The sequence below is a fragment of the Phragmites australis genome, chromosome 16, assembly GCF_958298935.1.
Source record: "Phragmites australis chromosome 16, lpPhrAust1.1, whole genome shotgun sequence".
Taxonomy (NCBI): domain Eukaryota; kingdom Viridiplantae; phylum Streptophyta; class Magnoliopsida; order Poales; family Poaceae; genus Phragmites; species Phragmites australis.
In genome coordinates, this window is record NC_084936.1 from 4,217,783 (window position 1) to 4,286,067 (window position 68,285).

Genomic DNA, 68,285 nt, shown 5'->3' on the forward strand with positions numbered 1-68,285 from the left:
AAGACCTTCGTTGGGCTGTGTTTCTCGGTCTCCAGAAAAGGCCTGAACGGGACTACGTCGTCCCTCCGTTCAACGATAGAGAAGCAGGCAAGCATCTCGTCATGTTAGCCCACGCCCACGTCCCTAGCCCCAACAGCAGGACCCGCGCAAGGCAGGCCCATTAGGAGTGAGACGTCCTCGATTGTGGGTGCCATCTCACCGCACAGTAGGTGGAACATGTATGTCTTGGGACACCACCTATCGATGAGGGCCACGAGGAGGGCCCTGTCATAGTTGAACCACGTCGCCGCCTCCGAGGCCCCCGCCAACATGTCCACCTCTACTAGCCGGCACAGCGGAAGTAGGCCAGCAGTACACAACCTACAAACATAATACAGTTAGAGATGAATAACGATAAAAATTGGTATGAAACATTAAATTCAAAATAGACAAACCTCGGGATCCAGCGCTCGTCAATCCTCATGCGCTCATCCGGCACACGAGGTCATTGTACCAGGAGCCTATCAGCCCTCGACGTGGCTATAGTCAGAGTGTGTACTCTGTAAGTGACTTATGCATATAATTCACGTTATATGATCTTGTACCTTAAAATTGCATAGCTAACTTCTCTCTTTTGTAGACCGGAGATCCAAGCATGCGGACAAGACTTAGATAAGAAAGTAGGATTCATCAATCCTGGGCTTGTGAACCAGAAACTTATAAACGAGAATCTAGACTTCACCGATAATTACTTATTGAAGTGTCTACTTCACCACAAATACAAGAAATTCATACTCTTACCCTAAAATTATGAGTATGTATTTGCGCGCCAGGGCGTCCTCATTTTATGGGCAACTCGATTCTAGTACTAATTTGCTATGGTGACATATTCTGCAGTTTTTATTGGATCCTCCTTTCATCCACCCAGACTTGAGCAAGATCATTATCTTGGACTCACAAAAGAGAGATCAGACGACTTACCAACACCTCATCGATATGCTAAACAGGTTAACTCGATCATTTAATCTTCTCAATGATTGCATCTAAGTTTAATTGGTATTCATAGTCACGTACATGACGTACACAAGATATCGAAAATAGAGTATCATCTACTTTCCATTCAGGAAGCAATATGATGTAAAAAACCAACTTTCGGGTACGCAGAGAATATTCATGTCTTGCATTTCCTTAATAAAAAGGTTCAATTCATTCCACTAACGAATCCTTCCCTCTTGAAGTGTATGAGGCAGCCAGCTGGCAACAATCTCTGCGTGTTTTATGTTGTTACTAACATGCACGCATTCAACCCGGACGGAGACACAGTTAGGTTCAATGATCTTGAGGTATGAAATTAATAACATATCGATACCTTCTTTTTAATTTCTATACGTGTTCAAGGACTAATTCTTTCGATTCTTCAAACGCAACGCTCGAAACTACGCACAAATGCGTTACAACCTGCAGAAATATATGCCCTTCAAGAATAGATCGTCGGGTTCTTCTTAGAGCATATTATCAACCCAAACGACGAGTTTCATAAACCGATCGTGCCGTCCACGTGTCACAGATCTTCAGATGACACCATTCCTTCTAGTAGAGAGTATGCGACAAGGAGGAAGGCTATCGAGGGGCTTGACAACGTATTATATTTCGCCAAATGACACAATTTTAATGTATGCCATTAATTACTATTTATTAATGAATGATATGAATTACTATGTATGGTGCGAAGTTGGTATCGACGGGATGGCCTTCCAATGATGATGCGAAGGAGGAGCAAGAAGCAGCGGCCAGGAAGCGTGCCCATGACGAGGATGAGAGGCTGGCCTGTCAGTTATGTGCTGCGGAGGAGTAAGAAGCAGTGTCCCGTAAGCGTGCCCAGGAGGAGGAGGACTAGAGGGTGGTCCATTAGTGTGCTACGGAGGAGGCCGAAGGCTCAAACCGTAGAGGCGTTCAGGCGTCAGACTTCGATGTCTTTGACACGCCGGCAAGCCTGGAGCTTAGGCGATGCTGCGGTCGATAAGACGTGCCTGGGTCCAACGCTCCACCACCATCGCCCCCCCTCCCCGCGTCCCCGGATGTACACACGCCAATAGTCGACAGTGCGGAGACGCGGTCCTCATCGCGGGAGAGGAAGTAGAGGTACATGTTAGAGGGATACTGGACTGGCTGAACTCGACCGACTTTTCAGGAGGTACCTGTGAGAACTATTATGTATATATGTGTGTTTGTCGATGCCTATGACTTGAAATATGTGTTCATTACTATGTATTAATGAGGTGTATTTATTATTGATTTACATTAAATATATGTATCATTGTATGCATGTATTGAGAGAGAGACGGAGAGATCGAGGAGTGAGAGGGAGTACAGAGAGGACAAAGAGAGGGAGGAGAGGCAAAACACTGCCGACTGAATCTTTCAGCCGGCAGTGATTTCAGGTTTATCACTGCCAGCTGAATCCTTAAACCGGTAGTGATGTCTTAGGTATCACTGCCGGCTAAATCCTTGAGTCGGCAGTGATAAGGCCCTTCACTGCCGGTCCACCGAACCGGCAGTGATAGTCCACGACTATCATTGATCGTTGCCCACTGTCAGCTTCGAAACCATAGGGGGTTTCTGCAGTAGTGTTCGTATGTTCTAGTGATTTCTGTACTTGTGCATGAATGTGGTGAAAGCTTAAAACATCACTAGCGTGGTGAAAAGCTAAAACTTTACAAATGTCGTGAAAAGCTTAAAACATTCTTGCATATCTGTTGGTTATCTGTGTAGAAATCAAAATTTGACTTTATTTGAATGGTAATTTATTTCTACCTCTTAGTTGCATGATTTCTTAGCTCATCACCATGGAATTAGCTTCTCTTTGTTTAATCTCGAACCATTTACGATAGTCTGCCTTCTATTTGTTCATGAAGTGACACTGAATTTTTGCAATTTTTCTCTTGCCACAGGTCATGGAATGGATCATGAGAGAGAGGCCCTACAAGCTGAGTGAGCTTGATTACTCATATCTCCTGGAGTTCACAGCTGAAGTTCATGGCATTTCTGAAGCTGAAAGCCTATTCCTTCGCGTGCCTCAGGAATACCAGAAAGAGCTGCTCTACAACAACCTTGTCATGGCTGCCTTGGATATTGGTCTGATTAAGCATTCGTACGCTTACATGAGGAAGATGAGGGAACTGTCCCTGCCTATTTCTCCATATGTTTACAACCGACTGATCATCCTCCATTCTTCTCCCGGGAGTAGGAAAACTATATCCAAGATCCTTTCCCAGATGAAAGCTGATCGTGTGACCCCTCACACGTCAACCTACAACATCCTCTTGAAAATACAAGCCAATGAGCACAATATCGATGGAGTAGCAAGGGTGTTCAATGGTATGAAAAGAGCTTAGATTGAGCCCAATGAGATCACTTATGGAATTCTAGCAATTGCACATGCTGTAGCAAGGCTGTATACTGTTTCCCAGACATATGTAGAAGTCCTTGAGAATTCCATGACAGGTACTAATTGGTCTACGCTGGAAATTCTTCTTATCTCGTATGGATATCTTGGGAAGGAAAAGGAGCTAAAGAGGACATGGGAGATCATGCAAGGGCTCCCTCATATTCGATCCAAAAGCTTCACACTAGCAATTGAAGCATTTGGAAAGGTTGACTCCATTGACCAGGCAGAGAAGATATGGGTCGAGATAAAATCAACAAAGAAGTTAAGTCTTACAGAACAGTTCAATTCCATATTATCAGTTTACTGCAGGCACGGCCTCGTGGATAAAGCATCAGCTGTGTTCAAAGAAATGAGAGCAAGCGGTTACCAGCTGAATGCTATTACTTATCGCCACTTAGCATTGGGTTGCTTGAAATTGGGTCTTGTTAAAGAAGCTTTGAACACAATGGATATGGGGAAGAAAGAAGTTGCCACTAAGAAGGTGAGAAGTTCAACACCGTGGTTGGAGACTAACTACACATATGTTGCTTGAGAACTTTGTAGAAATTGGTGATTTGGAAAATGGAAAGAGAGTTATGAAGAACTGAATGAATCAAAATATTGTATCAATTCCTTTGTGTATAATGCCCTCCTAAAAGCTTATGTGAAGGCTAAAGTTTATGAGCCAGATTTGTGAAGGACAATGATTTTGAGAGGAGCAATGCCTGATGCTGAGACGTATAGCCTTCTCAGGCTGATTGAGCGGTTCAAGATATGATGATTGATATCATCCGTTTGCTGTTGCTTTGAAGGAGTTCAAGGATAGAAGGGGAAAAACAGTGCAGTGCTGAATTGAGCCATGCAAAAAATCAGTATATAACTTGTGGAAAACGTGTTGCAGCACATGACGACTGAATTGCCATTTTGTAGTGGGTTTGTTGCACAATAATCCCAACATGTGCACAATCCGGATGGTGGGTTGCAGCTAGAGATGGTCAAATGGGTCAGTCGTGCCGGCTCGGCACGGCCTGATAGGCCCGGATACTGTAACGGGCCGTGTCGTGCCGGTCCGCGTGCCGCGCCCTCGGCCTACAGCACGGCCCGTGAAGCACAGTACCGTGTCAGGCCGGTTTGGGCACGGTTGCGGCACGACGGGCCGTGCCGGGCCGCTGGGGCCGGCGACCGAGCAGGGGCGGGGGCGGACAGTCGGGATGGGGTGGGCCATGCCCATGCCCGTGACGGCCCGTCTAAACCGGAACATGCCGTGCTAACCCACGGTGCCGAGGTGTCGGCCCAGGCACGACCCAGCTAGCCGTGCTGTGTCGGCCCGACCTGTCTAACATCGTGCCTATAGTGCCGTGCCTCGGACCGGTCCAATAGATACGGCCCAGTTGGCATCTTTAGTTGCAGCTATCTTTTGCTATCCTGAACAGTTTTCTCATGGTAAAACTTGCACATTCTAAATGCTGAAAATGTTGTTTTCTCCATGTATAAGGTATACGAAACAACCAACTAGTTCAACTGAATATTGCAACCATATTGTAATCCAAATTTTTTTCTGGCAAACATTGCAGGAGACCACATTTCATTTCGAAATAGAAAAGAAGAGTACAAGGAAAAATTGCATTAGATGGAAGACAGAGATACTCTCAAGCAAGACTGCGAGAAGGGAAATGGTCTACATTTTTATCATGATACAGGACATGTTAAACATACTGCAGACATCATTGTGCTACTTGTAACAGTCTTTGCAAACACTCGTCCCCTGCAGCACTATTGTTTAAGCTTTTTGCTGTACAAATGAGAAGACAACACTGTTCTTTAGTATGTGGATCCTTCTGGCAGAGCCAAGCTGAAAAAACAGGTGTTTTTCTGTCCCTCTGATTACATATTAAGCAAGCCTGAACACATCTGACTCCAGGAGCTTGTTGCATATCAGCAGTCTGGCATTTTTCTTGTACAAGAGCTCATGCAAATATTACAAGTCAACCGTGCCCAAGCTTTCCATATGGCAGGGTAATGGACTGATGAACACAAAGCAATTTCACCAAGTTGTGAATTGAGCACCCTTTCCAAATAATTTGCTCTTGAGTTCGTTTCTTCAGATTTTCTCCACTAGCAAAGTTTTAAGGAGCCTGACAGTTCCACTTCCGCCGCTGGGCTGCTTCCAGTCCAACAATCTTGAGATCCAGAAATGGAGCTGCTTTTTCCATCGCCAAAGGGTGAACCATTCACTCGCCAAGATTATCATGAGATGTGTGCTGTAATAATTTTATATGTTCAGATAGCCAAATGACAATGCTGAAATGTAAATGACAAATACTCATACGCGTTTGCGCTTATTTGATTGGCTCATGAAAGATTATGCTCAAACAAAGAGAGTGATTTCGCTTTTTTAGGAAAAACATAGACCAGTGCTGCCGTCCCACTGCAATATATGAAAACCTTAGTTGTGTGCTATCCATTTACAAAATGCCAATGCAAAAAGTAGCTAATTGCAGCGACAAATGCAACAAGGAGTACTCATATTTTGCAGCACCATATCTGCATAAATTTCCATGTTTTTCTGTGGCATAACAAGACTTCTTAATTCTTGAAATGGTTTGTTATATAGGGGTTGATAGACTTGAACACCTAGTCAAATCTGCTTGTGCTACTCTGATGAGGGTTACACTACGTGTATGCTGCAACTTTTTGCTGCCTCATTCACAATGACACTAGCAATTTGGATTAAAAAAATAGACATGCTTGGAATAAACAGTAATTGTAACTGTGCAAACGAATGCCACACTCTAGTAAAAAAGTTCAGTAGCAGGGAATTCATAATGGCATACAGGGTGGAATCAAAACACTAAACACTTCATATCTCACTGTACCAGAAACAGATGCAAAATCTGAACATTTCATTCCAGCATAAAGGGAACAACATCATGGATACTGAAACTGACAGTTCCATTCCTTCGCCATCAAGATGGTGCATACATGGTATGTAATAGAGGAGGAAACAAGCGATGGCATATACATTCCTACCTTATAATCTTTGGATGTTTTTGGACCTAATCAAGGTAACCACTGGGAACATGACATGGTCGATAGGTTTTATTGGAGAGAATGGCAGCACTTATGGTACCCCCTGCTGCCTCCTCCTTGTTCTTCTTGTGGTTGGGGATTCGGAAGGCCTTGACCTCCTACTTGACCCTGGCTCCCCCACTATAACACCTGCGGTGCTAGAAGTGGACGGTTGCTCCACAGATGATGACTGCTGAGGAGTTGCAGGAACCGCCGGCACAGTACTGTCAGCATTAGAAGGCGGCAATGGGATCTGATTGCTGCTCTCAGGGGCAACATTGCCCATATTCAGCATTATCGCAGAAATGGAATCTTGCCTTTGCTGTCTCCGAGCCCTAGCCCTTGACCTGCTTGCAGGAACCACAGGCACCTCCACCCCCACAACTGGGTTTGTTTGGCCTCTCACTATACCCTGGTTTTCTATCAACTGCCTCGCCACTGTTGCATTTCCTATAGTGTCTCCCATTTGCAGCTGCTGTCTGCCCATAAGCATTATCGCAGAAATGGAATCTTGCCTTTGCTGTCTCCGAGCCCTAGCCCTTGACCTGCTTGCAGGAACCACAGGCACCTCCACCCCCACAGCTGGGTTTGTTTGGCCTCTCACTATACCCTGGTTTTCTATCAACTGCCTCACCACTGTTGCAATTCCTCTAGTGTCTGCCATTTGCAGCTGCTGTCTCAAGCTCTCCATTCTGTTTGCACGTGGCCTGGGAGGCATATCAAGGATGGAGGAATCCCGTTCATCGCCACCTCTTCCGTAGATCGGAGTGACATTCACTTCGAGCACCTCGCCCTTGCAGACAGGGCACTCAGAGTGGGCTGAATGCCCATGAAGCCACTGGTACAAGCATGGCCAGCAGAAGAGGTGACCGCACGGTGTAACCACGGGCTCTTTAGCTGCGTCAAGGCAGATATTGCACTCAAAGCTGGAGTTGCATCCGCAGCATCCATCCTTCTTAACATCACTCTTTCCTCCCACCTTGTCATCGCCATCCAGCTTTTGCCGCCATGCCGAGTCTAGAGAGTTATGGGAGCGTTGGATGGCCCAAACCAGCCTATCCGCTTCAGGACTATTAGCCCGTTGGCTGCGGTTCGCCGACCCTGACCTCACAATGCCGTGTTGCTGGCTAATCTGGATCAACCTCTGAAAGCGGAGCTCGGGAGTCCTTGCTTCAATTTCAACAGCCCCTTGAATGGACCGACTCACTATGTTCATCGTGCTTACCATCTCCACTCCACCAGACACCCGGCCAGGGTGCACAAACCTTTCCACCCACAGTGGAAGATCATCCCCTTCCAACCCAGCGGCTGTAGCCGTAGCCGCAGCCGCCACCGGTGGCGAGACATTGGCACCGTCCACCGGTGCACCAAGCACCACAGCCGGCTCAACAGCATCAGTGCCATCTTCACCATCGGTGCTGTGGCCATCGAGCCACGCATAAACTATGGGATCCAGCATCGATTGCTCCTCCGGGGTGGAGAGCGCATTAGATGGCGAGTACAGCACCGCCGGGGTGAGCAACTCCTCAGGCTCATCCGTTCTTGGGGCATCCGGCGCAGGACCGGCCGAGTTCGGTATCAACGCTGGGCAATCCAGCGCAGCGTCGAGCCGGCCAGGAGGCCTCGGCAACGGAGGGAGGCCGAGGTACAGGTTTAGATCCACCCGCCTCCTGCTCCGGCTGCCCTCCTCAGCCTCATCGCCCGCCATGCTCGAGCAACCGCAGCAGTTGCTTTCTCTCCACCGATCAATCAGACGGAATACCCACTTCTACACCTGCAAAAAATTCCCATGGAAGGAGACACCAATCCACGAACAGCAAGAACGAGCTTGCTACCCCTCGAACGGCGGAATCAGCCGGAAGACCGTGCGGATCTGCATAGGATCGAAAGGGCCCGAACAAAATCGAATCTTTAGCACGAACCTACGGAGATTTCACGGGGTTCCGAAGCGCCAGACGCGATCGGCCGGGATCTTGGAGGACGTTGGGGTTTTCCTCACGCACCATGAGCAATTCTTACGGTGTGAAATCGCTGGAGAAGCATGAGAAACTGATTCGGAGATTGAGCCGTATGGAAGGAGGGATTGGGAAGAGATGAAATTTGGATTTGGGAAATTTTAGGAGAATTTGGAGCGTCCGGAATGGATTGGATTGCGAGGTCGCGGCCAGAGAGGGCAGAGAGGAACAGAGGAGAACCGCTGGGTTTTGTTTCTTCCCTTGTTTCTTTTTTTTTTTTTGTCTGAGGAAAACCGCTGGAGGCCGGTAATATAGCATGGAAACCATTTATTTTCTGCCCAAAAGATTTGGTGCATGGATGCTAAAGATTTTCGGCAGTGTTAATTTTATAGTAAAAATCTAAAAACTGCACGTGTATATATATCTATTTTGCTCTAAAAGTATATAAAATTACTTACGAGTTTGAATCAATTTGCTTTTTAAAATTTTGCTTGCAACAAAATGGATCACAAATTGCTCTCATTTTTTAATTGAAAATACGTAGCAACTTAGATCTGATATTGTCTTTCAATTATTCTAATTTATTCATAAAATTTGTTGAATATCTGATCTAAATTGACTTAACCTGTTTCTTAAATTACTCATGGATCTATTCTAATTTGCTTATGAATTTTCACAAAATTACTTACATAACTGCATTTAAGAGTAGATTGACAGATATATTTTTATCAAATACTACCTCTTTTTTTATCACGCATTGAAGTGGGCCAAATACTCACATATAAGTGTTGTAAGTCCAAATATAAAAAAGTCCAAAAATAAAATAAAATACTCATGTTCATATATTTATTTACTAAAAATATGTGTGCATGCTATAAATTGAAAGCATGCACATGTATTTTGTAAATGTTGATACATATGAAATCAGAAGACCTAAATAATCGAACTTAGGATGTTGAAAAAATACAACATTTCAAAATATAAGTAGCAACACTGGGAGATAGTGGTTGCAACAATTTAGCCAAAGATTCAACCAATCAAACACAGACTGCAACAAATTGAAAGAGAAATACAACAAATAAGAATAGATCTTGCAGCAGAGGACGAACGAGAATGATGCAACAAACAATTTTCATATTCGTGCAAAACATTATTTTAATATGGAAATAGCAATAACAAATTGGTACATCATCTGTAGCATTTGAAATCAATATGAGCAATATAGCATTTACTGCAAGATTGTTGCGAATAAATAATGCAACAAAAGAAAAGAAAAAAACACTTTGTCTGTCTAAATTGTTCTAGTCGGACGTTTGACAAGCATTTTCAATATATTAATCATCTCTTTCATTGCTCCACCTAGTTCAATAATGAACGACTCATATTTTTCACTTCTCTTACCATCAAGGAGGTAAGAGAGAGCACCTGAAAAAAAACATCCTTAAAAATATAATATTTGGATATATGGAAATAATATCACTATATTGAATTTTTACAGATTATAATGATGTAAGTCACACGTCATTAGAAAATACAATAAAATTGCATCAGATAAAAAAAAAAGATCGAACTGAACATATAGTATATTGAGTACTAAATTGTTGCTTCACGATTGATGCAGCTTAAGAAACAACTATAATCTTGATATTGTTTCTAGTTTATAATCTACAGCGAGTAATATATCTTAGATTTTTTTTTCGCGAGCAAGAATCAACTTAGGTTTTAGTCACAATAGAGGTTAGATTATGATATGGTGACAGTATGGGACTTGTTAATATAGCTACGGTGGTTAAGATTAGGGTGAGCATGATATGACAAGTCTACATAATTCAAAGAAAGGATGAAACATGTTGAGATAGCTGAGTGCTTCTCTTTTGGACACGACATCTTTCTTTTGGACAAATATACTTGCAAATGGATATTGGTACAAAAGTGTCAAGTATGCACACAGTCTACCCCAAAATAAGGACACATGTGTAGTGACACGTTATTCTTTCTTTTGATATATGTACTCTATGTGGCTTTTTAAGTAACGAGTGTCAAACATACACATCGATGCGTGTTTCTCTTTTAGACACGATATCCTTCCTTTTAGACAAGTGTACTTGCAAATATATATTAGTATAAAAGTATCAAACATGAACACTATTTGCTCCAGAAGAGGGCAAGTGCACATTGACACATCATTCTTTCTTTTGATATATGTATCTCTATGTGGCTTTCTAAAGCAACTAGTGTCATACATGCATATTACTGAGTGTTTTTCTTTTGGACACGACATCCTTCCTTTTAGACAAGTGCACTTGCAAATAGATATTAGTACAAAAGTGTCAAATATGCATACCATATGCTAAAAAATAGGAACACATGCACAGTGACACATCATTTTTTTCTTTTGACATATGTACCTCCATGTGGCTTTCTAAGGCAACAGGTGTCAAACATGCATATTGCTGAGTGTTTCTCTTCTGAACACATCATCCTTCATTTTGGATAAATGTACTTGCAAATGGATATCAGTATAAAAGTGTCAAATATGCACATTGTCTGCTCTAAAATAGGAACACATGCATATTGACAAATCATTCTTTCTTTTGACATATATACATTAATGTGGCTTTCTAAGACAATGGGTGTCAAACATACACATTGCTGAGTGTTTCTCTTTTGAACATAACATCCTTCCTTTTGGACAAGTGTACATGCAAATGGATATCAGTACAAAAGTGTCAAACATGCATACTGCTTGCCCCAAAATAGGAATACATGCATAGTGACACATCATTCTTTATTTTGACATATGTACGTACCTTATGTGGCTTTCTAAGGCAACATGTGTCAAACATAAACATTGTTGGGTGTTTCTCTTTTGAACATGATATTCTTCCTTTTGAACAAGTGTATTGCAAATTGATATATCGGTACAGAAGCGTCAAACATGCACATCGCCTGCTCCAAAATAGGGACACATGCACAGTAAAGCATCATTCTTTATTTTAATATATGTACCTCCATGTGGCTTTCTCAGGCAACATGTGTGAAACATGTGCATTATAAGTGTTCTTCTTATAGACACAACATCCTTCCTTTTGAACACGTAGACTTGCAAATGGATATAAGTACAAAAGTGTCAAACATGTGCACCATCTACTTCAAAATAAGGACATATGCACAGTGACACATCGCTCTTTGTTTTGACATATGTAGTACCTTGTGTGGCTTTCTAAGGTAACGAGTATCAAACATACACATTGCTAAGTATTTCTCTTTTGGACACGATATCATTCCTTTTGAACAAGTGTATTTACAAATAGATATCAGTACAAAAGTGTCAAATACGCACATCATCCGCTCCAAAATAAGGACATGCACAATGACACATCATTCATTATTTTGACTAGGGATGACAATCAGGTACGACGGGTATGAGTAGTGCTCATTAATACCCGCGCCCGTCAGTTTTTTACCCACCCGTGGGTATACTTGCGAACGCTCGTGAGCGAAGGGCCATCCCTAAACCTGTCGCTTGTGGGTAAACCCCACGGGGCACGAGGCGGGGCGACGCGGTGCAACAAAATGGCACGGTAGGTGGGGTGGTGCTACAGGGCGACGAGGCGACATGGCAAGGCTGCCCGAGGTAGGGCGATACGGTGGGGTGGCTGCGCGACGGGGCTATGGGGCGGGCGGGTGGTGGGGTTGGTCGAGGCGGGGCAAGGTAGGGCGAGGTGGCAACGCGATGGGGCAGTGGGGCGGGCTGAGGCGGGGTGACGAGGCTGGCTAGGGCAGGGCGGAGGGTTGGCCGGGGTGGTGCGACATGGCTAGTCGGTGTGAGGCAACGAGGCGGCAGGGCTGGCTGGGGTAGGGTGGCGTGAAGGGGCCGCGCAGCGGAGCGGGCTGAGGCGAGGTGGCGCGACGCGGGCAGAGGCACATGGGCGACGCGAAGAGAGGCATAGGGGCAAGTGCGGGGCGGCATGATGCGAGCAGAGGCGCAGGGGCAGATGCGGGGCGGCATGACGCAGGTAGAGGTGCAGGAATGACCCATTTGTCATAGATCTATATGGGTATATGGGTTTCGTTGGTATAGGTATGCCTTACCCATACCCGTACCCGTCTACCCGTCGGTTAGTATTTTCTACCCACAATACCAATGAATATCAAATTCTATCAATGCCCTACCCTATTCAGGTATTTACCTATAGGTAAACGGTTAATTGGGATAAATTGTCATCCCTAATTTTGACATATATACCTCCATGTGACTTTCTAAGGCAACACGTATGAAACATGTTCATTACCGAGTGCTTCTCTTAGAGACGTAACATCCTTGCTTTTGGATATATGTACTTGAAAATAGATATCTCTACTACTTAAAAAAATACATAGTGGTCGTCATTCCAAGATAAGCAGGATGTCCTGCCTTCCCCGTGTCCACTCCCTTTGCCCCATTCTGTTCCATGTTTCAATCCTTTGCTTCCGTTCTGCTCCGTCTTTGTGACTCATCCGCTCACGTGTTGCGACATGGACTCTCCTTTCTCTCCTATCTGAAACCGCTCCCCACATCGCTCCTCTCCAAAACTGTTCCCTCTACATCTCTCTCTCTCTCTCTCTCTCTCTCTCTCTCTCTCTCTCTCTCTCTCTCTCTCTCTCTCTCTCTCTCTATACGACCTCATGCGCCACTACCCATCGAAGCAGCGTAGCCTCCCTCTGTCTTCGTCGTTCGGCTTGTCTGTCCTGGCCCACCACCATCGCGTCATCACCACGCTCCGCCCGCAGGCCAACCTTTCCCCAATCGCAAGCTTGAGGTGATCTCTGTCCTCCACCACCACGTTGCCCCACCGATCCTCCACCACTTCCCCTCCGCTCATTCGCCTGGTGAGTGAGCTATACCTGGCCAGTCTTGTGTTGCAGTACGTTTCCTCCAATCGCGCCCTAGATTTGGTCACAGGCACAGAGCTACGCCTGGTCCGATCCGCAGAAGCTCGGTCTCGGGGTGGACGCAGGGCGATGTGGCGCTTGATGATCTGGTGGTCCTGGTTTGATTTGGTTCAGATTTGGGGGCGGTGGCGTTTTTTTGCTTTTTTGTTGCGATTCGTGGTGATCGGTTTCGGGGTGGAGAAATGGGTGTGTGGGAATTTAGCATAGCCTAAAGTCTCATAGATCTAGATCGATGGGCCACTTGGGTCGAGGCAACGCGTTGGTAAGTGATCTCGGATATGAGCACCCTAATTCATTGTATATGATACTTTTGCTTTTACGAGTAAAACATCATTTTAGTATCATGAAACTATTTATCTATTTCAATTTATCAGTCTGTCAAGGTTCGATGAGTTGGACAATATGCTATCGAACGTTAGAGATAGGTGGTACTTACATGCAAAGAATATGTTAGTGAAGCTAAATAGGCTTAAGGTGCCAATAAAGTGGGATCATGTAACCAAAATTGCTGGTGAGGGAGTGGCACCTGGTTGATTGCATGTAGCAAGTGCTATGGTTGGAGCGGGTTTTATGGAGAATGTAAGACAAGCATTCAACAAGTACATTAGTGATGATGGCCATGGGTATGGCGGGTATATGCCGTTAATAATTCTTCATCTCAAATAAGCATTTTCTATGCTGAGAATCTTTTGTTAATAACAAGGTTTGCATTTTCTGCAGAGGAAGTGAACCATTTGCTGAGACTATTGTGCAGTTGATTAGTTGTACTAGGGGCATATCTGCTCTTGCCCACCCATGGGCATTGCAGAACCCGGATGCAATTATCAGGGCCTTAAAAGGTGCTAGTCTTAATGGTATGGAGGTCTATAGAATTGATGGAAAGGTTGATGGTATGTCCCTTATACCTCAGTCTTGAATGAGCCTTGTACTCTGGTCACACTAAAATTATATTTGTTAGCATATATTGATCCTTTTGGTGATAGGGATATCTTGATAATGTCTAAATAACATTACTGAATTGATTCTAGAGGATTTTGTGAGTTAGCTAAGAAATATGGGCTTTTGAAACTCGGAGGTTCAAAATTCCATGGAAGAGGTGATAAAGATGAATATGACATTGGAACAGTTATTACATCTTTTGCATTATTTCTTCTCTTTGTTGATTAGCATGTTATCACGATACTTTGAACTTGTTTTTTCCTTTTTTAGTTTCATTGAGCTTCCTTCTTTCCTTATTGCCGAGAATTCCAAGGCAGTTACCTCCAAATATGGTGGGTGGGTGATGTGTTGCAGTGCTCTTACTTATTCAAATTCTACCATGTCAACTGAAAAAAAAATTAAGCATAGCTTTTGCTGAGACTCCTTCAACCACTACTTAAATTATCGCAAGTTCTTCACGGTCTTCTATACATGAGGCTCCTACTTATCTATACTTGGAATTTTTCAAGCTCCATTCTCATTTATTTTGTATTTTAGCAATGGTTTGTTCCTGCACCCTTCATATTGCTCTTGCCAATTAATTTCCCATTTGGTGCAGCAGCTGGCTTTGGTTGAAATAAGGCTCAATTTTGTTCAGTATGTTTATCAATTTGCTAAAAGGAAGCCAGATCAAATAACACATGTACGTTTTGAATGTTTCCAGATATGCATAGAAAATTTCAGAAGCAATTTTAATTATTTCTTAATCCGTGATTATATTGTGTTTTAAATTTTGAGTTGTTACAAAAAAAAAATTGCCTGGAAAATTACTATTTAGTTCATAGAAATATTAAGATCAACACTGATGTTCCATCAGCTAAATTTCCCTTAAAATGCTTAAAGTGGAGCATCTTAATAACTACGTCATACTGGAAATAGGCTCAAAGATTCCAAGCAGCATTGTCAGCCAAGGAGGACACCTTTTCAGCTTAGAAAACTAAGGGAAGACTAAACAAAAATAAGAGAAAAAATCGGAGGGATTACCACGCCTGTTAGGTACAAGTACAACAAAATTAAGGGGAGACTAAAAACAATTTAGATGAAACTAGTTAAATATCGGTGCGTTGCAATAGAGAAAAAAAGTTTAATAATATAACATAGTTGTAATGTTAATTTGTTATACAGATGGTAGAAAAAACTTTAAAATATAACGTAGTTGTAGTGTTAATTTGTTATACGGATGGCTTGGGTGTGTACTACCACCTGAGTTGTGTCAACATTCTTCAACGATCTAAGGTAAGTGTTGAAAAGAGGCATACCCGGTCAGCAGCAGTATCGGGACAACTCATATTAAAACAATATCACTCTTCAATCCAGAGACGACAAGCAATTGAGAAAAATTGATTCTAGGCGAATTTTCTTAATGCAATCGTGGACATAGACATGCAGAACCAAGTACCTGTAGGCACAAAACACGATTGCAACCTTTATTTTCTTCCTCTCTCTTCCATTCAAAAACCACGTGTCAGAGTACAAATTGTGAAGGGATCAAAATCAATCTACAGGCAAGAGTTTTTTTTTCTTGAACACGTAAGGAAGCACAACGTCATTACATTAAGAAAAAAATCCACTTTATAAGAAAAGTTAGATATGAAAATCTTAATAGAGATAACAATACAACCTATGGAGCCCAACTCACGTGCAAAACAAATAAAAAAAGAAACCTCAAACCCTCTAACAACTGGACGACGAAGGCTCGGCAGCATACAACCTACCGAACACACAGAGAAGGCACAAACGGTACACCTGATCAACCAAATGGCACTGACACCGAGCAATGCTACCTAGCAAGCAACCGTGCCCAACTAGCACCTCAACCAGAACAGCCCAATGACTCAAACGGTGGAGCCCTGACCACCAAACCAGAAGCTAAGATGGGGTCCTCGGACATCGGAGCACAACCACAGACACGAAGCGCCGAAAGATGATGGAAAGTCTAGCCGTATAGGAGAACGAAGGGGGCAGACCACAATGGATGGAGGTGCGTCCTGTGAGTAGTGCCGCTAGATGTAAAACAGAACACAGAGGGATTATCTGAAACGACGCTTTCAGGAAGGAAGCGATAATATAACCATCGTCGCTTGTCTAAGTCAAACAGGGTTTTCACCTGAAGAAATTCCAACAGAAGCGACACGACGCCTCTAGGAATATAATGATGCTCACAGAAGTCACCGCCATCGGCAATGATATAAAGCCAGACAGGGCTTTCGTCCATAATTCTCCCGCAAATTTGGAGACAATACGATAAATATGAAACATTAATGATGCAGATACAAGCACTGATACTCTACGGTTTGTTACACATAATGCAGGGAAGTCTCACAGCGCACTAATCCAGAAACCAAGCTAATCAAATTGTAACGCATCGCACTGATACACATATTAGTTATGGATGAATAATCGAGTACCCAGTATATTTTCATGAAGAATTATACCCCAATGATTTCATATATCTATATAGGACGAAAATCACACAGCCACACTATCATCCCGATTGAGTCACAATTGAACAGCAGTAGACAAGGCCTCACCTTGCTGTTGCTGTACAGCTGCTCCTCACAAACCTTGTTGCCCACCAGTAGATTAATCTGTAACCCAGCAAAACGAGACACACATAAGACTCCACATAATATGTTCTGACAAGAAAAAATAAAATTTCTATGTACACATGATTAAAAAAACCTTGAACGAAGTTGTATTTGAAGAACCGAATGATTAAAGGAAATTGATGCTGGATTACACAAGATTATGGTGTAGAATAGCCTGCCGTTTTAATTTATTATATGTTGTAAATTTTTAAGATCCCATTATAACACACGAGCACTGATACGTACAAAAAGTATCAAAGAAGCGTATGTCTGCTTCAAAATAAAGACAAATACACATCAACACATCATTCTTTTTTAATATATATGCATACCTATACGTGGCTTCCTACGGCAACGGGTGTCAAACATGCACGCCGCTGAGAGCAGCGTAGAGGGGCCCTTCAAATTGGCACCGAAGCATCAAGGCCTCGGGCCCATCTCGATCCGGCCCAACGAGCTCACTCGGGCCCATCTCGATCCGGCCCAACGAGCTCACTCGGGCCCATATGGATCCGGCCCAACGAGCCCACTCGCCCCCTTCCTCCCGAGGCGCCTTCGCGGTTCGAGAGCAAACCATTTCACCGCTCTTCGAATTCGAAAGGCGCATCCAAGAAAAACCGAAAGGCGGCGGCGTCGCCCACCACCTCGCCGGAATCTGCCACCGATGGACCCCGAGGCTGGGGGGAGGTACGAAAAACTCCAAAGGTCGTTCAAGGTCGCCGCCAAGTACCTCCTCACCGCCTGCTCCCGCGAGGTTGGTTGGTTCGTCCGTCCACTCCCTCTGCCCCTCCCCTTCCTCGGCTCCCGTTTCCTCCCTTGTCGGCGCCGGTCTCTCTAGGGGGTTGCCAGTGGAAGAGCACGGGTCCTGGCTGGGGATTCGATTTTTCAGTGGTTCGTGCTGCTGAAATGAATTGACTCGTGTTCTTGCGGAGTTTCAGGATGTCAACCGGGCTTTCCCGTCGTTCACAGATGCCGAGAGGGAGCGTTTGTACCGAATGATCACCCACGTGAGTCTCCTGATCTACTCCGATTTAGGATTCACAATAACATGTAAATCTGTCAATCCTTGTAATACCAACCAATTTCAATGCCGTGCAAATTTAAGTTTTGTATCTGGAGATGAATGCGTGCCAATCATATAACTTTATTTTCAACTAGTGTGATTCTTATACATTTATCCCCCTTTTCGTGTGTTTTTCAGGTGATCAAGTCTATGCATGCCAACATAACGGTACAGTTTTTGTTCCAACTTCCAAGCTGTTTTCTACTTTTATGTTGTATTATAAAGGGTTAAAGACTGAAGACTTGTTTCAAAAATAAACAAGGAGTTAAAGACTGAAGACTCGTTTCAAAAATACAAAAAGAAGTTAAAGACCGGAGAATGCATTGCACAATTAACTTTTTTAGATATGTGGCAATTGGGGTGGATGCAGCATTACCTTCAGAGAGATAAATATTCCTTTCAACTGTTCTCAGCTGCTTTTTCATTACTCGCTTTGTTCCTGACGGAGTCCGTTTCTGAATAACGTGTCATCTTAGCATCCGGATTTTGTTCCAAATACATGTCTTTCTACAATTTTGACCTTTCATAATGTATGAACATTGCATTCCTAACTATAACTAATAACAAGGACATTTCAGAGGCTAAAAATAAAATTATGAGCTAATGCTTCTCTTCTATTGTTAGTTTATTATTCAGTGCCTTGATATTTTGAGCTCACTCGCTAGTACCTTCCTTCCTCTATAACCTCTCCATCTGCCTATTGCGATGTTTTGTGCTGCTGACTTGCACAGTTAAGCACTTGTATCTTATTAGCATGCATTGTTGAATTACAAAACCGGTATAACTTCTGTTATGTTTTCCAAACTTGATACTGTTAGTATATATCTATCTTCCTTTGCATGAGTGAGCACTGTATTAAAACCAATATGCATGTCATATTTTTTTTCTTCATACTGCAGGAGGCGTTCGACGAAGTCTGCCAACAAAAACAGGTGATTTTGAAATCAATATTTTTCCCACCATGTGACAGGTTCTCAGCACGGGTTGGGGCTGTTGAATGAAGTTAATTTCTGCATTATTAACACCTGCGAAAGATATTACCATTTGCATCTGTATGTTTAAATGTCAAAGGAGCTCTTACCCACCAACTACTGTTTGGCGTGCTGTCCATTCATTTCAGTTCAGCGGGTCAAACTAGTTAGGATTTGGTTGTAATTGTACACTTGTACTTAACCACAAAGTACAACCTTATAAGGGAGTATCATTCGCATAGGGGTAAAACTGTACTATCTGTTGTTGAATCCATAATTCAAATGCATCTTATCCTCTGCCATTAGCTTCATAACGACTAAACTTACCATTCAGCCTTCATCGACTGGTCATGTCGATCCAACAGCCAGCAAACTAATGGTCCCGCATCACTTGTTAAATTAGCCTGTGCCCCTGCCATTCTTGGGTATTCTCTTCTTTCCATCTCTTAATTTCTTTGAGTTGTTCTTACTCTTTCTTTGAGGAAGACACTCTTCTTGCCTTAATGGCCTAGTTCGTGATCTTTCTTCCAATTAACAGAGAAACAAATATATTTATTTCTCACCAAGGTGAAACGGTAGGGCTGTGCAGTTGGTAGCTTCTCACAGATCCGACATGGAAACGAATGGGAAGTTTAGAAGTAAGTCTTCCGGGAGGCAATGGAGACGGAGAAAATGAGGCTGGCAATTTTTACGTGACTTTGGCCACGTGTGACTAGCCAATGGCCATCGATTCACAATGATATGTTTTCCAGGAAAGTGAGGCCATTAGGCTTTCCTAGGATTAAAACAGAATTCATGTATCATCTCCAGAAAAGAAGTAATCAAGTTTTAACAGTCTAACATACCCCTAGTAAATTAAGGGTCAGTTTTAAGTAATAGTCCTAGGCTTCTCGGGAGTACCCCTTGTAGAGGGTACTGTATTTTCTCATGCATAACAGCATCACTGCTATTCTTTTAGGTTGCTGCTGCTCTTGACAAGATAGATGAGTTTCTTGAAGAGCAAAATCTGGATGTATTATCTTCAGACAAGTAAGTGACACATCCTTCACCTTGGGAGTCCCTTTTGTGAAATTTCAGTGCTTCAAATACTGGACTGGTTAGGATGCATCCAAGCCGGTTGCTTGAATGTTTGCAAACTATATAAATACATGGAGATTTTCTTTTTTTGGAAATTTAGCATATCTTTTCTTGACTTGTTCACTGTTCAAAGTGACCTGATATAGTTAATTCAATTGCAGGACTAGCATTGAAGAAATCGAAGAAAAGATATCGAGGGCAAAGAAAGATGAAATTGAATATTTGACTGGTTTACTGGAGAAGGTATTGTCTCGTTTTGCAGACTATAGGTGTGGCAAACTTCGTTTATTATCAAAACTGGGACTTTTATGCCCTACCATTGATTACAAAGACGACTCTTAGCTCTTACTTGTTACCATGTGAATATGAATGTTAGATGATATTTTTTTTCTGCAAGAATATAAGATGAACGTGAAGGCATTGTACTTTTGAGTATGGTTGCAAGCAAGTTGATGGGCTACTTGATTATCTGGTTGAGGGTTTGAGCCTTTGTGGTCATACGTGGAAGCTAAGAAATATCTTCATTGTGCAAATTGGGATAGCAGCAAAGGTTCATTAGCAGTGTTTTTAAAAATTTTAAGAGCATATTTTGTTCGTTTCATCAACAATCAAACTGCACAATGACTGCTGTCAGACCATTATTTATTGCACAGGGAAGTCACCCCCATGTGTTAGCAAAAATTTTGTCGCTGAAAAATGTTACAGAATTGTCAGATTTAGAAACATTCACCAAGCAAATCTATCATTGTGTCAAATTCAGCTAGCATATTTTTCTTTTGTGTAAAAATGTTGAATCTTTTAGTAAGTTGTTTTCTGTTCACAACAACATAGGTTGAAGAAAGTAACAATACCATGAAAGCTCGAATTGAACTCCTGAAGAAAGGGGAGGATTCGACTGCAACAAGAGATGTCCTCAACAAGGTCCCCTCCCCCCTCCCCTTCACAGTTCTATCGTGCTTTTCATTCTACTACAGTATGGTTCTCAGTTTGATTCGATTTTTGGACGTCTTTTACAGCTGACGCAATGGAATTCCGCATGCCTGAACAACAATGATCATTGAGCCTATCTGATGATCACTCACTGGCGTCAATGGACATCTTTTTGTATAGGGGTGTGCCAGATGTTAGATTGGATGATATGATTCAGGAATCCCTTATGAATGTTATGTGCCATGGAACAAATATGGTCGTCTTTGTTTTCGCTACGGTCCTTAGATCCATGAACTTGAACAACTACGGTTGTCTTTGTTTTCGCTATGTCCTTAGATCCATGAACTAAATGTACCCTCTCGGTTGAAACCAAAAGCTGTTTTTTGTTTCCTTTAGCTTATCTCTACCATGCTCCATCCCTTGTGCATCCAGAGTTGTTGACCCTTTTGGTAGTGATCATCCAGATGATTTGTGCACCATGGCAGCCCAGCTGCAACGTCATCTCGTGCCAACAAAAAGAAGAGGGTGATGTCACATTGCAAGTGTGTGCGCCATGGGTCCTGACATGTCAGTGTCAGCCTTACTGTTTCCACACGACCCTCCCTTTGGTCTTGAGGCCAGGAGCACCACTCTTGCCTTAGCCACAGCATCTCCATCCATCCAAATGGCAGCCATCCCCTTCCTCCAGCTCCACACCGCCACCACCTGCCATCCTCCCAGCTCCTCACCATGGCTGCCACGCTCTCCGTGGCTGCCTCCTCCCTCTCCAAGCACAACTCCATTGTCAGAGCTCAGCAGCAGTCACCGCCTTCCATCCTCTCATCATCAACTGTGAGTTCACAACACCTTTAGCATGCATCCATTCTTGCAGTGATCATCGCCATTGTTGATGACTTGATGCTGTTGTGGAGCAGAAGACTGCCTTCCATGGGCTGTCGCTGGTGGACAGGAGGTGGGCGGCCACTGCCGGACACCGGAGAGGCAGCGGGCGGCGGAGGCTGCTGCAGGTGAACGCGAGGACCGCGGCGAAGAACATCGAGGTGGAGGTCGACAAGCCGCTCGGGCTGGTCTTGGGCCAGAAGCCCGGCGGTGGCGTCGTCATCACTGTCAGTACACAGTACCACCACACACTCCTCTTCGCTTGCGTTTTGCTTGCTTCCTGCCTCCTGTTCTTGTCTCCCAGCATGATCCTGGGATGGGAATTTCAGCACTGAATTGATGTTTTCAAGAATATGGATAAGAGTCACTATGCTTCATAAAGAAAATATGTGATCAAAATTATAGAAATGTTGCAGACTTGCAGTTACTAACTAGTGATTATTGGTTTGGCATTGGATTAGTCTGTGGAGTCTGGAGGGAATGCAGCTAGAGCAGGTCTGAAAGCTGGTGACCAGGTCCTGTACACCAGTAGCTTTTTTGGAGATGAGCTGTGGCCTGCAGATAAGCTGGGGTTCACCAAGACAGCCATCCAGGCAAAACCAGACTCTGTCTACTTTGTAGTGAGCAGGTAGACACTTGCTCCCCTCGGATTCATGACTTGTCAGTAGCATCACAATCTCATATGTGATTTGCACTTTATGATACTGAATTTGAGGGAGCTGATTGTCCTTCAATGTAGTATGAACTCATCATGGATGTATCTTTCCCTAAATCTCATTTTTCGTGATCACAGGGGAGGTGCTGACGTTGATGTGAAGCGCCTACCGAAAAGGCCAGCGCCACCTCGATTTGGACGGAAGTTGACAGATGCGCAAAAGGCAAGATCAGCATAGCCATGGTTTCTTCAGAGTGCTTCCATTGCTTCTACTCATCTGTTTTTCCACCTGCAGGCTTCAATCTGTATGTTATAACCTGTGAATTCCCTTTTTCCAGGAGAGAGCAACACACATCTGCCTTGATTGTGGATACATATACTTCCTGCCCAAGCCTTTCGAAGAACAGGTAAGACAAGCACAACCCTCCCTAAATCCTCTACAGAATTGGTGTTCAGATTGTACAATTGATGTAATTAAGTACTGTGTTTCAGTTTTATTCTGATGATCCTTTATCCATTTTCTGAATATTTTCAGCCTGATGACTACGGCTGTCCTCAATGCAATGCGCCAAAGAAGCGATTTGCAAGGTACGATGCGCAAACCGGGAAGGCTATCGGTGGCGCTCTGCCGCCCTTTGCGGTGATCATCAGTTTGGTAATCGGCATTGCCGGAGTTGGGGCTTTGCTTATCTATGGTCTGCAATAGGCTGTTCATCTCTTCTGAGACATTTTTGCTGTGCACCAAGAAGCTCAGCTAAATGCTGCTGTACTCTACCTCACAAAACATTATGAGTGATATATACCAATGGAAATATATTATGTTTGAGGCTAATGACTAGTCCTCTTTTCTTTAAACCATTACTCAGTTTTGTTAGTGAAAGGCAGTGCACTTTTCAGAGATGCTTCCATTGTCATATTGCTCTCAGCAGTACTGTATTTTCGCAAAAAGGTTTCTGCCATTCAAGTTCCAATCCAAACTGCAAAGATATATAAGCATACACACATTCTAGAATCATATGGAAGCATCTTTTTGATGACTTGTATCAAATAATGTGGTAAGATCCACTTAACTTTGTGGACTATCTGAATTGACAGTATTTTTCACGCGTGACCGATCACATTACCTTTGTCACTACCTTTTTTTATGTATTACAATTAGAGGACTGTACTGAAGCCCATATCTACTCCCACTATCGTTTGATTTGAATCAGATTTCTGTGGTTGAAGTAATCTCTGGTGCACTTCATGATATCAGATCATTTTCAGCGACTTAATGTAATACCAAATTTTTGGAGGAAAAAAAATAAAAATAAAAGGAATTTGACTGCATTTTTTGACTTTTTGATCCGAGGCTCGTATGGACGATCGGAGACCGCGGTTGCGTTCATCTCGTCGAGACGAACCCATTTTGCTATTCATATGTCCGTTCCGGGCACTTTGAGACCCGTAGCGAGCTCAATAAATTTAGACCGTTTGTTTTTTAAAAAAATAAAATAAAAAAAAGAAGAAGAGATAAGTACTGAACCATCCACACTCTTCTCGTGCTGCCTCGCGTTTCTTTCTTTCTTTCTCTCTCTCTCTCCGTCGTGGTGCGTGTCGCCCGCGTGCCGCGGCGTGCTGCTGCCGCGCGCCTACGAGCCGCCGCCGCCGTACGTGCTGCGCGCCGCTAGCACTCGCCGCCGTGCGCTGCTGCTGCGTGCGCGCCGCTGTCGTGCGCCGTCGTCGCTGCCGCGAGCCGCCGTGTGCCTGCAAGCCGGGCCGCCGCCGTTGCTCTCTCTGTGTCGCTGCTAGCTGCTGCACAGAAGAAGCAAGCAAGAACCGGCAAAGAAGAAAGCCAGGGAAGAAGAGAGAAAAGAAAAAAGGAGAAGAGAAAAGAAAAGAAAAGGAGAAGAAGAAAGAAGAAAGAAGAAGGAAGAAAGGAAAAAAAAAAGAGAAAAGGAAAGAGAAAAGAAAAAAGGGGAAGAAAAAAAAAGAAGAAAAAAAAGGAAAAGTTGGAAATTTCGGGATTTCGTCGGATTCGTCGTCAATCTTTCGAAGGCGATTTCTCGGTAATTTCTGGATATTTGTGATTTGATTAAATCAAATCAATCAATTCCTGTCGTATTATTTCATGTGATCAATAGTCTGTTTTGTTTCGATAATCATTATTGATTCGAATATACGATATCCGAGTCGAAGTATTTATTTCGATCATCAGAGCGAAGTCTAATTAGTGAGATTTTAGTTCGACTCTGAATTGAAAATAGTGTATCATTTCATGTGATACAATTGTCTGTTCAGTTTTTCGGAATGTAGGCGTATACGTGACGTTTTCAGACGTAGAATTGACGCTTCATATTTTATGTGTTATAAATGTGTTTTAGTTCTAATAGTATGTCTGTACAGGTGGTACTATTTCCGGACGTTTTTGATCGAATTTTCTTCATCGTCGGTAAAGGCAAGTGAATGTATTGTATGACTATGCTTTAACCTAATATTGGGTTGCTTACATTCTTTAATTACAGTGCATTCATCTAATCTGAATGACTGATTCTGAGCTGGGTACTATGTTGTTTACGTTTCCAGAAGTTTACTCGATGATTGATTTATGAAGTGCAGTAGGCACGATATGCCATTCTGCAGTTGTTCATTAGTGTTGTATGCAATGTTTTTTTTGAAGTCTCAAGCATATTCCGGAAGTTATGTTGGTTATGCTTGAAGCACGTCATACATATACATCTCATGCATTGGAAGTTTGTCGTCGTCTTCTGGCCGCGACCGTACCGGTACAGTACCGTATATCACCCGAGGAGGGGTACGGTGCACACCCTTACGTTACCCGAGGAGGGGTAAGGGTGACGAGAGCATATTATGTGCATGGTTATGTCTTCTTAGGGTACGGTGCACACCCTTACGTTACCCGAGGAGGGGTAAGGGTGAGGAGAGCATATCATGTGCATGGTTGTGTCTTTTTATGAAATTCAATGAATCATTCGCATCAAATCTTATTTCCTTTAGTTAGCTTGTATATAAATATATATGCGGCTCTGAAGGCTTATACCAACCGAATGTTAAAATTTTTAATGTTATCGTTGGACTCGCTTAGTCATAATTGTTTCTCCTAATGTTGGCGGTCTGTTTCATTACTAGTTTCTATTTAGAATTGTTAGCACATTCAACTGTGGCTAAATAGCTTTTTGTTAAAGTACCTTTCACTTGCTGAGATTTTTGAATCTCACCCGTGCTTTCTTTACAGGTATGTTTAGATGTTGACGTGCATTTTAGGGATGGATCTTGGTAGCTGCACACACTACCTCATCACCATGTTGATAGCTCAACCGGTGTTATAAATGGTGGTTTTGGTGGTCTGTCGTTTGCTTGGTTTATGTCGTGGTATGACGCTGGTAGCGTCGTGAAGGTTTCTATATATATATATGTTGGTTATGTCATATACTGTCTGCCTGTGATCTCTTTTGGTCAGTTATACCGTCCTATAGAGGAAATGCTGTCAAAATTTTCTGTTTTCATATAATTAGGCTTAGTGGTAATGTAGGGTGTTACAGCTTGGTATCAGAGCCTAGGCTTTAGATCCTAGGTAATTGAATGATGAACCTGACACACTTGCACAAATAGAATGGGTATGGGATGCATTGCATTGCATACGTCTTGCTTATCTTTGTTTGCTTATGTTCACTATCTCAAATAAGTATTATTGAAGTTACTTGTTTGATAATCCACATATTCTTTAGTGTTTTATCATTGATCTATATTGTTAAGTTGTTGGAGTCAGTTTCGTTGGAACGGTGGAATTGTCAGGGCGTTAAAATGGTTACCTTGGTCATTAGAACCTGAGAAGCTTCAGAGGATCAATAGCATAACTATTGTATGGCACTGCAGATGGGTTAAGTGGAGGGCCCCCATGATGCCTTTTCTGCATTGTCAGGTGAGGTTGACCAAGAGTTAGGTTTGCGGTCCAACTATCCACATACAGAGCGAATATTTTGGGTACGAGATGGACTAGCCCCCATGTCGTTGACCCTAACTATTCGTTCTCGAAATGTCGGAGAAATGGATCGATGTGTGCCTTACCATATAAGATAAGGTGATAATGTTTTCAACCTAACCATTAGAATGGTGTAGGATTTCTTTTCCCCATGGAGTCGGGGCAATCTTTTTGCCGATTGTGTGAAAATGTGTTGACAGTGAGATCCTAATAGGGTTCTGGGAGTTTTTCTAATCTTTTGCTAGACTTGTACCCTAGTTGTTGATGTTTTGAGGATTAGTTAACACCTCGTGTTTAAGTTGAAATGTTTACATACCTTATGTGTCAGTTTCTTTAATATCTGAGAATAATCTTTTATGGTTGGAATATCTATGCATGTTTTGAAATGATTATTTGAGGTAGTTATTTTGTTAAGTTAGCCTTTGTGGAAGAGTCCACTGGCTATGAGAGTTGGAGTCATCGATTGCGTTGCAGCGACTGATTCGCGTCATAGTGACGCTAGTGGAGTTGGTGTTGTTTAGAGGTTGTCGGAAAAATTGTGGCCTATAACATCATTATGAGGTGCTATGTTGGCGTGTCGTTATGGGAGTTGGTAGTTGAGTTTGATAAATTCTACTCGCCGAGTAGATTCCGAAGATAAGGGTTATTTGAATCTTTCCTGGCTAAGTAACCGGAGGTATCACTAGAGCCTGTTGTAGCAATTCTTCGAGTGGTTCTTGGTATGTGGTTTGCTTTGAGACTTTCTTTCTTAGATTTCATGAATTGAGTGGATCTTAAGAAGTGGCTAGATCCTGGCTTAAGATTTTCCCGCAATGGAGCAGGTTTGTGTTTGTTGCTCCAGTTTATTCTCTAAGCTGAAGTTTTAGCCAGGAAGTGTCTGGGTAGGTTTGCATACTGGAAGTTTGTTCCTATTGGGAGTAAATATCTGCTGTTACATAAAGCGATACTCTACGTACTTGGTCGCTAAGATGTCAATACGTGTTTTGAGAATAGCTTAAAATCGGTTTTATCTAAACTCTGGTTTGAGGGAAGAGCATTGTAAATAGTGGAGTTTATTCCAGAATTTAAGTGCTGAGATTAAAGTTATGTTTGGGAGCTAAGGGTTGCTCTCCTGTTTAAAGGAGTGTTGTGAAAGAGGATGAACCATTGGGGTGTATCTTTGTAGTTTTGTTGCTGTTTAGGAGAGGGTATGCCTTCTAAGGACCCGGAGAGAAGCATTGTATACTAACGCTCAACCCGTTGACGGTAAACTGGTGTTGCAAATGGTGTTTTCTAAACTAAATTGGAGTTGGATTAACAAGGTTGAGTTTGTAGAAGTCATATTTTCAACCCTCTTCATGAGCATTCCGCAGTGATTATCTTGTCGGCTAGATTAACTGATGTCTTTTCAACTTTCGAGGAGGATGTGTCTTTGCATGCAATTCTACTTTGAAGAAGTTGTGGTGTGGTTACCGATAGTATGACTGGCCTGGGAATGTGAGCAAGATGTGAAGTTCTTTAGTATGCCAATTTGGCATGTTTCTGAACGTACCGGTCAACACAATTTATCTATTGGTCCAACTGCCTTTGAATGGAAGTGTTCTGGTATTCAAGTTGGAAAGTGCAAGTCTAAACTTGTACCATGAAGGATGAGTTGTCCGATGTTTGGAAGGATTGAGTTAGGCAAGTGATTGTAATCTCCTGTTCACCCCTTCTAGACTTGGTGATATATCGGGATGAGAATAACCAACTGGAGGTTTATATCTTAACGTTGTGACTGTCTCTTGTGTAGATTTACCCGCACTCGTATTTTTGGAGTTAGTGATGTTGGTAGAAAAGGTGAAGTGTTGATGTTTCTTTAATCCTGAACCATAAAGGTTTTAAATTGATCCTCCCTGTGAAAGAGTTGAAGTTGAAGCGAAGAAGGTTTATATTCTTATTGGGGGTTTTGGCCTGAGTTTGTGGAGTTAGCCAAACAATATTTTTGGTGTGATTGCATCCACTAAAAAGGATGTTTCTAGACAACTAATGCCTTGGTTTTAGAACTAGTCGAAGAGAGTGTCTCATAATTGGCTGGTATAGTATTAACAGAAATGTTGTGTGTTCTTGGATTCGTTTTCCCTTGTAAAAGTGAGAAGGCAACGGAATGATAAAGACCATCCAATGTAACAGAGATTCAGGGTTTTCTTGGATTCGCTGGCCAGTATCGACATTTTATACAAGGTTTTCTTTTATTGCAAAGCCTATGATTAGACTTACCGAGAAGTGTGTTCCATTTGTATGGACTGATGAATGTGAGGTCAGTTTCCAAAGATTAAAGAATAAGTTGGTGAACGCTCCTATTTTGGCTTTGCCCGAGAGTGGTAAGCGTTTCATAGTTTACACTGATGTTTCTCGAATTGGACTTGGCTGTGTCCTTATGCAAGAAGGTCGGGTAATTGCATATGCTTCTAGACAATTGAAAACTCATGAACAGAATTATCCCACTCATGATTTAGAATTGGCTGTAGTGGTTTTTGCCTTGAAGAGTTGGAGGCATTACCTGTATGGTGAGTCATGTGATATTTTCACTGATCATAAGAGTCTCAAGTACATTTTCACTCAAAGAGATCTGAATTTGAGACAACGAAGATGGTTAGAATTAATCGAAGACTATGATCTGACAATTCAGTATCATCCCAGAAAGGCAAATGTGGTAGCTGACGCCCTTAGTAGAACAGGTGTACCTAAAGCAATAATGTCTTTATATTCAGACTTGGATCGGATGGGGATATCTTTTTGTTTTGCTAGCACTGTGCAGATAGAAACTCAAATGATCATCTAATCTGCTATACCTGAACGTGTACGTGAAGCTCAACAGCATGATCATCTTCTTTTAGAAGTTCGAAAGAGAATTTCAGCAGGAGGATCAAAAGAGTTTAGTGTGGATGAGCATGGTGCAATACGTTTTAGAGGACGTCTCTGTGTACCACAGAAGACAGATGTGAAAATGGATATATTGAGAAAAGCTCACCGGACTCCTTATACAATTCATCCGGGGGGGAACCAAAATGTATCGAGATCTAAAGCAAAATTTTCGGTGGAAAAGGATGAAAGTGGATATTGCTAAGTATGTTGCAGCTTGTGGTTTCTGCCAACAGGTAAAGGCTGAGCATAAAAGACCTGCGGAATTAATGCAATCCTTAGAAATTCTAGAATGAAAATAGGAACATATCACTATGGACTTTGTTGTTGGGTTGCCTCGTTCACCTCGAGGCAGAGATGCTATTTGGGTTGTCGTGGATAGGCTTACAAAAATTTACACATTTCACTCCAATGAAGACAACCAGTTCGGCACATGATTTGGCTCCCTTGTATATCAGGGAAATAGTGAGGTTGCATGGTGTGCCAAAATCGATCATTTCAGATCGGGATTCCAAATTTGTATCCCAGTTTTAGCAGAGTTTGCTTATAATAATAGCTATTAAGCTAGTATTCGGATGGCTCCTTTTGAGGCCCTGTATGGTCCAGCAAACCTCAGAGAAGTATACCAAATACGTCAGAATCTGTTGGCTGCTCAAAGTCAACAGAAGAGCTATGCAGATATCCGGAGACGAGACCTAGAATTTACAGTTGGTGACTATGTTCTTCACAGAGTGTCGCCAACCAAAGGTGTTGTACGTTTTGGTATCTCTGGGAAGCTTAACCCGAAATACATTGGTCCTTTTCTAATCACAGACCGAGTAGGCAGTTTGGAATACCGTTTTGAGTTACCAGACTCAATGAGTGGAGTACATAATGTCTTCTATGTTTCTATGTTAAGAAAATATCTGAGAGACCCTGAGCATAAAATTGATGTGGAATCAATCATGATACAGAAAGATCTGACCGTAAAGTACCACCCGATACGTATTCTAGGCTCCTCGGAGCGAGTTATGAGGAGAAGGACTATCCAGTTTGTGAGAGTCCTTTGGACAAATCAAACAGAACGAGAAGCAACTTGGGAACTTGAAGAATAAATGCGCAATAAGTATCCAGAGCTCTTTGAGACTGGTGAGTCATAAGTTTTGAAATATTTTTACCTCTGTTCCATAGTTGCTATGGAAGCGGCAGAATTCGGGGACGAATTCCTTTAAGGAGGGGAGAATGTAATACCAAATTTTTGGAGGAAAAAAAATAAAAATAAAAGAAATTTGACTGCATTTTTTGACTTTTTGATCCGAGGCTCGTATGGACGATCGGAGACCGCGGTTGCGTTCATCTCGTCGAGACGAACCCATTTTGCTATTCATATGTCCGTTCCGGGCACTTTGAGACCCGTAGCGAGCTCAATAAATTTAGACCGTTTGTTTTTTTAAAAAAAAAAATAAAAAAAGAAGAAGAGATAAGTACTGAACCATCCACACTCTTCTCGTGCTGCCTCGCGTTTCTTTCTTTCTTTCTCTCTCTCTCTCTCCGTCGTGGTGCGTGTCGCCCGCGTGCCGCGGCGTGCTGCTGCCGCGCGCCTACGAGCCGCCGCCGCCGTACGTGCTGCGCGCCGCTGGCACTCGCCGCCGTGCGCTGCTGCTGCGTGCGCGCCGCTGTCGTGCGCCGTCGTCGCTGCCGCGAGCCGCCGTGTGCCTGCAAGCCGGGCCGCCGCCGTTGCTCTCTCTGTGTCGCTGCTAGCTGCTGCACAGAAGAAGCAAGCAAGAACCGGCAAAGAAGAAAGCCAGGGAAGAAGAGAGAAAAGAAAAAAGGAGAAGAGAAAAGAAAAGAAAAGGAGAAGAAGAAAGAAGAAAGAAGAAGGAAGAAAGGAAAAAAAAAAAAAGAGAAAAGGAAAGAGAAAAGAAAAAAGGGGAAGAAAAAAAAAGAAGAAAAAAAAGGAAAAGTTGAAAATTTCGGGATTTCGTCGGATTCGTCGTCAATCTTTCGAAGGCGATTTCTCGGTAATTTCTGGATATTTGTGATTTGATTAAATCAAATCAATCAATTCCTGTCGTATTATTTCATGTGATCAATAGTCTGTTTTGTTTCGATAATCATTATTGATTCGAAGATACGATATTCGAGTCGAAGTATTTATTTCGATCATCAGAGCGAAGTCTAATTAGTGAGATTTTAGTTCGACTCTGAATTGAAAATAGTGTATCATTTCATGTGATACAATTGTCTGTTCAGTTTTTCGGAATGTAGGCGTATACGTGACGTTTTCAGACGTAGAATTGACGCTTTATATTTTATGTGTTATAAATGTGTTTTAGTTCTAATAGTATGCCTGTACAGGTGGTACTATTTCCGGACGTTCTTGATCGAATTTTCTTCATCGTCGGTAAAGGCAAGTGAATGTATTGTATGACTATGCTTTAACCTAATATTGGGTTGCTTACATTCTTTAATTACAGTGCATTCATCTAATCTGAATGACTGATTCTGAGCTGGGTACTATGTTATTTACGTTTCCAGAAGTTTACTCGATGATTGATTTATGAAGTGCAGTAGGTACGATATGCCATTCTGCAGTTGTTCATTAGTGTTGTATGCAATTTTTTTTTTGAAGTCTCAAGCATATTCCGGAAGTTATGTTGGTTATGCTTGAAGCACGTCATACATATACATCTCATGCATTGGAAGTTTGTCGTCGTCTTCTGGCCGCGACCGTACCGGTACAGTACCGTATGTCACCCAAGGAGGGGTACGGTGCACACCCTTACGTTACCCGAGGAGGGGTAAGGGTGACGAGAGCATATTATGTGCATGGTTATGTCTTCTTAGGGTACGGTGCACACCCTTACGTTACCCGAGGAGGGGTAAGGGTGAGGAGAGCATATCATGTGCATGGTTATGTCTTTTTATGAAATTCAATGAATCATTCGCATCAAATCTTATTTCCTTTAGTTAGCTTGTATATAAATATATATGCGGCTCTGAAGGCTTATACCAACCGAATGTTAAAATTTTTAATGTTATCGTTGGACTCGCTTAGTCATAATTGTTTCTCCTAGTGTTGGCGGTCTGTTTCATTACTCGTTTCTATTTAGAATTGTTAGCACATTCAACTGTGGCTAAATAGCTTTTTGTTAAAGTACCTTTCACTTGCTGAGATTTTTGAATCTCACCCGTGCTTTCTTTACAGGTATGTTTAGATGTTGACGTGCATTTTAGGGATGGATCTTGGTAGCTGCACACACTACCTCATCACCATGTTGATAGCTCAACCGGTGTTATAAATGATGGTTTTGGTGGTCTGTCGTTTGCTTGGTTTATGTCGTGGTATGACGCTGGTAGCGTCGTGAAGGTTTCTATATATATATATGCCGGTTATGTCATATACTGTCTGTCTGTGATCTCTTTTGGTCAGTTATACCGTCCTATAGAGGAAATGCTGTCAAAATTTTCTGTTTTCATATAATTAGGCTTAGTGGTAAAGTAGGGTGTTACACTTAACCCGCTTTTAAGTCTAATAAAATGGAGGGAATAAAAGAATCTTTTCGCCATTAAACGCCAGTACAAACAAAGATTGTGATCTAAGCATGAGGACGACCTGTCCTTGAAGTCCTTGTTTTCTATGCCATATTTCTCTAAGATCAATTCATATACCAGATCAAAAGTTGCCCCCCGTCTCAACTACATTCCAAGATAGTAGACATCAGCACACAAGCAGGTAATATATATCAGAAACTTATCAAACTATCTATCAAACCTGCATTGCCATTTGCAACACCTAATCTGCTCTTACTCACTGAGATTACTTGGTAGTGCTTCACAAATCACAACAGCAAATCTTCATATATATCAATAGTAGCGTAGGAAGCTTACTGTAAGAAGAGTAAGAAGAGGAGGTGATCATGAGCTACCGAGGAAGCCCAGGCGCGTCGCCCGCATGGGTGGCAAGCCACCGGCCGTCCCGGTGGTGCCGCTAGGGTGGCATAGGAATTGAACCTAAGATATTCCCTCACGCATATAGTCACCTTACTACCTCACCTATCACGTAGTTATGATATAAACTAAAAATTTTATCATTTTAACTTTTTTTTCCAAGGTCATGAATGATGGATCAGAATCGTGACCCATCACTCATGACTAAATAGTGACGTGTCAGAATCTTGACTCATATTCATTGGATTCCTCCCGAATGACTTCGTTAGGATTGAAGAATTTTTGCAATTCATTCTTTTAAATGAGTTTAACCATTGCAGTATCAGATCCACAGTGGTTGCTTTCAATAAAACGGGTATAACTTTTACATATGGATTCCGATTTTGATGTTTTTTGACTCTACAAATATTTATAGAAAAAGTTACGTCCGTTTCTCCTTGATTTTGTCGAATTGGGGAAATTTTCACACCAAAAAACGGCTTGAAAGATTGAGTTCTCACCCCTTAAAATTTCTGCATCATTTTCAGAACGCACATTTATATCCATAGCCCACCTCTTACATTAAACTTGAGCAGAAATATATAATAGTTTCTATTATAGTGCTGCTGAGGTGAGAAAAAATAAGAGAAAAATAAAAAATATATAGTATCATGTTATGCACATATGCATATATAAAAAATATAGCAGTAGGTGTTTGTTAGACTTAATCAGAGGTTTTTTCCTTTGTGCTTTTTGATATAACATAAATGGTTGTCCTGTTAAAAGACTAATATGTTGTTCCCCTCTTTAGCGTGTTGAAGTGGAGGTACTTTGACTGACTCACATCGTTTTAAATTTGAGGACATACTACGAGCATTGACGTTATAGATCATGAGTCAAATAAAGAGGGGCCTGGGATTTGCCTAATAAGCTATATTTATTTCTATTCTTCTTTGTGTTTCTTGGATAATGTTGCAACTACAACCATATTGAGACCAAATTAATAGCTTGATGGTTATGTGTCAACAACAATGAGGTTGTGGATATGTGATCACGGTTGACTGTCTATTCGAAGGATAATCTTTGTGATGAGTGATAAAATCTGTGTTTTTTTTAAGAACAGAAATGGGTAAAAATATAAGTCAAGTATTTATAAATACTATCATTACTCAAAGGTCACAATAATTGGTTTACGATAACCCGTCACTGATGATTTGATCGTTAGTGACGGTCACAATTTAACCCGTTACTAATGACTAACATACAATGATCCGTCACCAATGAGTCGTCATTAGTAACCTGTTGTTATTATCATCAGTGATAAATCATGTTACGATCCAATCACTAATTTTTTATCCTATTTATCTATTTTTTACGTAGTCAACGAGACCCTAATGGGCGGTACGAGCATATGACCAAGGTGCAGGAGACCGTGGTGGATAACGCCGTCCTCCTCGTCCTCGGAGCCGGGCTGCTGCTGCTCGCCACAGCGGTCGTCGGCAACCGGAGCGAGGTGGTGCTCGTGCCCGTGGCGCTGGTGGTGGTCATGTTCCCGATCCAGAACATCATGATGGCCGCGCTCCTGCTGCTGCTGGCGGCCTACTTCTCCGAGGAGGGCGGCAGCTGGTGGATACCAGGTGTGCTGCTGGTTGCATGCTTGCTCTGCCTCAACCTCTTCTCCGGCGGGAAAGTCCGGGGATATGAATACTTCTGGACAATATTTTTCAGGGCGGAGCTTGGGCCTTGTTTCTTGGCATGCAAATGAAAAGAAAAACATATGTAGAAGAGCATAGCTACAAGGGTATATGATCACTGCAGTGCTATTAACATAATGTATGATCAGATTAAGCTTCTTGATTTTGCCTTCTAATGAATAGTTTTGCTGTTGTAAATTTTCCTTTGCAGACTTACCTGCTGTTGTTTTGCCTGCTTAGATTTTATCTGAGAAACAAACTGGTCACCAGACCACTGTTCTATGCAACTCAACATTACACAGACAGATCACAGTTTATAAGACTAATGTCTTCGATAGATAGACGGATAACTTAGGTAAAAAGTACATAAACAGGTACATGGTTCACAATTTCACATCCCCAGTGGATAGAATGATATAGTTCTCATGATCAGATAGCATAATAAAGTTCAGCGGACAATAGCTGTTTGGTTCAACTATTAAGAGGCGCCTGCGGCGGCAGCCTCCTCTTGGAGCTGTTTCACCTTGGTGATGTAGTCACTCATTGCTTCCTCCTTTGATTTGCCTGCAAACATTGCCAAAGTAGAAATAATAGTCAACTATAGCAGATGTGTTGCCGTGAAAATTAGTATCTGTGGTAGAAAGCAAAATTAAGTTGCCCGAATGTATATGGATCGGATAAGTATATGAACCTTCAACAGCCTTCCATGCATCCCATTTGGCCCTGTCCCTCTGGTTGAATATTCCAGGACGAGCTTCAGAAGATTATTAAGAAATTGTCAAGCATGGTAGTGGTGAAAAGGTACCCTTGTAAATATGAAAGGCGTACAAAGAACACAATGACAACAACAGACTATGTGCCACAAGAGACAATAACACGATCAGATGAGGAGTTAAAGGCAAGTGATTAAGTTCAGATGGGCAAATGACTAGAAGTTATTTTAGTACCACAAGTGCGGAGCATCATTATGACTTAGTTATAACTGAGAAATAGCCATATATCAGTATGAAGAGAATCAAAAGGTCGAAATGAACAGTAAGACTTTAAGTGTTTGACAATGAATCTGAAGATCACTACATAAACTATGGGTTGATTAGCACGAGTATAATTTGTGGTTGCTACTTTTCCATATAGAACCAAGAAATGCATATAAATGCTATGAACATTGCATTTCTTTAAGTGCATACTCGGTTACTTAGACTAGCACTATGAACTTGAATTGAACGTTCATCAGCAGATAGGAGCAATAAATTTCCTCAATAAACAGATGTCACAGCATAGGGCAGAGAAAAGTGTATTTCAGTCTTGGTTGAACCCTAAAATCTCGGATGAGTATCTAACATTTGGTACTCCCGTTTAACACAAAAGATTCTGACGAACATAAATAAGGAGGTGCAGGCTTGGGTGATCTATTATCTTGCAGAGATTTTTGCTGCTAGGTCCTACTTAAATACATCCCATAACCCTAGGTCCTACTTAAATACATCCCATAACCATGTAAAAATCTGAAGTCCAAACTTAGGAACAAAAAAAGTTGAAAAGATATTCCAGTAAATAGTAGGTTTATCTTCTTATTTGTTAGTTTCAGTTTGTTGGTAGAGGCATTTTATAATATTCTCATGTACACAGCTCCAACAATACATCCCCCCCCCCCCCCCAAAAAAAAGAATTTGATCTGTCAAGTATCTAAATCGGCAAACTTTTTAAGAATTTTCATGTCAGGCATAGTATTTAATCATGGCATTAAAATTGCACAATCTGAATGTGCAAAACCGCAGGCTAGAATTATACCCACGCTGCAAAAAGAACTCAAGAAAACAAAAGCACTTACAGGTATTCACATCTCCAACAGTGGCTTGCTTATAGAGTCCATAAAGGATTAGCTTGTTCTCAATGCTGGTGTTGTCGGGCAAGGTCTTTGCCTTCTCGGCATGCTCCTCAAAATCCTCCTGCAACAAAGACATCGATGGCAAATCATTCATTATTCCACCGAGCCACACTCACACTACTGAACTATTCTTTATTTTTACAAGTTCAATCTTTCAAAGAAAAAGTTTTACAAATTCAATCCTTCCCAACCACATCTACTTCAGTTCGTGAAGGAATCAAACTACAAATTACTTCAAAACAATAGCAACTTTTATGCCAATTAATGTGTTTCCTCACTCGTTTTTCGGCTGAATGACAAAACGAAGCAACACCGAGGGATACCAAAATACTTAAACTAAGGGAAATAAAGAATTCCCCATCTCACAACCAAAGGCATCATGAAAACCAAATAATGGCTGCTCAGGAATCAAGGCAGTCGAAATGCATCGGATCCCCTCTTAGCATGAACAGAAAAAAATAAAAGCATCCACAATTTGAAGTGTTGCAGAGACTCAACAGTCTCAATCAACCAAATCTTGGCTACGCATACAAATCTACAAAATCGGAAACTAAGACCATGCAGCAACGGATTGCGAGCCTAGATCCGTTCACCAAAAATTCTAACGCCGCTCCTACGGACGCTGCAAAAAATTACCGTGCATGCAAGAACCTAAAGCGAACTGAAGAAACATAACCAAATGCCATCTCTAAGCGTTGGTCGTTGGAGGAATAATAATGCTGATTTAGGGAGTGATCCGCGTACCTGCAGACCCATGGCGTCGAGGTTTTAGGAAAAAAAATTCCGCCTTTTCACTCCTTGGTTTCAACGACGACTCCGATCAGGGGTGCCCAGATCGGATCCGCTTATATAGCGCAGCATTGGAATCATTATAGTGACAAACCCCCTATTTTCCATGCTAATTACGATTAAGCCCCTACATTGGGGAAAATTTTGCAAGCTGACCCTCAAAATAATTTATATGGTTGTGATGTTTATATTGGAAGTTAGAATTTTTTTTTTCACGGGAAACACATAGGTGAGTACTGAATAGATTAAAACAAAATAAAGCTCTAATCAAACTCTGTACCTGTCGAAATAGTCCTCACCTTTTTTCCAAAAAGCTTGAGAAGATATTAATGCACTAAGAACAGCCTTGGCCTAAGTTTTTTTTTTTTTAGTTTTCCTCTCTGTTCTGAGATCTGACTCGGCGAAGCTAAGGTCGTTATAGGGTGGTGCACATGCACCAGGTTGATGAAAAACTTTATTAGTAACTGGCACATGCAGACGAAATAAAATTGTACTTGCAAGCAGATGCTCCATCTGTCACCGTTGTCGCTGCCGGCGAGTGCGTTTCATGTGGGCGTGTTCCTCATCGAGACCTGCAAGCAGATGCACCATCGGACAGTCGCCATCCACGCTGTCGGCGAGCGCGCGTTTCGCATGGGCATGTTCGTGTTCCATGCATGCAGTGCCACGTCGGACTCGGATGAAATGGACTCGAATGGACTCACGAAACTGTCGCCGTTCCAGAATACAGGGCGCCATCCACAAACTTATGTACACGAAGCGTTCATAGCTAGTAGCCACGTCCATTGCATGCAACAACGCCTAAATGTATGCAGTAACTATTGAGGTGTCGCAGAGAAAGCAGAAATCATGGCATTTCAGAGAGAATACATTAGCTTGTTGCTTTGGCGGCATGTATACTAGAACGTACGAGAAAAAATTAGACGTCCTATAATATGGAATGGAGGGAGTATGTGTTAGATGCTCAGTGAAGTAGTGTGCGTCACCTTCGTTTCGGCCCTGGCTTCGCCCCAGGATCCGGTGATTCAGTATGGGCGTGTTTGGTTTGGCGCATCGACGGATGCAGGCACGGATGGATGCAGACACCGGCGTAGACGCTCTGCGAGCTGCGTGTTTGGATGGCGTGACGAGCTGTGCGAGGCTGCACCCGCTCGTGCAGCCATATGGCCGGCTGCTGCATCCGCGCATGCGCTGGAAATGGCCGTAGGTTGCATGCAGGCCAGCCGGATGCAGCGTTCGATGGCTTGGACCTACTCGTCAGCGACAGCGAGCTTCCTCATACAGCCTCAGATTCAGTCTACCAAACACAAATTCAAAATCAATCTGCATCCGCTCATCCAACCAACCAAGCACACTTCTTTTCCAGAATACGGATCCCCTCAGACTGCTTCCCCTCATCTAAAATATACGATACAGCTCTACAAAACCTCATGCGAGCAACCAAACGCACCCTAAGATTCAGTCACTAGCCAACCGAACCGCTTGGTGGTGAAGCATTGAAGGTCAGCAACTAACCTCCAACTAATGCACTTGACTTGTACTAATAGTGGTGGTATAAGATGCAAACAGGAAATATAATGCACATGGCAGGCAACGAAACCCACACGCTTTCCCAGCATTCATCACCAGCCGGATACACTGAACTTGCAGCTTCTACCCAACAGCCCGTCAACCATTGATCTTTCTTTCATTTGCAGAAAGGGATTTGTGCATCTATCATCGCTCTTTTCAAGGAACTTGGATTTGACAGCTCAAACAAAACCAACATTAACTATAATAAGACTAGCCACTGCTATGTGTACCTTCGAATATAGAGACTGGAATAATATTTATTCGTTGTTTAAAAAATAAGAAATAATTATATTTTATTTCCTCGAGCTATCACGTTTGTCCGAATAATCACTTTAATTTTTAAACCGTCTATTTTACTTCCCAGAACTATCGATACCGTCTATTTTACCCTGGAGTGGTTTTTTCTCGGTGGTTTTGATGATGTGGTGGCGGTTTCACCACGTGACAGTTCCAGTCAGGGTGTCCAATTAGCGTGCTGACATCAGCGTTGCGTAGTAATTCAATTTTTCTTTAGAAAAATAATTCATTAAAATAGATTATTTTGAAAATTAGGTTTTATATTTAGAAAAAAAATCCAAAAAATATATAAAATAATTTAGATAAATATTTTAATATGTTTTTAGCTCTATTGTTATTTCTGTAAATATTATTTAATGTTTTATAGTGTAAAAATTATTCCAAAAATGTTAGAATAAATATTTTAATTTAGAAAATAGTTTTAGAAAATGTAGATTAATTCTGATAACGTTTAGAAATATTTTCTTTGATAAAATAAATACTTTTAATATGTTTTGTTGTATATAAAATTAGTTTTAATTCTAAAAAAATTAGGTTTAATTTTAGAAAAATAGTTTTCGTCATTTTTAGCCATAGTTTTCACGTTGTTTCTAGCTATTTAAAATTAGTTTAGCCGTACTTTTTGACACATTTTGGGCACATTTTGAGCACATTTTGGCACATTTGGACATATTTGGCCATATTTTAGCAACATTTGGGCACATTTGGCCACATTTTGACATATTTTAGCCATATTTTGGTCACATTTTTGTACATTTTAGCACATTTGGGCCCATTTAAACACATTTTGAGCACATTTTTGATACATTTTTTGCTAAATTTGGGCACATTTTAGGCATATTTGGCCACATTTAGACACATTTTAGTCATATTTTGACACATTTTGGGTATATTTTGGGCATATTTGGGCACATTTTAAGCATATTTTGGGCATATTTGGACAAAATATGGCTAAATGTGCCCAAATATGCCAAAATGTAATCAATTATGCTCAAATATGTCCAAATATGCCCAAAATGTGCCCAAATATGCCCAAATATGACCAAAATATGTCCAAATATGCTAAAATATGCCCAAATATTACCAAATGTGATCAAAATGTGCACAAATAGGATCAAAATGTGGTAAATGTGTCCAAAATATGCTCAAATGTACCAAAAATATGCTCAAATGTGCTCAAATATGCCCAAAATGTGCACAAAAGTACAGCTAAACGAATTTTAAATGGCTAGAAATGACACGAAAATACGACTAAAAGTGACAAAAACTATTTTTCTGGATTTAAACCTAATTTTTCTAGAATTAAAACTAATTTTATATGCAAAAAACATATTAAAAGTATTTATTCAAAAAACATATTAAAACTAATTTTATCAAACAAAATATTTTCAAACTTTATCAGAATTAATATATATATTCTAAAACTATTTTCCAAATGAAAACATTTATTCTAACATTTTTGGAATAATTTTTACACTAGAAAAACATTAAATATTATTTATAGAAATAAAAATAGAGCTAAAAACGTAACATTTATCTAAATCATTTTATATTTTTTGGATTTTTTTCTAAACATAAAACATAATTTTCGGAATAACCTATTTTCATGAATTATTTTTCTAAAGAAAAATTGAATTACTGCGTAACGTTGATGTCAGTAAGCTGATTGGACACGCTGACTAGGATTGCCACGTGGCGAAACCGCCATCACGTCATCAAAACCACCGAGAAAATCACTTCGGGAATAAAATGGATGGTATTGATAGTTCAGGAGTAAAATGGAAAGTTTAAAAGTTCAGGTGTTATCTGGACAAACGTGATAATTCAAAGAGTAAAATGGACTTATTTCAAAAAAAAAAAAAAAAGACTAACCATTCTTTACCGGGCGATGGCTCGTGTTTCTGTTATCATGGTCTATATATCTTATCAGAATATTCGTGGTCGTCTGATAAGCTGATATACACAAGCCGTTCAGTTGCTCGAGCTTCAGACCCCTATATATATAATCCAGTTGAGTAATTGAAGCCCAAAAAGATGAGATGATGAGCATGCATGTCGCAGCATGCAAGCAAGCAGAAGCAGACGAACAAACCTGGAGCACAATGCTTACATTGGTGTGCTAGAATATGCTCAAATGGCACTCGAAAAGAACGGCAGCAAATCCATCGCTCCTTTTCTTTTCCAAGTGGACATAGAATCTCATCACACATCTCTGCAAATATGGGACCAGATGCCAGCGGCCCCAACCTACAGTTTCTCAGTGCATGGAATTCAATCGTATATCTAGCAATAACGATAGATTCCATTGCCCATACTTGATCGGCATGGGTCAGCCTCCATGCATCCTTTTCCTTGACAAAAGTAATTATGCCACCATTAAAACAATAATCAATCAAGCATAACATTAAGATTAGTTGCTACATAAAGGACATGGATACAGATACAGATACGATACGTATATGCATGCAACTTGTAAACCGGCATGTACTATGCGTGATCACTATCTGCGCAAGACAGTGCTAATATTTCACCATAAGATTCAGCTAGGCGTCCTACAATTCTGCTACGGAGAGCTCCTAATTCCAAGCAACCTCGTGCAAGTTCAAGAAGTTCAGAAACACGGAGCAGGATACGGTCCAATGGCTCAAACAGAAGTGGCATGGTGAGGACACCAAAACGATCACCAGGTCTCTAGTTCCAGCATCAAAATAAAATTTGGAACACTTGTAAGCATTTGATAAACTTCAGTAATAAAATATTTTCATGGTTAAACAAACCAAACATTGAAACCTGTAAATGGTGGGAGAAAAACAAGATCATCTTTGTATTATGCATGCAGTCTTTGGTATTGCTATTGTACCAATGGAGGCTAAGATCACAGAAGAACCACATAACAATAACTAACCTGTTACTAGATTCCAACTCCATCGAGAAGAAATAGGTTCGGAGCTATGGAAACTACGAGCTCAATTCGCCTTTCCGTTTTGGATATTTTCTTTCTTGTCTTACAAGCACACTGTTCTCTCCTTTTAACAACTCTGCAGCAACCGCACGAAAAAGGAAACATGCTAGCCTATTACATGGGCCTTCTGCCCTAATTCTGCCATTCTGGCCCATAAACTTTCATACTCTTGAATCTTAGGCACGCCGGCCCTTCCCGACTTGCCTGAGTTTTGGTGCTCTCTTCTCCTTCCAGCTCTATCCCTTCCTGTGTGGTCTGATGGCCGGTGACAATCCCCACTCCTTGACAAGAGGCTTGTCCCCAAGCCGGTGCCTTCGAAAAACATTGTCGCAGAGCTTCTTTGTCTTCCCAAGTTGCTAGATCAGCCGGCCATGAAGACCATTTGATCAAAACTTGTGGCACTACTCCATTCTGAAACCGGTGTAAGAGCCTCTCCAGAATATCCTGTGGCACCTACAAAATAGATGGTAGCTCGGGCAATTCTATACTTACCTGACCAGGAGATAGATTGCCTTCTTCAGTTGTGTGACATGAAACACTGGATGTACTGTAGAGGAACTTGGCAACTGCAACTTGTAAGCTGCTACCCCAATTTTCTATAAGATCATGTAAGGACCAAGGTACTTGAAAGAGAGTTTGTGATTTGCTCGAGCTGCCACAGATGTTTGAACATAATGTTGCAATTTCATATATACATAGTCCCCTACTTCAAAGTGTCTTTCTGTCCTATTAGCTTGATTTTTCATATGTTGTTGGGCTCTTAACAAATGTTGATACAACAACTTTGTCATTGGTTCTCTCTCCTTTAACCATTCTTGTAGATCAGGGATTTGGCATGCTTCTACTCTGGCTATGCCCAACTATCTAGGTTCATGTCCATAGAGTACATCAAAAGGGGATTTTCCTAGTGTAGAATGGTAGCCAGTGTTATACCAAAATTTAGCTAGAGACAACCATTGTGCCCATTTGCTTGGGCAAGCATGGAAAAAATATCTAAGATAAGCTTCTAAGTATTGATTAACTCAATTTAGGGTGATAAGAGGTATTCGTTCTGAGATTTGTATCAGTCATCCTATACAACTCTTGCCAAATTGCGCTAGTGAAAATTCTATCTCTGTCTGACACTAATGCCTTAGGTAAACTATATAACTTGAAAATATTGTTCACGAATGCCACTGCTACTTGAAAAGCAGTATATGGATGAGCAAGAAGTATAAAGTGGGAGTACCTTGAGAATTTGTCCACTACTACCAAGATACAATTGAATTTGGATGATTTGGATAGTCCTTCAATAAAATCAAGATTTACCACTTGCCAGACACCTTCTGGTATGGGTAAAGGAGCAAGCAGTCCTAGATAAGCAACCTTTCAGATTTGGCTTGTTGGTATATAGTGCATTGAGCTACAAAATCCTTGACTGACTTCTCCAACTTGGGCCAAGCAAATAGATTTTTTTAACTTTCTTGTAAGTTACTTCAAAACCTAAGTGACCCCTAATTTCACTAGAACGGAGAGCCTATATAATTTTTCTTTGCATGCCCATATTATGATATACCCAAATTCTGCTCCTATATCTAGTGAGGCCATCCCTTAAAGTGAGATGTCCAATTGTTCCTTTTATAGTCAGCTCAATTAACACTTTGCAAGCTTCCTCATTGTTTTAGTAACCAGTTGCTATATCTTCTAACCAAACAGGTTGAGCAATGGATACACTAGACAGTTTAGTCTCATTGTCATGTGAAACTCTGGATAATGCATCAACCACTTTGTTTTCAGACCCCCCCCTTCTTGTATGATATCTTGTATTGCAGTCCTAGTAATTTGGTGAGAGCCTCATGCTGCCATGGAGTAGAGAGTCTTTGTTCCTCTAGATGAACCAGACTTCTTTGATCTATTTTGATCAGGAATTCAGCTTGTTGCAGGTATGGCCTCCAATGGTCTATTGCCATGGTGATAGCCAAATACTCTTTTTCATATGTAGACAATCCTAGGGTCCTGGGCCCTAATTCCTTGATACAAAAGCAATTGGATGTACAACTTGTTGTAACATTACTCCTATACCTTTTTGAGAGGCATCAATTTCAAGAATGAATTGCTTCTGAAAATTAGGCATTGGTAAAATTGGTGCACTCACTAATGCTTGTTTTAGGGTCTCAAATGCTTCTTGTGGTTTGAGTCTAAACAAATAATTCTCCCTTCTTGAGAAGATTGGTCAGAGGTTTGCTTATCTATCCAAAGTTTCTCACAAACTTTCTATAATAACCAGCCATACCTAAGAAACTCCTGACATCCTTAACACAAGTAGGGGTTGGCCATTGCCTAACAATAGATATCTTGGCAGGATCAGTTGCTACTCCTTTTGCACTGATTATATGTCCCAAATAAGATAACTTAGTCTGAGCAAATGAGCACTTTGATAACTTGACCTTTAATTGTTGTTCTGGTAAGATTGCAAACACTTGCTTGAGGTGACTAATATGATCATTCCAACTTTTGTTGTATGCCAGAATGTCAATAATAAAAACAACTGCACATTTCCTAAGCAAGGGTGCAACTACAGTGTTCATGACTCCTTGAAAGGTAGCTAGTGCTCCTGTAAGTCCATAGGGCATCACTTTATATCCATAGTGTCCATTGTAAGTCTGAAATGCAGTCTTGAACTCTTCTCCTCTAGCCATTCTGATCTGGTGGTATCCAGCCCTGAGATCAGGAGAGGTAAACCAACAAGCTCTTTGAAGTTCATCCATTAGTTCATCTATCACAGGCAGTGGATATTTATTCTTAATTCCATGGCATTTAGTTTCCTGAAATCAACACATAATCTCCAATCTCTAGTTTTCTTTTTGACCAACATCACATGTGATGAAAAAGGACTAGAGCTCAGTTGGATCATACCACTCTTTAACAGTTTAGCTACTTGTTTCTCTATTTCATCTATCTAAGCAGGATTATATATATAAGGATGAATTTTGAATGGTTGAGTTCTTGGCAACAATGGAATAGAATGATCACTAGGCCTTTTTGGTGGTAGATGAGTAGGCTCAACAAATAGGGAATCATATTCTTGAATTAATTCCTCCACTTATGATGGCAACTTTTGGTTAACATCCTTGGTAGTATCTACTACCTTCATCTACAATATGTATATCAGTCCATCTACCTTCTAAATTGCTCTCAATTGCAAGTCAGTGAGAGGTGTGCCCATTTGTACTTGAGGGTGTGAAGGATCGAGATGGTAGCGTAGAGGGGGGGGGGGTGAATAGTCTTTTTTCTCAAAATACCCTAAACAAGCTGAAATTTTGTCTTAATGAAATTAAATACAAAAATTTAAATCTACTCTAAAGCAAGTAACAAGATGCAATCCTATATGAGAGATAAACACTAGGATTAACATAAAGCAATTTATGAACTTGCAATAAAGTAAAGAAATTATGCAAAATAACTAAAGAACAGATAGCCGATGATGTTGTTCCTGAAGTTTGGATCCTTCAGGAGATCCTACATCTCCGTTGAGGGGCTCAGTCACACTTGAACTGGATTTTTATAACCTTTTTTCTTTCGAGGTTGCACAAAGCACTCCTCAGCTTTCTTGTGATATTTCTTCCCTTGTGGAGGCGAAATCCAGTCTTCACAAACTTTCTCACGACACACTACAAGTGTGTTGGTGGCTCGCGAGCAACTCCTAGCCGTCTAGGAGTCCTCAAACTCTAAGAGAAAAGAATGCAAACTCAAAAGCTTGGAGATGCCACTTAGTACTCAAAAATCAACTTTTGCTTTCTAGTACTCAAACTCTCTTTTTGAAATCCCTCTCAAAGGTGTAACACTTTCTTGCGAGAAGAGAGAGCCTTTTTGCTTTAGAGAGCTATCTGATTTGAAATGGACATGGGGTATGGAGTGGAAGAGGGAAGGGGTATATATAGAGTCCCTTTCAAAAACTAACTGTTGGACACATTTTCAGCCCACATCGGATGTTCTGAACTCCATATCAGAACATTCGATCAGTTCAAAATGACAGATTTGAACTTCAAAAGGCAACTCAGATCTGGAAGAACCAACACATTGGAACATCCGATGTAAACATCGGATCATCTGATGTGGAAAATTTAATCGAGACTGAAAGGTCTATGTTCGTTAAAATCGGATGTTCCAACCTGATTAGAACATTCGATCCAAATATCAGATTATCCGATGTTAGAATTTTAACTCCAAACCAAGACATCTAAACTTGAGAAAATCGAACATTCTAATTCATATCAGAACATTCGATTGAAACACCGGGTTCAAAAAACCGACAGTAACCGAGCAAAAATCGTGATAACCGACCTTCTCGGTCCGGTTCGGTTTCAGAAACCGAACGGTAACCGAATTTGAATTCAAAAAATTTGAAAAAAAAAATCAAACAAAATCTAAAAAAAAACTAGACACAATTCTAAGACCCTATGTGAAAAAAATTTAAAAATAATGTCGTTTGCATCATATTCTATAGGGAGGAAGTTTGAAAAAAATGAAAAAAATTGAAGCGTGCGGCTCAGTTATTAAATCATGTTAAGGAAAAGTTTAACATGCAAAAACATATTTTTCTTGTGTAAAACATATCTTAATAGGATCTTTAAAATTGATTTCACCTTATTTAGAGTTTTATTAATTTCTCTATGATTTTTACAAAGTTCACAAGCATAAAGTGAATATGTTAAGAAACAGCACTGCAATTAACTTTTTCATGTCTACTATTATTTTTCCTACGTAAATCATAGTATAAATAAACTAATAAAAGTGGTTTCACTAATTTTTGAGGTGTGATGGGTCAGTTATGAATTAATCTAGTCACAACACATTTACATAATCCTGCATGTTACAATAACTAATTCATGAGTTCATGTATTTTTAAAAGGCATAGGATCATGTAATAAGACTAACAAAATTAGTTTCATGATTTTTGGATTAGAAAAGAGTAAACTATGCATTTAACTTGGTTTAAAAAATACAATTTCTCACATAAAATTTTGAACTTTTTATGAGTATAAATACTTTTATCATGTAGATCATGTTACAATAAAACCAACAAAATTTGTTTCACTTGATTTAAAGCTCAGATGAATTAGTTATTGATTTTACAAGATTGAGATAATTTTTGTGTTTTTTGTTGAACTTCACTGAAAATCGAGAAAACCGCTCGATAAATCGGGAAAACCAAGCGGTTACCGAGAAAACCGAGCGGTTACCGACAATACAGAAAATTCAAGAAAACCGCTCGATAAATCGCAAAAACCGCTCAGTAACCGGTCCAAACCGACCGGTTACCGAATGGCTAAAATCGCGATTTTTCCTCCAAATTTCAAATTTTGCCAAATGAATTTTGTCCAAATTTTTTTGAATTTTCGACCGGTTACCGCGGTAACCGCGAATTTTCTGTTACCGTCGGAGCTCGGTAACCGAGCTCCGGTCGGTAAGCCAAACCATGTTGAAACATCGGAACATCTGATATTAAAAGAAAGCTCAAACTGAGAACCCTATGTTCTGAAATTTTGGAATATACGATGTCACTAAGAAGGATTCAACTTGGTATTCAAGTTGTGAGCTTGTATCGCTTTCTAGACTTAGTGTAGATCCTTTTTTAGCACTAACATTAAAATCAAACCATAGCGTTGCACCCCTCTTAATAGTACAATGGTTGTATACTCTAGAGGTGGCCAAATAGGCGGTCCGGCCCAGCAGGACATGGACCCATTTAGGCACGGCATGTTTAGGCATGGCCCGGCTAGGCCTGTTAGATAACGGGCCGTATCGTGCTGGCCCTCGTGTCGCGGCTCTAGCCCAGGCACAACCCACTTAAGATCGGGCCGTGTCGTGTCTGCTCGTAGCATGGTAGACCCAATGGCCTTTTTTGGCTCGTTGGCCCATCAGCTTGTAAAAAAATGGAAAAAAATCATAAAAACTCGCACTCACCAGGAATCGAACAACCTTCCGCTTGGAAGTCAAGCACACTACCATTGCACCATATATCATATATGATATTAGATCCAAACAAATTATATAAGATATTACAAAAATAAAAACTTAAACGGGTCATATCATACCGACCTAGCATGCCGTGGCTCCGGCCTAAGCATGGCCCAAGCCATCATGCTGTGCTAGCCCAGCCAGTTAGCTGTCGTGTCATGCCGTGCCGTGCCTGGGCCGAGCTGAAATGGCCGTGCCTCGTGCGGGTCCATTTGTCCCGGTCCACTTGGCCACCTTTAGTATACTCAATTTTAAAAACAAAAGAGTATTTTAAAGAGTAAACCATTTGATGTCTTCTTTCTTCATTTTTTGGGGTCACCAACATCATGTTGATTCACACAATGAGACTTTTACCTATTCAAATACTCATTGAATACATTAATCCTTTAATCATTTATCGTCGATTAACAAAACCTACATAGAGCACCTAAATGCACTTTCAGGGTGTAAGCCTTGTAATCTTATCTCTGCCTGCTTATGCTTAAAGTACAACCATTTATCCACCCAATGCACTTGCATGTGGCTATGCTCTTCCAACCAAACCATATCAAGAATGATGTCATAACCATTTAGAGGAAGGATTTTGAAGTTGTTGTAGAAGGTATGCCCTTGTATTCCCCACTCTTAATTTTCCAGTTCATGAGTACATACTAGAATGCTTGGATTAGCCACCTTTACCCTCTTTGGTTTATGCAATTCTTGCCATCCTGACATTGTTGCTGCCAATTGATCACTAATAAAGCAGTGAGAACTCCCAAAATCTATCAACATGGTTACCTCACACTGGGCTATATAGCCCTGAATTCTAACAGTCTTGATTCCCTTAGTACCATTCCAAGCTTGCTGTCAAATAGCCATTAAGTCATCCTCTGAATTGCATGCCACCATTGTGTTTTGGGGCTCTGAACCTTCCGCAACGTCAGGTGACAATTTCCATAATTCCTCCACTACATTTAGGGGTACAGTGTTAGCACGTTTATGGTTCATGCCCCATTTATCTCCATATTTGAAATATAGCCATTTTGATCTTCTATAAGCTCTGAGTGAGGCTAGCTTATCTTCATTGCTATTGTTTCTCAGACCCTCGCCCCCTAGATAAACTCTTCTTTTCTTCATCGAACGTATTACTAGAATTAGTCTTCAAGTTGTTAAGGGGAGCAAAAGCATCACGTTTCAATGTGTTTCTCAAAAAATTTGTTACTTTCATCCATTTCATCTCTCTTCTTGGTGATTCATGAAACACCTCTTCCTGCAAGAGAGCCAAAGAGCTAGCAGTATCTAGATCTATTGTCCTGTGAATTAACACAACAACCTTGATATCACTTCTTAGACCATCTATAAGTCGATTAGCGATGACATGCCTATTTATAGTGGAGTCATGGGCTAATAATTGATGCACCAATTCATCAAACTTCCCTATGTAATCTACCACTATGCTAGTTTGGTGAATATGGAAATTTGCATAATCAATTGATTTACCTGATCCCTTTCAAATCTATGACACAAGGCTAAGCAGAATTCTCAATTATACTGAATTACTCTAGCTTCTCGGGATTGCAACCAAAAGGTTATTGAACCACAAAATGCATAGTAGACACCTTCACCCACCAATTATGAGGTATCTCATAAAGATCAAAGAAGGTTTCACAGGGTTTTATCCCCATCTTAGGATTTGAGTCATCAAATTGAGGGAAATCAAGATGAAGTAAGGTAGAAGCTATACTAGAATTTAAACCTAATGTGCTTGGCATATAAGAATCTCCGATCTAAAACGGATATAATCGTAAGCATTATGATGAGTCACACATGTGACCAGAGGTGGTGTCAGGGTGGCAATCACCCCAAAACCCAACCCCCGATGCTATTGTGTTGCACGGTGGTTGAATTGCCCGAGCGCCACCTTGGATGAGGTTGCCCCCATAGGAGCGTTCGCCGGCATTGCTGGAGTACTCATCACCTCCTTTTGTGGTGGAGGTGTCGTGAGGATATCGCCCATGGATCTGGTGCTCAATGACTCCACTTGCACCCATAGATCTGCCAAACTGGACTGCAGATCAGGATGATGTTCTCCATGTGCGGCTTCCACTGGTTGAACTCTTCCTTAGTGACCTTCAACTCCTCCACCGAAGCTCTCACATCTTCTATCACTTGATGGTTCATGGTGATTACCGCATTTGTTTCCTTCAACATCGCCACCAACTCCGTGTGTTGCTCGTCGGTATTCATCCCGACTTGCAGCTGAGTTTCATGGTGGTCGCCAGGATCGCCTGCTCTGATTACCAATTGTTACCAGATTCCAACTCCATTGATAAGAAGAAGATAGGTTCGAAGCTACAGTAACTACCGAGTTCAATTCGCCTTTCCATTTTGGGTATTTTCTTTCTTGTCTTACAAGCACAATGTTCTCTTCTTTTAACAACTCTCTAGCAACTGCACGAAAAAGGAAACATGCAAGCCTATTACATGGGCCTTCCATCCTAATTTTGCCATTGTGTCCCATAAACTTTCATATTATTGCGTCATTTGTGTGCCAACCCTTCCCGCCTTGCTTGAGTCTTGACGCTCTCTTCTCCTTCCAGCTCTGCCCCTTCCTATGTGGTCTGATGGCTGATGACATAACGTACAAGCCAACTTGAGAGAAAGAACTAGATGAGAACATTTGAAATAGACTTGATCAATTTTCTTTTGAAATGTGCTCACTCCTAATGATGTTAACCTCCAAGGTCCTTCCTAATGTTGCGTCGCTGCTCCGCTGACAACCTCTTGGGAAAATTGATGTTGAACTTGATTCGATCTTCTTGTAGACTAGGAGATCGTTGCCTTACCTTATGCACACATCATGAGCAAGGTTTTTAGGATCGGGATCCTAGGTAGGATAATTTTTTGCCAAGTAGGATCGGATCATTGGATTACTATCCTATAGGATTTTTATTTTTAAAGTTTAATTTATTTCTTTATATTAAAAATACATTTAACAAGCATGAAACATCATTAAACATAGGTTTTGAAGATACAAACTAATAAAAACATGTCAGATTAAACTAATAAAACTTAATTATGTATAACTCTTAGCGAATCTGTGGGATCGTATAGTGATCTTAGCAATTCTATGCGATCATACAGAACTCTCATTTAGGATCATGATACTATAAATTTAATATACATGGTGGGATCAATATCGTTTCGACTTCGTAGTATTGTAGGATCGTAAGATTCTAGGATTTGTATTGGGATCCTAACAATCTTGATCATGAGGCTTCTTGTCGATGACAAAGATGAGGTCGGCAGGGAGCTGGTTTAGGTGCTCATTGCCCTTGTCTCGAAATGTGATCTTGGTCCCTTGTTCCAGCTAGGCTTTATATTGATTGTTAAAACCTCTGTTTTGGTCCTTATTTGCCTATTCAAAATCCAGCATGTCAAAAGGAAATGAAATTGTTGAATGCATGATGCTCCTAAAATCTCCATTTAGATGTTTATGAAGTCCTTGTACATACATGTGGCTACGAGGTAAACTCAAAGTTGAATCATGCTTTATGTGTTGTACGAGTGGAACACATATTACATACCACGTCCTCGAAAAAAACACATATTACATACCCTCACATAGGAACTAGGGTCAGTATTCATAGGTTCTGGGGGCGCTAGGAATTTACATCTGTACCTTTGCAAAGAAGGTCTACTTTAGTGGTCGAATGGCAAGTTATATCATAGTTCTTATAAAGCGGATCTATTATGAGCCAAAAACGTACTTCTAACCCATAAAAACCGATAAAAACTGTTTTTTCTTAGTAATCCACAGGAGCTAATTGATCTAGTGGTCAAAGTTGGAACGGTCTTTCTTTCCATAAAATCTTTCTTTTGATGTCTTGCTAATTCAATGTTTTGTCAGGAGTGTCCGGTGTAATTCCATTGATTTTTGGATTTTGATTGTATCTAAGATCCTATTTTATCTGGGTAGCTAACTCAATTGTAGAGTACTCGGCGCTAACTCAATGGTAGAGTACTCGGCTTTGAAGTGCGACTATGATCTTTTACACATTTGAGTGAAGCAACAAATTCGTCCAAGAGTCTAGAAGGCAACAACTGATCCTCAAAGGTAATGAACGAAAAAAATGGTTGTTTTGCTTCACATCTTCTTATTGTTTCTCTCACTCGACCAATGGCCACCTCGATTATATGCACTCCTCGGTTCATGGCCGAGCATTGACAACACCACCCCATGCACCAAAGGCAGAGCTCGCATCGTAGCCCAGCTTGTCAAGGGAAGAGGCGGATGTAACGTCGGTGCCCCGCACACTGGAGGAGGAGGCCGCTGGTGGAGTGCCGCCCTGCGCATCGAAGCATTGCCCTACGTTGCCTTTCGGAGCCCTTAACTCTATTGAAAAAAAATTCTTTAAAACATGTTAGTAAGAAAAAATCATTTTTGAAATTCGGAGTTGAAATTTTCACAGTTAAAAAATTAGTTTGAAAATTTTGAACTAAGTACAATTTTAAGGTATTTCTTGTAGCTGAGTGGAATACTTTTAAACCGAAATGAACATTTTCAATTTGTGTTGAGCATTTATGAAATCAAGTTGAACATTTTCAGTTCAAGTTGTACCTTCCAGAGAAATCAAAGTTGAAACTTTTAATTCTGAGTTCGGAGCCCTTTTTCATTGAGGTTGTTAAGAGGAGGAGGAGGAGGTACAAATCAATACTATCTACTAACGGTGGAAGAATTCTCAAGCTCTCAGGGCCTCTGCTACTGTTGCTACTATAGCAGTGGGCTCTGGGTATGTATATACATGTATATATATATATGTATATATACATATGTATGTATATATACATATGTAATTTTCTTTTTAGGAAATTCTAGAAAATATCGAAATGAATATTAGTTATATTAATAAATCAGCTGAAAAAAATCTAAAATGCAAAGAAAAATATCTAAAACTCAAAAAAAATATGAAACAAATTTTTTTAGGTTAGTATTACTTTCACCTATATGTTAAAACTATGTGCATGCATAAAAGTACTATTGTTTTCTCTATAATTAATTAAATGTGTTTAACATTAATAATTTTATAAATAAATATTGAAATATACAAAATTTGTGAACCTAATTTTTTTAGTATTATTTTGTCATGCTCTATATAGAAAAATAAAAAACAGGCGCGGCGTAGCCGCGCTAATAAGACTAGTTGATTCCCATATAGAGAGGGGGCAGGCTCAGCTGCGACCTATAAATCAAAATTAAGATGCTTACCCGTTAGGCTTCACAATGTTCCTGGATATCTTCATCTTGCTCGTTGCACCAGCATATAGCTAGGCTGGGCAGTTTGGTTTCCACGGCCGATGGCTTCGCTGCCCCGGCGGCACCAAAAACCTGAGCAAACACATCGTCCACGTTCCGAGGATGGTTGCTAGACCCGTTCATACATGGAAAGCAAATTATGTGAGATCAGATCTCACATGCAGACTCTTGTTTTTTGCATGACACATGTCTTTTACCATATCTGCACGCACATATGTGAGCCGTTAAATTCAAAGTATATAACACAGATAGAGATCTCACGAGATCTTTCTCCGAGAGGTCTCACAGAATTTGCTTCCCCATGATACCCACCACGCTAGCAGCACAAGAGTAATGAAGCAAATATTGTTAGAATTCTAGCATGCACATCCCCTTTATTTACTGCACTGTAATCAAAACCAGGGCAAAATTTGTGATCTCTATGTTTACACATGCATACTCTGTTCAGATCTTGGTTCATGTCTAACAAAAACAGGGGGGAGGGGGGGGGGGAGGGAGCATCAAATCAACGGTATACAATTATATAAAGAGAGGACCATGTTTTCACCTAGCCAGATCGTTCCAGAGAAAGAAATTCTTGGTGAAGTCCAATTTGCTGAGATCAACGGCATACAATTTACTGAGATGAGGAGAGGACTAGGGCGAGCAGCCACCACCAGATTTCAGCAGCAGCTAGCCACCTGTTTTTCTCAATTTCATCAGAACCTATGATTTGCTGATGCCTGCTGCTAAGAGCAACTTCAACAGCATATCTATATTTCACCCTCTATATCCTTATATGGATTACTATCTATAAAGATTCCCTCTCTATATTACTCCACCACTCCAACAGCACATCTATATTTCACTCTTCATATTCTTTCTCTCATTTTTTTAATAGTATTCTATAACTAACAATATATTCATAACGACTATATTTTATAAATTAGTACATTAGTTTATATGAATATTCATGAATTTTCCCTATTTTTTGGGAATTAAATTTATGCCCTAAAAATTCAAGCAATGTACAAAAATAGTTAAATTTGGAGAATTTTCATTTAAAATTTGTAAGATATTTTTAGTGGGAACCATTTAAAATGGATTCTTTGTTATATATTCTATTAGTATAAAAATCTTTATGATTTTAGCAGCTTTACAAAGTCACTTTTTAAATTTATGAAAGAGGAGAGAAGAAATAAATTTTTGAAACAAAAGCTAATTAACTGTTGCTGGTCTCTCTCGGCCCTCTACAGAATCTGTGATTGCTAGATAGCGGCCCAGGTAGGATACGCTAAATTTAGCGTGCGGGTAAGCCAATTTAGAGGGTATCTATAAACAACATATACGTTAGTGTGTTTATTGGAAGCTAATTTTAGAGATGCACATGTTACTTTGAAGATAAGAGGGTACGATAGCGTAAGTGTTGGAGTTGCTCTGAGAGCAGCTCCAGCGGCCTCACCGCTCGGCTCGCCGTGCCGCGAAAACACGCCTCTAGCAACCTCGTCAACAGCATCGCCATCACGGTAGCATCACCAAAACGCGCGCTCGCCTCGCCAAATGCAGCGGCCTCGCCATCTCGGCCACGTGTGCGCTGGGCTCCTTTATAAATTGCAACATGCTTCAAAAATTCATTCATTTTCCTCTCTTTTATAAATTGAAAAGATGTATTTATGAGCTTTCTAAAATCACACCGATTTTCGTGCTTATAGAATAAATAACAGAGAACCTATTTTAAATGGTTCTAACTAAAAAATCTCTTACAAACTTTAAATGTAAATTCATCTAAACTAATATACTAAATTATAGGCGTAGCAAAGAAAAAAATAGCTATTGAATAAAATATAGATAAGTGAGATATGGAGAGTGAAATCTGATTAGTCTGCTAAAATATGTAAAAATATAGAAAGAAGATCATTTAGAGTGAATAGCCAAATAAAAATATGGAGAGAGTAAAATTTAGTTAGCGAGGAACAAGGATGGACAAGTGATTTGCTCTTTTTTTTTATCATATCTATGGAAAGTGATTATACTACCAGCCTAAGCAAGCGGGCAAAAAGGAGCACAAGCAGAAAGCATCAGGCTCCACTTTCCGAGAAGAACTTTTAGGAAAGCGTTAGTCTGAAAACTCCAGGAGAATGAGTTATATGATCCAAATGCTACAGAAAACAGAGAATTTTTTTTTCATCGATATAATGCTTATTTCACATTCTAATTTTTCAATGCAAATGTGTGTGTTATTTCCTACATACCCTAAGCCATGATTGGTTCATGCCTGACATTATCACGCCTAGTTTTTGGAATAATATTAATTTAACGAAAAATTGCAAATTAGATATCTATTTTTGCAAAATTGCAAAACTAGAACCCTGTCGGCATTTGGTATTTGTCTTACAAATGACGATATTTCCTAGTTGACATTTGGGATGCCGATAGACTGCTAGTTCTGCAATTTAGTGAAAACGGCCTAACGTTCGCCGTGCCATACATTTTCTGAGAGGTCTGTGGTACTGTGGTTGCTTACTGCAGTTTTGGATAGCTAAACTTTTTTATTACCACGGCTCATTTGTCATAAACTCATTTATTTGTCTAATGTTCCACTAGTGTGATAACCATTTTACTTGCTGCAAAAGGTGCGGTGCACCACACTTGCCTAAGGTTAGCTGTAGCAAGAGTACGCATGGACCAAACATGTCATACATCTTGTAATTAGGGGGTTGTCATGCATCTTGTAATTAAGGGATAGTCTAGTTCATCTTCAATAGCCCTTCAAAAATAATAGACGTATTTTTTTTTTAAAAAAAACTTTAAGTACTTTAATTAGCATTTAATCAAATAATAAAAATATCTAGTGGTATAAAAGTTATACCACTAATACATAATTCAAAATAATTTTACACTATATAAGTTTTATAACTATAAATGATATATTTTATAAGAAAATTTTAGTCAAAATCTAACTTCAAAAACCCAGCAAAAAGATACACCTATTACTAAACAGATAAAATATGCCTCTTATTTTTGGATGGAGGGAATAATGGAATTTTCCTTCCATACATAGGAAACTTAAGACATGTTTGATAGAGGTTAGCTTTCAGAATCTTTAAAACTAAATCATTCCTAACTTAGAAATTCTTAATACTAATGATGTGAACAGATTGAAGATTTTAGCTTATTCATCTTATTCTTATTTTAAATTAAAAATAGATATTTAAACCACCTTATTTTATCCTACAACTTCCCAATCAATCTTCTCAGATTAAGATGCTCCGGAATGGAAGCTGGGTAAATCCGGGAGCGCATAAAAGAGCAGAATCCAATGACCCATTAGATAGCAGGGCACGCAAACAGGTAGTACCAGGTATCAAACTGAAGGAGTATGAGGACACCAAAACGATCAGCTGGTCTCTATTTCCAGCGTCAAAGCAAAATTTAGGAAAAGTCATTTGACGATAACATCCACTAGTGACTGAATAGAAACAAAATAGAAACTATATCCAATCACTTCTTCTCGTCCTTCTCCGCCTCAGCAGCCTTCTTCTGGCGGGCACCAAGGTGTTTCTTGTTCATCCGTTCCAGACGGAGCTTACCATAGGCCTTGTATGCCTTCATCTCATCGGTAACCTTCACAACCTCAATCGAGCGCTTCTCACCACGAGAAATAGGCATGTAGTCACCCTGGACCTGGGTGGCAGTGGCAAGCTCCTCAGGAGTAGAGTCACCAGCCTGAAATGGACATGGTCAATGAACAAAGATCATAAACAGACGACAATATCTTCAAAAGATAATGCATTCAGGAAAAAGAACTCATAGACATACCTTGACCTTGCGAGCACGCCTTGGGAAGATAACCAGCTTGGCCTTGTATGTCTTAAGCCTCTGGACATTAGCCTGCAGTCCCTCAAGTGATTTGTTCTTGCGGCGGTGATCCACAGAAATGCCAATGGTTGGAGCAAGCTTCTTTGGAATGCCTGCTGCCTGCAATTACAAGATAATAACATCAGCAAGAAGATCAAGGATAGAGTAGTTTCTCATCAGATGACTTAGTTAGAATAAAAGAGAAACTCCAAGCTACTGACCGCAAAATTTGCTAACATTAGGAAAATTGCTGTCATCGAGAAACAAGCATTCCAAATTCAAGAGAATGCAACAAGCATGCATGCCAGCAATCGATACAAAAAATATGAATAATGCATAACTGAGGGTAAATTCATTTCCTGGAAGGAAACAATTTCTTTAAAATAACATGTGAATGAAACCAATTAGGAGATAAAGTGACATGGCTCAAAAGAAATTTGGACAGATGAACAATGAAGCAACGTATCACCTTCAGCTCCTCAAGGGTAAAGCCTCTCCCAGCCCTTGACTTCATGTTGTACTTCAGAGTCTGGCATTGCACAATGGGGCGAAGGGGGCCAGCAGTTGGTCGTGGGAAGATCTTCACAGCCTTCTTTTGACGAGCTATAAACATAACATACCAGGGTTGTTTAAGAATTGCCAGCAAGCAAAATACAATGAAATTTGAGGAAAAGAAAGGCAGGCAACATCAGTGAACATAAATCGTCATCACAACTGGATAATAAAGCAGCATTTATAATGAAATATATTTCAGTAAAGCATGGAAACAAGTAACATTGAACAGAACCCTATTCCTATAGCTCAAATGTGTTTCAAGAATCGAATACATGGAGAGCAAACCGTACTAGCATGTCACTGAAGCACAACATAGATAATAACCAAAAACGCAGTAGACACAAACTCAGACAGTTGGGAAGCACGCATATCAGCTATCCTCGGTTCAGTTACAAGAGTTTTAGCATGAACAATTCATTGAGCTGATGATTTGGGGCAGAATCACAAAGTATATACTGGGGTTTCCTGTGCATAAACAAGGACACCAAATAGTAAGCTTTAGCATAAACTAACCAACCTACCATTAGAGCATTTATACTAAACTAAAGCAACTAAAGCGTGCACATATGCATTGTATACGAGAACATAGCAGGCAGTCACCCCACAAATCAATTAACCCGACACTAGAACATAAGAAAACATTGTATTAAGGGAAAAATGCACAAAACCCCCCATAAGTCACTCCATTTTTGAGATTCACCCCCATAAGCCATTTTGTTGCAAAAACCCCCCCAACAGTAATTTAGATTTGCAAAAAACCCCCCAGCAATTGTTTAATCCAGAAAATAGGTTTTCTTTAATATAAAAAATATGTAAATTCTTTAATAATTTAGATAAAGGTTTTAAAAATGATTCCTTTGGTGAAATAAATAAAATGAAATATTTTTAATTCTATTAATCTTATATATATATTTTTCAATGATAAAATAAATGTTTTAATTATGTCCCTTAGAGGAATAAGGATATAATTTTATTTATTATTTGTGTTCACAAATAACGATAAATCAATGGAGACTGATGCTAAATCATACCGAACTCTCTGCATCTACGTAAGAGAGGCCGAGCGCTGGAATGCGGCCAAGTGCCATGCCAATGGGTAGGCCGGCCGGACAAATTAGAGAAGATTCCCTTTATACCATTGCAACTTATACGTTTGCCTTATGTGTTATCTAAAATTAAAAACATAGAAAACCTAGAAAAATTAAAAATTCCCTTTATTTTCTAATTATTTACCATTTTTCCATAATTAAAAATATAGAAAACCTATTAAAACATTATTCTAGATTTTCTAAATTTTTCTCATAATTAAAACATTTATTTTATCATTGAAAAACATATATATATATAATATTAATAGAATTAAAAACATTTTATTTTATTTATTTCACCAAAGGAATCATTTTTAAAACCTTTATCTAAATTATTAAAGAATTTACATATTTTTTATATTAAAGAAAACCTATTTTCTGGATTAAACAATTGCTGGGGGTTTGCAAATCTAAATTACTGTTGGGGGGGTTTTGCAATAAAATGGTTTATGGGGGGGAATCTCAAAAATGGAGTGACTTATGAGGGGTTTGTGCATTTTTCCCTTGTATTAAAGCACGCACTGTAAATCTGTGATGAAAGAAAAGTGAAGAGGGGTGATGTGCTCACCGATGCGGCGCTTCTGCTTGCGCGCGGGCTGGTTGAACCATGTCTTGACATAGTTCTGCCAGTGCTTCTTGAAGTGGCCGTTGGGGATAACGTTGTTGTGCTTCACCATTTCGCCCTCCTCCTCTTCTTACCTGCGCAGCAGCGCAATCACATCCCATCAGCAACGCCAAACAACGCCTACACTAGCGATATAGAACGCATGGCCAACTACGCCTACACGCGCCCCCGAAAACCTACAGCTACGAGCTTCGGGGAGAGACGCGTAGCGAGATCTGCACGCGCGTCGACTCATTACCGCCCGGATAGCGGGCCGGCCGTTCACCCGTGGCTCGGACTAGCGTGACGGAATGGAGGCGGCAGTAGGAGTGCGAGCGAGCGAGCTAGCAGACGAACCTGGAAAGGAGACGCGGCGGCAGCGGGCGTGGAGGAGGACGAAGAGGAGCCGGCGCGTCTGGCGGAGGAAGGGGTTTCGGGCTAGGGTTTGGTGCTTATAAGGGAGGCGCCGCGACTCCAGCCCTAGGTTGGACGGCCGGGATCTCGCCGTGCCCCCGACGCGGACTAAATGGACCGAGAGACAGTGAGGGACGGGCTAACGGGCCTTTGTGGGACGAGGGTGAAACCCAAAAGTTCTAATGGGCCTAATGCGGGCGGGCTGATGAAGACGGCCCAGTTGGCCCTCTTCGGTTCTGGGCCTTTTCGATAATGACGAGATCAGCTTTCTCTTTGTTGGACTCTTGGGTACTGACGTGGAGGTGGCGTGGCTCCAGTTGATGCACACTTCCACCGAGGAGTTCCACGCGGCCCGCGTGCGACAGATTCTTCGTTCAGGCTAGTAGCAGCTTTCTTTCCTTGGAACTCGATCGTCAGCTCGTCGTCATTTTCTCTTTCAAAAGTTGACTTTTGCTACAACCTTCTATCTATATATATATACTTTTATAAAATAGATAATAGGTTCGAACAGTCTTCATCATAATCTTATATGATCAAACAGTCTACAATAAAAGTCAGTCCCTTTCACCTCTCATCTATTATAATACAGAAAGTCAAAATCAATTAGCCAACTAAGACTCTACTTAACAGAACTCCAGCTTCGAGACCAATATAAGATTTATAGTATTAATCGAAAATAAGAACAAGATGTATGAACCAAATACAATCAATTTGTCTGTAACTCTAGCTTTAAGAATTTTTGGAGTTGGAGTTCTGCCAAATAGACTCTAACAATCAGCGTATTTCACATGTGTCGTCCTTGATGGACTTCCTATATTATAGCGCTCTTTTTTCTTTTGTCACTCCATTTCTAAAACTTAAATCAAGATAAATAGTCATCACATAATATAAAAGACCAAGGCCAATCAATGGTGTGATCTTTTCTTCCTCTCTTTTAAAACTACGACAAGATCTCTAACAAGTTGCTCTTTTTTCTTCTCTTAGTCTATTTTCAAAATCTAGTCACAATCTCCGATCCCTACTACCGTCTATACAGATCGACAAGCAATAATCTCAACTCCAGTCACGCGCCGATCACCTCCGCGGATGGGTGTCGACTACCTCCGCTCATCAGCTCACACCCACCTCATCAATGTTGGTCACATTCGTTGATAGATGATGACCATCTCCTCAACATCATCCGTCTCTGTATTGCACGGTTACTTGAATTCAATCATCGTGTATGTAAATCCCTCTTTTTATGGTATATTCTTTTATTTCTTTAGATTGCTATATCCTAAATTAATTCCATGTGTGTGAAATACGTGTGTAATTGCTAGTTTCATGTTGAAGTCTTCAGATGCGGATAAGATTGGGAAAGAGACGTGTGTGAGCGCCCACCCATAGCGCCTCCTCGCCGACCTTGTCACCCTGGCACCAGCACTGCCAGCCTAGCCACCTTAGCATTGGCGTTCCCTTCCACTTCACTGCCTCCTGCCCATGTCGTGCCCATGTGCAATTTGCATCATTTTATCATCTATATGTATTGATGCATTTAATCGTGTTTATTCTCTTACTAATGAAGATGATATTTGGATTAGTCACATTGAAATATATGAAGGCACAAAGGATGTACGCAATGAGAAATATCATGTGTTTGTTACTAAGCTCAATAGCATCAGACAATTACCCTATGAAAGTGCTAATGATATGTACTCATGTTTGAATATTCTTGTCAATGAGATCAATGGATTATGTTTGACGTCAATTGAAGATGATCAAGTGGTGAAAAGAATACTTTAAGCTATTCTTCCAAAATATAAGTTGATAGTCTCCATCATCTACGACAACAATGACATTAAGGAGATAACTCCAAGTCAAGTGCTCGGTAAGATCATCGCCCATGAGATGACAATAAACATAGAGGTAGAAGTTTCTTCCTCATCCGACACCAAGAACCTTGCTTTCGCAAGCAAGCAAGCTCAATGCTAACATATGAAGGCAAGGATGGGGAGACAAGAGTAAGAGTCAGACTCAAGTGAAGATGATGGTGATCAATATAAAGAAAGCGGTGAAAACGATGATCGAAGCACATCAAGTGATAAAAAAATTGATCCTAAGATGACCAAGCTCTTCTCAAAGTTAGAGAAGAATATGAAGATGATCAATGCCAAGGTTGATCATTATATCTCTATTGAAGACTTGGTCAACACAATTGATCATATCAAGAAGGAGAAGAAGAAGACCCAGAATAAGAGAAAGACATAGGGAAGAGCCAAGACATTCACAAGTATAAGAAGATGGGTGAGCGACGATGAAGAGTCAAGCTCAAGTGATGAAAGTTTCACCATCCTCCCATCCAAGACAAGCTCTTCCTTAAGGTCATCATCACACAAGTCATCATCGCGCAAGTTATCTCACAAGTGTCTTATGGTCAAAGGTATGCATAACGATGTAAGTGATGATGAATTTTATGAAGATTCTTCTTTCTATGATGAACTCCTTCATTTGATCAATGAGTAAGAAAAGGTTCTTAGAAAACAATCTAAAGAGCTTAAGAAATTCAATGCATTTAATGACATTCATACTATATTTGTTTTTAATTATGAACAATTATTATGTAAATTTAATTTGCTAAACAAGGAGCATGAATAGCTTAAAGCTAAATTTGAGTCCATTGAATCTCAAACTAAGGTCTTTTTGAAGCAATCTATCTCTGTATTTAATTTCAATCCTAAGATACATGCTTCTACTTCTTGTGAAGATTTAATTGCTTTATCTAGCTCACCATTTTGTAATGAGATTTGTGTTGAGAATGTTGTTGTAGAATCATCTAACAATCTCAGTCCACAAGAGAATGATGACCTTAAGCAATAAGTGGAGAAGCTCAAGAAGTACTTGGCGAGTTTAAAGGACAAATGACGTGTCCAACATCATCAAGATAGCAGTGCTTTCATGGTGAAGAAGCTTACGGAGGGGTCAACCGTGGCATGCTTCAAATATCATTAAGAATGACACAAGTCCTTCCAATGCAAACAAGTGAAGAACGAGGCAAAGGAGAAGAAGAATATGGTGAACCTCTCAAACAAGACCTCTAACCTCTACACCAAGTCCAACTATAAGATCAAGACCAAAAACAACCACTACATGCTAAAAAAGAAGGACAATGGTAAGGTGATTGTATACATGGTTAGGAGAAAAGATTGGAGGTGGAACCAACCCATTTAGGTGCCAAGGAAGTCATCACCAATATGAAGGGGTCCTAATCGGTTTGGGTTCCAAAGAAGACTTGAAGCCCGAAGCAGCTATAGAGATTTGGAACCTTGGCTCACAAGATGAGGTGAAAGTTCAAGCAAAGAAGTCAAGTATACAAGTTTGTGCGCTTTGATAAAAATCATGATCGTCACATACCCAAATCCCCATCGAAAAGAAAAGAGATAAATGGTAGCTATACTTATGTTCATGCATTTTGTTTTTTGCTTCTAGCTTATTTGCCTCATCTAGGATTACATATGCTTATTTCAATTTATTGCAATGTCTAGTATAGGTTTTCATATGATAGGTTACTTGTGTTTATCTCTAACCCATGAGCAACCTATATGGTTTATTAGTTGTAGGTTCATTTCTTACTACTAGTTTTTATAATTGGTATCTTTCATATGCCATGATCAAATCTATATGATAAATTCTCATTTTTATCAATAATAAGTGCATATATCTCATAAGTATTCAACACTTGTATGCATACTTTTAGGGGGAGTATATCATATAGTTGTGATTTTGAGACTAACATGTGTTGCAAGTTATATCTCTTGTAGTCTCATGGAGCAATCAACATGTCCCCGGAGATATGCAATGTTTAGATGTTTCAATTGGTATCATTGTCAAATATTTTATTCATTTAAGCTACCTCCATACATAATATAGCTTAAACTTCCTATCTTGATATATTGTCTAGTTGTGTATATATATTTTTTTCATCATATGTATGCACACATATAAGAGAAATTTAGACTATATTATATGAGTTTCATAAATTATGATCCATGTGTTTTTATAACCTACAATTGGTATCATTCATGTGTAGTAATATTCATACAATTAGTATCCTTTTATTAGATCATGATTTTTCAATATTTTTCATTGAGTTCAACATGTGTTTATAGCTATTTTTAGAAGATTGTTGACAAAGGGGGAGAAGTTTGATGACCAAAGCAAGATGAACAATGTAAGGAGATTGTAGCAACAAGTAAGACATCTAGGAATGTCGCAATTGATAAAGAGAGAGAAGAAAATATGCTAAGTGTCTAGATTGACAAAAGAGAAGCTCTTGCATAGGTCGTTCAAGGGAGATAGTAGCAATGGAGAAAGGGAGAGCCACAACAAAGCGGGACTAAATGGTAAGAATATGCATCTAAGAAATGTGGTAAGACTTTGTGCTCGCTTATAATTTTTACATTTGGTATCATTTATTATTTTTTCACTTACTTCGGTTGTGTTGTCATCAATTACCAAAAAGGGGAAGATTGTAGCGAAAATATCCCTATTAGGTCATGATTGTGATTTTGATGATTAATAAAAATATATTCAATGGGACTAACATGTTTGTCAAGAATATGTATTAGTAGGTCTCATGAATGCAATATATAAAGAAGCCACCGCAGCCAGGACAAAGTTGGACTGAATTAGAGAAGTCCCAGAAAGATTTTCCTCAGCGGATGGTCCGATACTCTGGGTGTTGAACTCACTGGAGCATATTTGGAAAAGGGGAGAGAGGCATGAAGATCTCACCGGAAGGTTTGGTGATCAAAGAAGATACACACCGGAGCATTTTGCCCAGAGAAGGTTGCAACCATTGAAGTTGAAGATCAAAGCACCGGATGATCCGGTGATCAATGTGTTGCACACACCAGACAATGAATAATGCAAAGAGGCAAAATAAAGTTTAACGCATCGGATGGTCCGATAATGAAGGTTGTGCACATCGGAGCATTATTTCATAGAGGGTTACATTGGCTTGGTTGGCTGAAGTCAACTCACTGGATAGTCCGGTGATGAAGTGATGTGCACCGGATGCTATCACCAGAGCAATTTACACTGAGAAGAAGGAAATGCTCGAATGGCTCAGGATGTCTCATCGGATAGTCCGGTGATGGAGATGAAGTATACACCGGAGTGTCCGATATTCACAGAAGCTTAAGTGGGGTTCTAACGGCTAGTTTGTGAGAGTGTACTCACCGGATGATCCGGTGTTAGTACTATTGTTCTCACCACATCATCCGATGTTAACAACTTTTCTGAGTCGTTTGAAGGTTAATGGCTAGTGCGCAGGTTTGAGGCTATAAATACCTCTTCACTCAATCAATTGAAGGCATGGCATGCTGCTGGAGTCTAGAGAATTTCATGTACACCTGAGAAGACATCTAAGCCACCAAAGTGCTTAATGTTATTATTCAAAGCGATTAAACATAAGATTAGTGAGTGATTAGTGCTTATAGTCATAGAGAGAGTGTTGCTAGGTTATTACTGTCTAAAGAATGGATCACTGAGTGATCCAACTTTGTACCAAGTGGTACGTCGGCACCTTGGAGTCTTGGTGACTCGCCGGCAAGTTTGTTAACCTTCCGACTTGGTGTGGAGCGGCGGCAAGACGATTGTGCGGGGATGCGGAGACCCTTGCCTTAGTGGCTCAAGCTTTGAAGTGATCACAATGGTAAGGAACAAGAAGAGAGGCTAGTGGTGAGATCTTATCTTGGTGGCTCATCTGGGTCGAGGTATGCTTTGTCTTTGTGACTTGGTGGCTCAAGAGCTGTGACCCGGTGTCGACAGGGAGCATATCCTTTGTGAAGCTCCAACATAGACTAGAGCTGGCATTCATGCCATCGATACCACGGGGAAAAATACTTGTGCCGATTTTACTCTCTCTACCTTATTTACGTTTCCGTATTTACATTCTTGCAATTTACTTTCTTAGATAGGTTGCAAGCATTTTGATCGGTAGAGTAGACAAACTAGATAAACCTAGAGCACATATAGATAGAATTTGATATAGGTTTATCTCGTGTAATTTTTATAGTGAAAATAGTTCTAAATGTCCTAATTCACCCCTTTCTTAGGACGTCACTAATCCCTTCAATTGCACAGTGGTTCTATGATGCCGGCATTGCCTAGTTTTGACCGCATGTTAGAAGCAATTGGAGACTACGGTAGAGGTTTAAGGGGTCCAAATCGCTGTGAGCTCGGTGAGCCATTTTTTTGAAAGAGGAAGCGAAAAGTGCATGCTAGGCTTGTGAAGCAAAGAGTCTTGGGAGCTTACAGAATGTTCAGTTATGATAGATTCATGGATAGATAAGAGGAGAATGAGTATAATGAATTTGCTAGTTCATAGTCCGCAAGGTACATGTTTCCTGAAATCCTATGATGCCTCTGGTGATAGGAAGGATGGTGCACATATTTTTCGGCTAGTTGATGATTGCATTGAGGAAATTAGTGAGCAAAATGTAGTTCAAGTGGTCCCTGACACAACAAGACCAAACCAGACCATGGAAGCATTGTTGAGGGCAAAACGACAAAACATATTCTGGGTTGGATGTGCAGCCCACGTCATTTACCTCATGCTGGAAGAAATTGGCAACATAAAAAGAGTGAAGAGCACAATCTACAAAGCAAAGGTACTCACAAATTTTCTCTATGCCCACACTCGTGTTCTTAGCTTGATGAGATAATATATTGGCAAAGATCTAGTCCATTTAGGTTTACTCGTTTTGCCACTGCATATTTGAATTTAAAGAGCATCCAAGATAAGAAAAGTGAATGTAGGAAGTTGCTTAGATTTGATGAGCTAAATAATTGGGGTTACTTGAAAAAGGATAAAGGGAAGAAAGCTGATCAGATTGTTAGATCGGATAGCTTTTGGAAGGGAGTGAACTACATTGTTAACATTTTTGAGCCATTGGTTGAGTTATTAAGACATGTAGATTTTGATGTCCCAGCTATGGGATTTCTATATGGTGGTTTGATGGAAGCAAAGCAAGAAATTGCTCTGCAGTTTAATAACAAAGAAACTAAGTATATTGCTGTTTGGAAAATAATTGACAAGAGATGGGATGATAAGCTAAAAACTCCATTACACTTGGCTGGGCATTACTTGAACCCATATTACTACCACTCAAATAGGTTGAGCATTGAAAGAAATGTGCCGGTCCCCCCTCCTTATCAACCTTTGTAATTGGGCGTTGTGCTTGCTAAAAAAATGGATGCTTGCGATCGCAATGACAAGTTCAGATGAGCGTCTTGCTCGCTGTTGATTCATCCAAAAAATATGTTGAACTGTTCGCGTGCATGGCTAGAATCAAAGCAACAATTGAAAAAGGAACGGAGCACATCGTGGTTGAAATGAAGTCTCTCCTTAAGTTAGGGTTGAAAGGGATTACTTTTAGATTAGCACCGTTAGGGGACATGATCTATGAGATCAAGGATTTGCTTAGTCTACAATTTATTAGTTTTTCATCGACTTTTTTCCCTAGGGAGTGTAATATGCAGCGCATGTGGTGGCAACGCTAGGTTGTAATAGTCATTCGGATATCAATTTGTTGTGAGATGGTATTTTGCCTAGTGCAGAGGACTCGCTGGCCAACGATATCGCCATGTTAGATGGTTAATGGAATTTTATTTTACTAAAAAAAGTTGTTAATACAAATACAAACTTGTATATTCTAGTGGTTACTTACACTACACTAGCTGTGACTTGTGACTGCTAATCACTTGGACGAGCAAACACCCAGCGTGGCTTGTACTGAACCGGTTGCATCCACACGTGAATGTCTCGGATAGAAATAATATATGCACGCGGATCACGTGAGTGCCTGTCCTTTTTTTTTGGGATAAATGCAAAAAACCCCCCCAAAAGTCACTTGGATTTTGACTTTCCCCCCCAAAAGTTATTTTGTTGCAAAAAATCTTCAAATGTTTGATTTTGTTGCAAAAACACCCCTAAAAATTCAAAAAAATTTAAAAAAATCACAAAAAAT

At 40.5% G+C, this 68,285-nt stretch overlaps 5 protein-coding genes and 1 pseudogene across 5 annotated transcripts; 3 read left to right on the forward strand and 3 right to left on the reverse strand.

Annotated features, from left to right (window-relative positions):
• Positions 1–2,933: 2,933 nt before the first annotated feature.
• Positions 2,934–4,394, forward strand: LOC133896197 (pentatricopeptide repeat-containing protein At1g07590, mitochondrial-like; annotated as a pseudogene).
• A 656-nt stretch (positions 4,395–5,050) lies between these two features.
• LOC133895475 (uncharacterized) lies at positions 5,051–8,705 on the reverse strand. The gene is made up of 2 exons (XM_062335808.1): positions 6,437–8,705; positions 5,051–5,667 (listed from the first exon to the last, which is right to left on the reverse strand). The coding sequence occupies exon 1, from the start codon at positions 8,181–8,183 to the stop codon at positions 6,528–6,530; it is 1,656 nt and encodes a 551-aa protein (XP_062191792.1). The 5' UTR covers positions 8,184–8,705; the 3' UTR covers positions 5,051–5,667; positions 6,437–6,527.
• Positions 8,706–17,513: 8,808 nt separating this feature from the next.
• LOC133895787 (uncharacterized) lies at positions 17,514–21,367 on the forward strand. Its single transcript, XM_062336302.1, has 8 exons — positions 17,514–17,685; positions 17,870–17,938; positions 18,133–18,162; positions 18,894–18,926; positions 19,924–19,994; positions 20,204–20,285; positions 20,874–20,963; positions 21,059–21,367. Exons 1-8 carry the CDS (start codon positions 17,596–17,598, stop codon positions 21,101–21,103), a joined length of 510 nt encoding a protein of 169 aa, XP_062192286.1. The 5' UTR covers positions 17,514–17,595; the 3' UTR covers positions 21,104–21,367.
• Positions 21,368–21,628: 261 nt separating this feature from the next.
• On the forward strand, positions 21,629–23,361 carry LOC133895786 (uncharacterized). Its single transcript, XM_062336301.1, has 6 exons — positions 21,629–21,803; positions 21,887–22,078; positions 22,313–22,479; positions 22,645–22,729; positions 22,845–22,913; positions 23,042–23,361. The coding sequence occupies exons 1-6, from the start codon at positions 21,702–21,704 to the stop codon at positions 23,210–23,212; spliced, it is 786 nt and encodes a 261-aa protein (XP_062192285.1). The 5' UTR covers positions 21,629–21,701; the 3' UTR covers positions 23,213–23,361.
• Positions 23,362–35,287: 11,926 nt separating this feature from the next.
• Positions 35,288–37,751, reverse strand: LOC133896491 (acyl-CoA-binding domain-containing protein 1-like). Its single transcript, XM_062337119.1, has 4 exons — positions 37,607–37,751; positions 36,806–36,923; positions 35,666–35,728; positions 35,288–35,538 (listed from the first exon to the last, which is right to left on the reverse strand). Exons 1-4 carry the CDS (start codon positions 37,616–37,618, stop codon positions 35,453–35,455), a joined length of 279 nt encoding a protein of 92 aa, XP_062193103.1. The 5' UTR covers positions 37,619–37,751; the 3' UTR covers positions 35,288–35,452.
• A 19,313-nt stretch (positions 37,752–57,064) lies between these two features.
• On the reverse strand, positions 57,065–60,342 carry LOC133896057 (large ribosomal subunit protein eL13y-like). Its single transcript, XM_062336572.1, has 5 exons — positions 60,220–60,342; positions 59,827–59,957; positions 58,085–58,218; positions 57,577–57,735; positions 57,065–57,483 (listed from the first exon to the last, which is right to left on the reverse strand). The coding sequence occupies exons 2-5, from the start codon at positions 59,933–59,935 to the stop codon at positions 57,259–57,261; spliced, it is 627 nt and encodes a 208-aa protein (XP_062192556.1). The 5' UTR covers positions 59,936–59,957; positions 60,220–60,342; the 3' UTR covers positions 57,065–57,258.
• Positions 60,343–68,285: the final 7,943 nt, after the last annotated feature.

Bases quoted from the DNA above. Each gene is read 5' to 3' on its own strand.
- LOC133896491 (XM_062337119.1), bottom strand. The intron at 35,729-36,805 runs GTAAGTGCTTTT...AATCTTCTGAAG, and splicing joins TGTTGGAGATGTGAATACCT to CTCGTCCTGGAATATTCAAC. The intron at 35,539-35,665 runs GTTCATATACTT...CAATGTTTGCAG, and splicing joins TGCATGGAAGGCTGTTGAAG to GCAAATCAAAGGAGGAAGCA.
- LOC133895787 (XM_062336302.1), top strand. From the start codon at position 17,596: ATGGACCCCGAGGCTGGGGGGAGGTACGAAAAACTCCAAAGGTCGTTC. The intron at 17,686-17,869 runs GTTGGTTGGTTC...GCGGAGTTTCAG, and splicing joins TCACCGCCTGCTCCCGCGAG to GATGTCAACCGGGCTTTCCC. The intron at 20,964-21,058 runs GTCCCCTCCCCC...CGTCTTTTACAG, and splicing joins CAAGAGATGTCCTCAACAAG to CTGACGCAATGGAATTCCGC.
- LOC133896057 (XM_062336572.1), bottom strand. From the start codon at position 59,935: ATGGTGAAGCACAACAACGTTATCCCCAACGGCCACTTCAAGAAGCAC. The intron at 58,219-59,826 runs GTGAGCACATCA...TTATGTTTATAG, and splicing joins CAAGCAGAAGCGCCGCATCG to CTCGTCAAAAGAAGGCTGTG. The intron at 57,484-57,576 runs GTATGTCTATGA...TGTCCATTTCAG, and splicing joins GGCGTGCTCGCAAGGTCAAG to GCTGGTGACTCTACTCCTGA.
- LOC133895475 (XM_062335808.1), bottom strand. From the start codon at position 8,183: ATGGCGGGCGATGAGGCTGAGGAGGGCAGCCGGAGCAGGAGGCGGGTG.
- LOC133895786 (XM_062336301.1), top strand. From the start codon at position 21,702: ATGGCTGCCACGCTCTCCGTGGCTGCCTCCTCCCTCTCCAAGCACAAC. The intron at 21,804-21,886 runs GTGAGTTCACAA...GTTGTGGAGCAG, and splicing joins CCATCCTCTCATCATCAACT to AAGACTGCCTTCCATGGGCT. The intron at 22,730-22,844 runs GCAAGATCAGCA...CCCTTTTTCCAG, and splicing joins AGTTGACAGATGCGCAAAAG to GAGAGAGCAACACACATCTG.